This window comes from Triturus cristatus, chromosome 1_2, assembly GCF_964204655.1.
Source record: "Triturus cristatus chromosome 1_2, aTriCri1.1, whole genome shotgun sequence".
Taxonomy (NCBI): domain Eukaryota; kingdom Metazoa; phylum Chordata; class Amphibia; order Caudata; family Salamandridae; genus Triturus; species Triturus cristatus.
The window spans coordinates 969,427,212-969,499,300 of record NC_140580.1 but is presented as its reverse complement, the minus strand read 5'-3'; positions in this window follow the sequence as shown (position 1 = coordinate 969,499,300).

The window sequence follows — 72,089 nt, the reverse complement described above, 5'->3', positions numbered from 1 at the left end:
GAACAGCAAAACACACAAGATGATGAACGTAATGTTGCACATTGGCAAAACATTCACCCCCAGTCACAGATCTGACGTGGGTCCGATGCTCACTACGCCACTGGAGTCAAGCTATCCTGGCTGAAGAGGGGTGAAACCCCGAAACCGGTCCTAGGATGCTTGATTCCGGTCCAGGGAAGACATGGCTTGGCAGTTCGGGCTGGACTGTTCCCATGAGGCACAGGGTCAAGACTGATTTGCATATGGCCATGTCTGAACTGGGGTGGCGTGGTGAGCAAAATAACCATAGATTAAACCCAGATCTGTGACTGGGGGTGAATGTTTTGCCAATGTGCAACATTCCGTCCATCATCTTGTGTGTTTTGCTGTTCACCTTATGTGGGATGGGTATGCCCAGACGTGGGTCCGATGCTCACTACGCCACTGGAGTCAAGCTATCCTGGCTGAAGAGGGGTGAAACCCCGAAACCGGTCCTAGGATAGGACATACATAGCCAGGGTGGTAACAGCCCTCTACCCTTCTGGGCCAATTTGCATTTCTACAACCAAACACAGTCCTGAGATCAAAATGCTAAAACATAATAAACATATGAGCACATAATTGATTTAAAACAAATAATTAACATAATCAATTAGCTGATTAACATTTGATTTTTTTAACTATGAACTATTATGTAAATAAAATAATGTAGCTAACTGATAAAATTAACGAATTAAAATGTGTAAAATAAAAACTATTACTATATATAAACAATTATAAAATATATATTTAAAAACCTTCCCACCTTACTTCCTTACAAACCCATCAACTGCTAATATTTAATAAATTCAAATTAAATAAAACAAATATTTACATATATTTCCAAATCCTATGTAAAGTAAACTATACTAAAAATAATTGCTGCACAGAGAGGCGTGTTAAAGGAGGCATCAGAAAACAAAGAATGGGAGTTAGCTTGAGTCGTATAGGTTGCCATTCCTACTCTACGTCAGAGTCTACTGCAGTGCTTAATTTGTAATAAAATACGTGCCGAGGCTCTCGTCAGGCGGCAGCTTGTACCAGCTCATTTCTCTTGTTAGCACCGCCTAAAACAGAATCAACTACTAACCATGGAAGTGGGGAGAGGATGTGGCGTAATGGCCAGAGCTGTCGACTTAGAAGCTGGGGAAACAGGTTCGCAACTCGGTCGGCTCAACATCCTGTGATTCTGGGCAAATCACTTAATCTCCCTTAACTGGTGCTCATGAAAAATGCCAGTGTTGATGATTAAGTGCAGACACAGAGCATCGGAAACCACCGGCTCAAATTAAGCACTGGTCTACTGTGAAATGTTCCATGAACATCCCTAGTTGGACATGCTAAGGACAGCACTGACTAGCTTTGGATAATGAAGTGGCTGCATTATAATAAAGAATTAAGGTCCAGAATGAAGAGGTCGCTCTGGAGTGGGGGAGGGATAATTGAACAATGATTTGTGTCTACAGTGGTTCGTGGCCACATGTGGCAGTACACCTGTCTTGCGCTGTTACTTTAACATGACGTTAGACCCAGAGCAGCATCAACAGCAGGACAGCAACTAAATTTGACATACTCTTTTGAGGGTGCATGCTGGGCATTCATCAAGCAGCTATGTTTCAGAATAGCCTCTAAATTCTGACACAGATGTTCCAATTTAAAGGGGATCCTTCCATTGGTACAGCATTATAGTTGGTAATGTCTGTCCTGTGAATAAAATTAGAATATGTATAGTGACACCTAGCATTGCCAGATGCTTTATGCATAAGTGCAAGAGTTCCTTGCCATTGTTTGTGTGGTGCACCCCATAGTCTGCCTCCCACTGTGCTAGCATCTTCAACTGCTGTCTTGGTCTTTACCCTTGCGATCGGTTTTGTGTAAAGACGTTTAACAAGTTTAATGAAGGTAGGGTCAAAATTCATAGCCGCTAGCACTGTGAACTACTAGTACCATAATACAGTGTCAAAGCCTATGTCTGTGCCAATGACACCAATTCTACTTCCTCGTCTGTGTGTAGTTTCACCCATCATGCGTCCCAGAAGTCTGATATTGAGTGCCGTCCTTCTACCCGGTACAAATCGCACTGATATGTATGTACTAGCTGTCCAATAATGTTCTGTAATCACAACACCAGTAACTTGCCTAGTATTATCTGTATAAGTGGGTGTCTTTTTTTTCAAAATGTTGCAGTATCCCCTGTCAGCACCACAACCTGCAATACTCTTTCTATGGCATTGCGTAGGTCTCCTTGTACAAGGTTCAAGTCAATTGTAATTGCATCTACTCTAGTGTTACTCAGTGGTTGAAGTGCATTATTAATGTATGGGAACTATGATGCTGCAATGGAGGTGGGGTGAGTGAGGGTGGGGGTGTGGTCAATGGTGCGGCTAAAATAATAAGTAACTTTTTTTGGTCTGTCACCTTCAGGCAACTACATATAAAATAACGCACAGCTTAAATGAAAATCAAATGCAAATTATGTTAATTGGTGGGAATTGCACTATCGTACATTATGGACTCTCACTTAGTTAATGCACTGCATTAGAGAACTACAGAATTGAATCCTGGTTGGTGCAGTGGAGAATAGTGACTTGTGTATGTTTAGTGCTACAAGGTACCAGTCTGTGACAGAAAGCAATATGAACATGTAAGTCATTGTTTTAAACTTGCATTACACACAGTATAGGATAGGCTGGAACAAAATGTGCAAAAAGGTTTAAGATAAAAAAAAGTGCTTTCAATATGTAGATTTACATACAGTATGTAGTGCAATTTCTTTTATAACTGTCTTTTAAATGCACACACTTCACAGCTCAGCTGGTAACTCCTTTACAATACCTCTCAAAAAGGATAAATGTGTGTCATCAGGAAGCTTCAAGGGATTCCACCAATCAAAGCCAATACAGGCTTCCAGGCACCCTTTACATCTGCAGATTGACCAGTTGCACACATTTACATTTCTTTCAGGCAAGCAAGCACCCTGGCAAGAAGTCTTCTTTAGACGTCTGATCCTCCCTCGGTTTCACACACCGGAGACTCCCTGACTTACGCTCCAACTGAAACATTTCAACAGTTCGAACTAACTGTCCCGGAACAGTTGCCTTTTCACAAAAAGTATGGGAACTGTTTTTCTAAAATTAAAAAAATATGGGCACATGATGCCTCTCAGACCCCCTCCCTCACACCCCTCCCGTCCGTTTGACCACTGGTGCTACTACATCGGCCAACAAAGTTTTCATCACCTCCGGTAATGCTGTTCTTAGGCCCTGTAAATTGCCAGCCAACTTTCTAGTGCACTTGTCTATTGTTAGTCTGGGTTGCAGGCGCCTTCGTGGCTTTATCCTTCATCGTTATGATTGTCTGTAGCAGGCGCCCAGCTCACTAACTCCTACAGTTAGGAGCAAGCACAGTATGTTAGTGCCACTGCACAATTTTACCGACCCACCGTCTGTCAGCAGCGGACCATCAAGGCCCACATAAGATACATTCCAGGCAGCATAACACCAGAGTAGCAATGACCCATATGCCAGCATGCATTTCCCCCAGTAGCTATGTTTTGCCAATTTTTATTTTTAAGTTCGCTCTTCCAATAGACCCCACTCATTCATATGCTGAATACAGACAAAACATACATCTTTTCTTTTGTTTCTTTCCATTCAGGTGCAGTTTCTTGGAAGGACAGTTGGCATTGCATCTAGCGCCCCGTTAACCTATCCTGCAGTCCCTTTCTGTGTTGTTTTGGAGGTGGCACTGCCGATCTTGCTAGCATGGGCCTTGGGAAGTGGCACCGCCCCTTTCTTACCCAGAGGGAGGGCCTATCCACTGGTGGTAACGCTAACCTGGAAGGTAGCATCCACAGCACGCCTCTGACACAGCCAGGGTAAGCCCTGCACCAGGGCCCAGCACCTTGGGCCACCCTCTCTTCGGTCCTCACTTTTTTCTCACTGCCTAAGGCAGCACTAGGAGGCCTCCCTCTGTCTAGTCATGGTAAGCCTTATTGACCAGAACTAGGACTTTTTTCACTGGAAGCTGCCACAGACCTCGCCCGCTATTTTCGTGCTTGTACCTTACAATTAGCTAGCACCTAAGCTTCTGCTGTGCATCGGCATAATCCTGCTTTATTTTCAGGTCACAACTTGGAGTGGGTGTAACTTGCAGAGTTACATGAAAGCTCTGTGAGATTCCGCAGAACTCCACAAACTGGTGGTATTAGGCACATTGTGCTGCTCATGCTGATTTTTAGCACTGGGAGCTCATTCCACACTGAAAAATCGGTGGGGGTGTCACCACATGGCGTGCCAGAGGGCGCTGCTTATCAAGTTGATATTGCTGCTGCTCAAGTAGATTTTTTACTCGAGCAGCAGCATTCTCACTGCGTACGGTCGCGACTGCTCACTCTGGGAAAATCTCACCAGGTGCCCTCCTAGTGACCGAAAATCATGCTGGGGTACACAAATCTTGCTCTCGAATGCCAACTTACAGTTGGTGAGCTGAGTGCGGTTGAGAAATTTGGCTAGAACTCTGGATTTCCCCAAAACTCTGCCAACTCTGCGGGCGGAGTCGAATTTATCGTCCACTAATCACAGCATTGTTGTTGCCACCATCTTCCTTGCTGTATTTAGTGCCTTGTTTGGCAGAGTGGGGTCTCTTTAAGATGCAGATTCCTCACAGTTCATAATGTTTCAGTTGGAGGGGGAAAGCCAGACAATTCAAAGGATGAGCCAAGTCAGAGCTAAGTCAGCGGTCCCGCTTGGCTCTAAGAGCCCCAGCACGAGCTGAGCCTACACACAAAAAAAAACATCAGCAACAGCCCCCACATGGCATACAATGGAGAAAGGATGAGAACGAATGGACAAATCACCTTTATGATAGTCCTTGTCCCCCTCCCTGCCCCTCTCCATCCTCCATTTCCTCCGTCCCATTGCAGGTGCGCAAATAGGAGATTTATTAAATGCATAATTCCCGCAGCTGTGACTGTGCTGGTGATGGTTGGGAAACCAAGTGAGGGGCTGGCATGCTACACCCTCTTTACATTTCTGGCAGAGCCAAGTGCACTGCAAAAGCCAGCATTTCTTTGGTCTGCGAGTTCTTTTAGGGAAAATCTGATAACCCTGTTGAGGCCCATTACTGACCATTTTCACACTGTCCAAATCTGACAGTTTGGGATTCAGGGAGGTAACTGAACATTCGAAGGACCCCCACATTGACAATGGCTTTCACGTGTTGCCCCCTTTCCAAAAGAAAAATACTGCCCATTTGTCCATGTATAGCCCACGCAGTATGCTTAAATAGAAGTTCATATTAAGTTTATATTCATTTTTCCCATGTCCTTTCTGTTTTTGTTTACTTTACTTATCAGTCGGGGATCATTACAGCAGCTTTAGAGCATATTTTAAAGTGCTTTCTTCTTATATATATTTGCTAAGTACGCATTGATAAGGGAGAAAAATATCGTCATGCTGCTCCGTCCCTTCCCTTAATCCCCTTCTGTTTTAGTTTTAGCTTTATTTGCATATATAACACAATCTCGACCTGAAGATATTGGAGTGCTTTACATGAGCACCAGTTACATTACATAACGACACATTATTTATTTATAGGCATGGGTATTAAGGGATTTGGCCAGACTCACAGGATGTTGAGCCAACACTGAGACTTTAAACTAGTTCTCCAGTTCCAAAACTTCCCCAGTTCCAAATTCAGCAGCTCTGGCCATAACGCCACATGGCCTCCCATGTTGGTATTGTTTTTTTAAGTTTTAACACAATGATAGCTTTCATAGCATGTGAAAACTAACATCATATTGAAACTCTAAGAAACACCAACACGGGCACATTGTCTATTGGAAGATGCCAATAGACAGTGTGTCCATGCTTGTGTTTTACAACGTTGGTTTTCAAGGCCACAGTTCCTTACCAAGTGAGAGGGGTCGACCTTGGATCGTGTTGGGCTCGAGGGTCCATGATGAGCCAGAGCCAAACATTTGGCTTGAGCCAAGCTGGTGCTTTCAAGGGCTTGCCCACGTCTAGTTTCAGTGGTTAATTCATACATCATTGTGCTCAGGGATTCTTCCCACCAGACTATATTTACATAGGTTATGCGTCTAGATAGATTGTAATTGTAATTGTATTTTTATAGTGCCTACTACCCCTGATGAGGCATCAAAGCGCTTTTCGGCACATAGCACGCTACTCTGGAACTCAAAAAGGATTAGTGAGTAAGTAAGTACATTTTTATTGTTTATGATTAATTAAAAACATTACAAAAATACACTCTGATAAACCATTTTTGATTAATTACCCTTTTCAGTCAATGCTCTTATAAAATTCTAATCTATTTTAAAAAGTGCAAGAATGTTCGAGTAGGGCAGAGTTCCCGGTGTGGCAATTTTCCTCTAAGCCATCAGAGTCTCTGCACAAATTAAATTTCCGAAAGGTTTAAGTTTTTGTTGTTTTTAGTTCACACAGGATGACACCGAGCCTTGCTTAGATGCCACTAGTTTGAAGAACTTGACTAACTTCCCATTTAGATGCGGGTCACTTGGGTTGAAGCATGCAAGCACTGCTTGTTTCCGGGTCCATATGCCTCGTTCATTAAAGTGGCTTTTTAGGAGGTCTGCCCTTTCCTCGTTTAGATTAATGCAGGAGCATATCAAATCTTCAATATCTTCGTTTCCATCCCCGCATAGCCTCCATAATTTCCTGCAGTTCTCTCTCAGCCACTGTGGAAGATGTGTAATAGCAGGAAGGATTCCTAACCTGTATTTAAAAAGAATTCTTTTGACTTCCTGGAGTATCCCAGGTCGAAGTATGCCTGTGGCCCAAATAGTTTGTAGCTGCTCAAAGTCATCCTTGCATGGCTCCTATGTGATAGGGTGACCTTGTCCTCTGTAAAGGAAAGTTTCTTGATAACCTTATTTACAATTTCCTTAAAGTGCAAGTGCGTTGTTGGAACTTCCCATAGTTCGGCTAAACCTGTATTGGCCAGTGATTCCTCCAAATAGGCTTTCGCCGGTGAGATGGATGTATTGCAGAGTTCCTGCCAAAGTCGATGGCTCAATGTGTTCCTGGGTGAGTTCTTGATTTTATGCCAGCACTTAATGTATGAGCCTCGCCTTCCGAGGAGTTGCTTTGTTAGTCCAATCTCGAGTCGGATCTGTGCAGGCGAGGTGTATGGTGGAAGGTTCAGCATAACTCTATATGCCTTTGCCAAGGTGGTAGCCAGCAATTTGGCGCCCCTGCCTCTCAGCACTTTGCTGCCGTAGGTGATTGACAGTGGGATTTTTGCTTGCGCAACACATAGCAGTGGTGAAAAAGTTGGTCCAGTCAATTTTGTTTTAAATTGTCTGATTTTTCTACTTTACAGTTGGAGTAACGTAATAAATATATAGCTACATAAGTACATGGAAGGCATACATGTATAAGGAAGGTAATACATCAAGATTTAAGTTGTATTTAATAAACTCAGACTTTCAAGTGTTGCTGCACTTTCAGCTAATTTATTTGTGTATTTTTTTTCCTTTTCAATAATTCAATAGTGAAGCAATTGTAGGTAAATAATTATGATAAAATGTACATACTGTGATAGTTTAACAGAGAACCATAAGCATTGGCACCATTTATGAATGTAATTGTGGAGACAACATTGTACAAGTTATGGTCACTGAATTCCTTCAAAGCTGTAGAGGCAAATGGTCAGAAACGTGGACAGACTCGTGCAGCAGTTGTACACTGGAGTTTCTCAGATCCACTGTGAGACACACGCACTGAGGGAACGGCCATGTGTAACTTACATTGGAAGCGAACAGAGAGCATGCTTGGAAAAAACATTCTCACATGCCCTGAACTATTTGCTGTATGGCATGCCCTCCTTGGCATGCACGCGTGTCCTCGCGGAGTCATCGCAAGGCCAGACCCCATGTCCTGTGTTAGGCGCAGGCCTCAAGAGCGATAGGAAAGGCCTTTCTGCATGGTGTCTGTGCAATTCTCGAGGGTCTGTCTCAGCGCTCACTGAGGATGAAGGTCTGTTTACACAGGCGCTGGGTCCAGATGGCTGAAGTGACACAATAATGCATGATGCTAATATATACAACACCTCCTGGCAAATTCAGTTATTACAATGACTTCTTATTTGAAATATGCTGCCAAAGTGGAGTTTTAAGAAACTAGATAGAGTGGAAAATCTGGATTAGGCTTTCTATCCCCCGCCTCACACAGACGCCTAGTTTCATCATTTTTGCAAACATCCATTATCAAGCATCTGGTGTATTGTAAGTGCACTTGCAATCAGTGTGTCTGTGCTTATGCATGTGTGCATGTGTGTGCCTCCAATGTCCACATATTTTGTACATGTTCTTGCACATGTGAAGCTGAGTGTATGTTTGTGACTGTATGTTGGCACATGTATGTGTGCATGTTTATGTGTGCATGTGTGTGCCTCCAGTGTCTGCATATTTTGTACATGTTCTTGCACATGTATAAAAGTGAGTGTATGTTCGTGACCGTATGTTGGCACGTGTATGTGTGCATGTTTATGTGTGCATACGTGTGCCTCCCATGTCCATATATTTTTATACATGTTTTTGCATGTGTTAAAGTGAGTGTATGTTTGTGACTGCATGGTGGCACATGTACGTGTGCATGTGGGTGCCTCCCATGTCCGTATATTTTTATACATGTTCTTTCAAGTGTGAAAGTGAGTGTATGTTTGTGACTGTATGTTGGCACATGTATGTGTGCATATTCATGTGTGCAATGCATGTGTGTGCCTCCCTTGTCCGCATATTTTATGCATGTTCTTGCACGTGTTAAAGTGAGTGTATGTTTGTGACTCTATGTTGGCACATGTATGTGTGCATGTGTGCCCTCATACACATGTGACTGCATATGTGTGTGCGTGCCTTTGTTAGTGCACATATTTGCATATGTTGTGTTACGTTAACAGAGTTGTGTAGTGTTGTATTGGCATTAACATGCCTTCGTAATGCTGTCAGAGTTCGGGTAGGTTCATGCCCTGGTCTTGAGATTTCCACTACAGACTGGAGGCTGTTTTCTGATTGTTTCAGTTGGTCAACAGTAGTGTGGGTGCGGTTAAAATGCTGCTTTCGTGTATATGCTTGAAGCATGTATGCTATAACAGTCAGCAGAGTTTGGTGTGTTCTTAGCATGGAAAGGTTTCAGCTGCCCTGTTCCCCTCAAGAACATTTTCCTAGGTTCGGCACTCATTTTGTACCTCAGCTTGAGGGCCCCAGAAGCTTAGACCCTCTTATTCTCATCACCATCAACATAATGAGCAAACAACAGGAACAGCTGAGCTCCAGGAAAGAAAAGCAAAGGGAAGAATCCGTTTTCTAAAACTCACTAGATGGTTTTTTTCTTGTGTGGGTAGCAGAGGAGAGTTTTACAGGATTTACCAGCAACTCTATCTATCTATCTATCTATCTATCTATCTATCTATCTATCTATCTATCTATCTATCTATCTATCTATCTATCTATCTATCTATCTATCTATCTATCTATCTATCTATCTATCTATCTGTCTATCTATCTATCTGTCTATCTATCTATCTATCTATCTATCTATCTATCTATCTATCTATCTATCTATCTATCTATCTATCTATCTATCTATCTGTCTGTCTATCTATCTATCTGTGATTCTGTAATGTAAGAATCCGCCCAGCAGGTGCCAGAGCATTGCACATGAGGGAGCGGTTTACTAAGGGATATGGTGAACTGGCTAACAAACCGGAAATGACGTCATATGTATATGTTCACTGAATAAACCATATGTTTCAGATACAATATAGTTAGTTGGATATTTCACTCCTACAAAACCATAGAAATTCTGCCATTATAGTTAGTTCTTACAGCAAGCATATGATAGACGCAATGCTGACAATGCAAACATACTCCCCCAGTCAAAAGATCTAGGTTAAATCCATCGTTCTTTTCCCCCTACGCCACCCCAGTTTGGACCAAGCCTTATGCAAATCAGTCTTAACCGTGTGTCCCATGGGAACAGTCCAGACCAAACTGCCAGGCCATGTACTCCCTGGAACGGAAATAAGCATCCTGGGACCGGTTTCAGGGTATGTCACCATTCTTCAGGGAGGCTAGCTTGAATCCAGTGGCACAGTGAGCAAGGGACCCACATCTCCAGTAGGGCCAGTAGGTAATATACTGTGTGTGTGTGTGTGTGTGTGTGTGTGTGTGTGTGTATATATATATATATATATATATATATATATATATATATATATATATATATATATATATATATATTTTCACGGAAAAAACCATAGGTTTCACACACGTTATAGTTAGGAATGAGCATTTCAAAAAACTTTCAAATTCACTTAAAAAACCATAGGTTTCACACATGTTATAGTTAGCTGGGCATTTCCCTCGTAAAAAACCAATGAAATTCCCCCGTTATAGTTAGTGCAGGCAACTATAACTCACGCGACCGCAATCCGCTGCTGATGACGTCAGATATTACATCACTGTATTTAGACACTTATTTACCCATGTCTTCTTCCATTCATCTTTAGCTATACATATATTACATTTTTTTTTTCAGAAAGCCACATATATCATCAGTGATGTAATATCTGACATCATCAGCAGCGGATTGCGGTCGCGTGAGTTATAGTTGCCTGCACTAACTATAACAGGGGAATTTCATTGGTTTTTTACGAGGGAAATGCCCAGCTAACTATAACATGTGTGAAACCTATGGTTTTTTAAGTGAATTTGCAAGGTTTTTGAAATGCTCATTCCTAACTATAACGTGTGTGAAACCTATGGTTTTTTCAGTGAATTTGTACGGTTTTTTAAATGCTAAGTTATGTATTTATTAATATATTTTTTTTAAAAACTTTTTCACCGTGCGCGCACCGTGCGCGTGCGGTGGGCACGCGGTGCGCTTCACGCACCGCGCGCCCACTTTACGTAGTTCGTGCCGTGCGCGCACGGTGCGCTTTGCGCACCGTGCGCGCACAGTGGGCACGCGGTGCACGTTTACGCAGTTCGTGCCGTGCGCGCACGGAGCGCTTCGCGCACCGTGCGCGCGCGGTGGGCACGCGGTGCGCTTCGCGCACCGCGTGCCCACTTTACGCAGTTTGTGCCGTGCGCGCACGGTGCGCTTACGCTGTTCGTGCCGTGCGCGCACGCTGCGCGAACTTTGCCGAATTTTTTCCGTTTGGGTGGTGCGCGCAGGGTGCACGCACTCCGCGATTTTTCGAGAACAAAATTTTTTTTTCGGGCCCTTGGGGGTCCTTCTGGGACCCCCTGACCACGGCTAGGGGGTCAGGAACTGTCCACCCTGCCCCCTTTTCACGTTCTCCACTTTTGTTTTTCACCCCCTCAGAGTGCGAGAGACAAAATGGCGGCCGACACTTCCTGGTTTCGACCGATTCGAATGTTTACTAAGATCTAACAACCAATCAGAATTGCGCTCGCGCACGGCAGTGTGCGCGCACTCAGCGCGCACGCTGCGCGCGTACAGATATATATATGCTTTTAAATGCTATTTTCTCTGAAAATACTGAACAGATTTACACCAAACCTGCAAAAGGCACTTCATGGACCTTATGGCTACCTCTCTGCCAAATTTCACGTAATTCTGTTCAGCCGTTCGGGCTGTAGCTGCGACTACAGTCCCTATGGAAAAATCCATGGGGAAAACGCGTTTTGGGATCCCCCCTTTTTCTCAGCCCCCGCTTGACGAATCACCCCGAGACTTTCAGGGTAGGAGCGGAGCGGAGCGCCCCATTAGTTTTGAAAATTTCGCGAGGATTCGTCTTTCGGCGCCAAAGTTATTCAAAATAGAATTTTGAGATTTCCTATGGAAACTCGGTCCTAACTATAACTATCTACTGGCGACCGCCAGTAGATAATATATATATATATATTTTTTTTTTCCATAATGATATGATCATCTGATCGATAGAGATATTTGGACCAGGATTCTGCTCCTTAATACTTAGAGGGCTTCATCACCTCTGCCCCAGATATCACTTGGCAGGGCACATTTGCCCTGCTGTTGACACTTGGACATAGTTTAATCAGGCAGCCTATAGCCGACGTAATAGTTGCCAACCCAGAGTATTTAAAGCCCTTGTCCAATGCAGCTGCATCGACTGGTTTCTTTCTTAGCCATAGTTAACCTTGTGATCTTCAACTTTAAAGTGATCGCGAGCTCCTAAATTCATTTTTTTTAACCAAAGTCGAACTTTTCCTTTCCTAACACTGCTCAAAACTGAGCCATTTTCTGACCTTGGTTTATATTAGCCACGCACTTTCTACATTGTGGAGAAGCTGCTTGAAAACAGATTACTGATAAAGGGCACATTCGAATTGTCTCTAGACAATGTAAAATTGTCTCAAAGTAACATATTGAAGGAGCTTCATTAAACAATTTCTACAATGCTGCACACTTTCTTCAGAGATAGAAGTGCATTTGAGATGAATAAGTCTGAGCTTTTTTATGTCCTATTCCAAAACAGAGTTTTATTACATTTTATGAAAGGAACTTTTTGTTATCAACTTCCACACATTCATATTGGTCCTTCTAACTGAAAAAATGTCCACTGCAACTTACATGACTAGTCCTGGTATCTGTACAAGGAGCTACCAAGCCTTTCTCTGTCCAAGGAGCTACCAAGCCTTTCTCTGTACATCTTAATCGCGGGTAATTCTCCTGGGAGAATCATTTTAATATGCTAATAAATCCAGGATGGAAGATGGCAGGGCAATAATGATTTGTCCAACATGTTGTCCTCTTCAACAAGACCAGTCAAGGAGGGGCTCAAGAACCCTACCCTACCAAAAGACTGTCTTATCCAGCCAAAACTATAGCTAGCCATGAGATAAGGACTCTGCCCAGTGAGGAAAATAGAAGACACTTAGCCAGACAGGAAGCCCCAAGAGAGATTTCCAAAGGGATCATCCAACTCCATTGAATCTCAGATGATGCTTCAGTGGAGTAAATGGAGCTGCATAGGCCACCCATATGGCAAGGAGTTTTCTCCAAACGACTGGAATCTTCAGCACGCTTAGCCAGTATTTCCTATAAATTACTAGGTGGTGCTACAGCTACATTCTACCATCTTGGAGCTAACTTACTCCCCTGCAACAATGAGCTCTACACAATTGTGTGGTGACCCCCTCCATAATGTGACTGGGACACTGCTTTTGCTTCAAATAACCACATTTTGTCTTACAGCTGGGACTAGGGCCTCTAAATGCCACTCAAAAGAGTCTGGTTACTGAATCCTAGTGAAAATGATTGCCAGGAAGAGCCCAGTAGACTAAATACCTCATTTAGAGTTTGGGAAAATCCTCCAATTTCTGGAGGAAACTCTAACTATGAAGTGGAATTTCCACCACCACAGGAATATTATTGTGGATTCTACTCAGTTCCATTTCAGTTTCCGAAATGAGAGCATTTTCTGGTCCCTCCAAAATCTGAACAAGGCCCTAAGTTTTCTTGTGCCCAGGGTCCTGTTAAAAGCTCCTGTATTATTTGTTATTGAGCGTGGCATCATCTGCAGACCAGTTCTGAATATTTTGCTGAGATTGAAGGCAATCTAATCTAGTGAAGTGGGCAGTGAAGAATTCCCATCTAAAACGACTTAACCAATTTTTTAAGCTCCATCTAAGAAACTGACAAATCAGCACCTTGGTTTTGGGAAAGGCAGAGTCTTCCTGGCCTCTTTATCACTGTTGCCCATTCCCTAGTTCTGTTCAGATGCCCTAAATTTTCCAATGAATGGAAACTCAAACTCCAGTAACGCGGCCTTGTGTAGCCCTGTCCATCTTCACTCTTTAGACAACTGCTGTTGGGCAGCTGGACGTGGTCCAGTTTCTCAGTTTCAGGACAACATGAACTTACCAGAAAATCCACCAGTACAGTCTGAAGACCCTGCAATGGTCATCTGCTTCTGAGAAATACTTTTTCACTACCACTTAAAGCCCTTTTTTCTGGATCCTGGGCATGTCAGTGGTTGCTGGTCTTTATCCTTGGTGGGTCCCTCTATGTACCTCTGGTCTCCCAGGGCCTCAGGTATCATTGCCCTCCAACTGGGTGAACAAGATACTACGTTCGCACATTGGGATGCTCTAAGAGTAGTTAGGATAAGCAGGCTAGGATTACTTCAGAAAATGGGTAAGCGGTCTCCTCGACGACAGATGTTTCACCACCTGCGGTGCACTGGAAGACAACACACCGTGGGTGGTGCAGGTTGGGGTTTTTTTGTGAAAAGGACAGGAGGAACAAGGTTAAGGGGGCACTTATCATAAATATAAAGTAGTGCACGGGTATGGAGCAACCTGTAAATAAATAAATGGAAAACTACGAACAAAAAAACTCACCACAGGTGTAGGAAGGCCGAGGCATTTTGTTTCATATCCTGGTCTCCCCTTCTTGCTTAGTCTAATGTCTGGATGCTCCTCTTCTGACGTCAGCAATAAAATACAGGTAACGTGGCAATGAGTTGGAAGAATGTCAAATTTTACATAATCAAGTAGATGGGAAGTTGGGAGGGAGACTGTGCTTGGTAGAGATGTTGCCGCCGTTGGTGTCACTAGCGCGTAGAGCTCGATGGTGGAAGTTCTGTGATGAAATGTCCTGGAAACCCGGAAATGCTAATAGAATGGAAGCTTAGAGAAAGTCTGACACAGTATTCACACCTATGAACATGAATGTCCAGCCAGAGCAATAACTTTAAATGTAAATGCTCTTCATTTAGCTGTAAGTTGGGTACAGAAGTTAAAATGATGACTACCAACTAAACAAACCAGGCAGTTCTGGCACCTTCTATGGCCGAGATTCAGCGCCAATTTTTTTATAGCACTTAAAGGTAAGTACGACATAAAAAACAATATACAACAAAACAAACAGGGTTTCATCACTTTCTGTGGCGAAATAGGGCCCAGTGCAGTTTAACATCACTTACGCAGACAGGCGCTAAAATTCAGAATAAACAGTTGCGCCTAGGATTCAGTGTTACTCTAAAGAACAGAGAGTGCAAATCTTGTGCAGTCTCCGGGATCCCTTGGTACTCAGTTCCAAAATACCAGGCAGAGGGCAGCAGATGTTTCAAATATGTTGTGAAGTGTCTGCACCCTAACCAGTTTCTCAACACCCATGGGTGCAAGGAACTAACTTGGCAGAAGGTAAGGTGACTAAGAATCGGAATACACTCTCCAAAATCTCAAATATTCACCACCTAAAAATAAACAGTTTCCCAACCTACAAAGGATGCTGACTTTATGGTTTCGAATAAAGGGTTTAAAAGTTTCAATGTCCAACTACCTAGTGATTGGAGGGTGCTAAGAGCTGGACGCAGTTGAAAATGGACAAGTTATAGCTGAAGTGGTCTCAAAGCCAGTCACTACTGATGCTGGAAATGGGGTAGTGCCCAAGGAAGGGCACACTGGGTCCTTAGTTTTAGAAGGCTGTATCTTTGCTGACTACATTTAAAGTGTGGTGGGGACGCCCACAGGTCTGGGGATATCGTGTAGAAGCATTGATTCCCACACAAGCTCCCACTACCAGCCGGGAAGCAAGGAGTCAGGGTCACTTTTAAATCACGATATCTCCAGAACTATGAGGTGGGATGGCACTGAGATGGTTTGAAAAGTCCCTGAATCAGAATGAACCACCTTCGGTCACTGGTAAGCTACATAGATCGAAAAGGAAAACATAACGTGTATCTTACAGGCTAGAAACGGGAAAACGGACTCCAAGAAAGTCAGGCGGTGGTAAAGGGTAGTGATGGCACAGTCCCTCAAAGGTCCAAACACATTTTTGAATCTCAAATGAAGCAGATATCTTGGGTCCGGTCACTGCTCTCATAGCTCCAAGTTCACTTCCTAGAGCCGTCCTCCATGCAGAGCCAAGACAACTGCAGTCTCTCTTGGTCATTGGGTAAGGTAGCTACTTTTCTTTCCAGGGCAGTTCAACTAAAACATACTTAGGTGGTGTGTCTCTACTGGCCTAGGCTTGGTCCAGGCACCAGCGCAGACAGTGAGACAGTGTGTCACAGACACCCCTGTTTTGGGGACACTGCTTAATTTGAGCCGGTGGTTGCCCACAGGAAAGAGAGAGAAAAACACAAAAAGGAGACCAAAAGGGGAAGAGAAAAAGAGAAACAAAGCAATAAAGAAAGAAAGCAGGGATGGAAAAGAATAAGAAAAGGTGAGAGAAAGGGCCAGGGACTGTCTGGTGATGGATAAATGAGGCATGAGGTAGAATCAAGACTATAAAGTGCAGGTGCTCGGCACCCCTGACAATTGATAGCACCGGCCACTGGCTTATGCGCACAAAGTAGGGCACTGGCACTTATTCTTTCACAAATGAGTTACTACTTGGGGATGATGCTACACAGCATCTTGCAAACTCCTCACAAATACAAGTTCTGGAGGACCTTCTGCTACCACTTTAAAGGAGCACTGATGAGAAGCCAGAGTAAATCAACGTAATGCCGCATTGAAACCCATACCCAAGTCAAACAGTGCTGGGCACACCAACTTAGGCACTTTCATAAAAGAAAATGGTGGTGGTGGGCTCTCATTAACTGCTTAAAAAAATGTGATTCCAGTGCAGAGAGCCCTATCAAGTACTCAGCACAAGACAATATAGGAAGGCCAGAGAAGAGCTCAAACATTAAAGTTCATCTTAGGAGTCACAGGACCACCATCCAAAGGCGGGGATGCTCCCTCTGGGCAGATCTTGAAACACAGCTGCCAAAGCGAGAAAGTCACTCCTGGCTGCTCTTTTGTCACACACAGAGCTGGCCTGGAAAGATGAATATATGGAATCCCAAATTGACTTTTGGTTGAAGAACAGGGGTCGCAGGGAAAGTAGAATATAGGTTGCCCCTTACACAAGGCAAACTGAAGGAGAACCCCTGTCTTGTACCTCATATATGCATTGAGGACATTGTTCATTGAGCTTATGGACTCCAACACGCAATGCACAATACATGTCAGGCTCCAGTCAACCATTTTCACTCGGGGTCGAAAAAGATGGAAGAAAGGGGGGGACTAAAGAGATTTTCCAAGTGAGGGTCAGCAAACCCCATTTCAAGCAGTACAGTCAGAAAGGCGTAAGCCTTCAACACTACTTGTCGCACATCCCCATCTGTATGGTACCAACAGACCTTTTCCCCATGTCCGACCCAATCACCAATAGCATCTTTTTCAAAATCGGACATCCTTGATATCCTTCCATAAAGGCTGAGTTCTCTTCCACTCAAGGACTCTCTGTATCTCATTGATAGGGCTCATGTGCCATTCGCTCAATCTTACCTGCCTGGAGATTTTGCCTTACTAATCCTAGGGTGTGTGCTATACAAATGACAAATAGCAATAACAATGAAAGATGTGAGGTTCACTGGGGAAAACACAGGGTCAACCCAAAAACTGGGACAGAGGGCAAGATGACACAGCTGCCAGCATGGTACAATGAATGCTATCCCTACATGGAGCTTTTCAATCCTTCTAGTTCATTTCATCAATGGTTCCCAACATGGCTGTCAACTCAGGCAGCACCTGCAGTCTGCGTCTACGATGCTGGAGGCCACATTTGATTAGGTGTGTCCTCTGGAACGATTTGTCTAGTTTGGGAAATACAAGGTGCTGTGCAGAGGAGGAAGTGAGTGGTGTGATGATGCACAGAGATGACATAGCTGTATTACAACTACTGTTAAATACACAAATATACTTTGGCTCTGGTTCCCTGTTTTGAGACAAATTCTGATCCCTGGTAAAATTCCTGTTTGTGCTGGTGTTGGATTTCCAAGTTGTATGATTATTATCACAATCCGGCTGCTTTCTCTCAACACATTTTTAGCAGATCAAACCTATCAAAATGTATCAGGTGCAATTGTGGGGTACAAAGGCATATTGTGCGGATGTTAGTGTGATAAATCCCCAAGTCATCACGTTATACTCCATTTTGCCTTCCAAAACTTGGAAAATTAGGTATTGGAGAACTTGGTAAACACCTCATCCTGAGGTATCCATACTTACAATATGTAGTGACTGCCATCTCCTATTCTGATATACTTGGATTCAGAGCCTAGTACTGCAGCATTGTTAGTAGCAGTCTGTGCCCTGCAGCATGCTGCTCTCCAGTTTGCCAGTTCCCTTATCTTGGTACTCTCAGGAATAGGGCTTCCAACAAATGCTAAAGCTGATTTTGAGCTTGTGCATACCAGCCAACCTTTCATGTCAGGCAAGGTGAGACGCGAGTGAGGCAAACACTGATGTGTGCTTTAGACAACAAAAACATAAAAAGGCAACACAGACCAAAATGTAAACGTGAACACATGATATACGGCAACATGAATTTGTAAATATTAATATGACTGGATATGAGTGGATTACATGATGTGAGGGTGCTGAGCAAGACAGAGGTGATTTTTGGCGCATTTAAAGTAAAGAGATGATTAGGCAGAGATTCAGGTGAGGTTGTTGTGAACCAAGCTACACCCAAATGAAGAAGCCCAAATAAGCCATAACTGTTTTTGCGTTGATTGTATTCCGGTTCAAAGAAGATCTTGCTTGGCAGTTCGGGCTGGACTGTTCCTATTGGTGCAGCACCAAGGCTAATTTGCATATGGCTGGGTCTAATCTAGGGTTCCATGGTGAGCACAATAATGATAGACTGAGACATGGCCCGTGTAATTACCAGTGGCCCAGATTAATTCAGGCATTCCACCCATCACTTTTTGTTGACGCCAGTGTCTTGCCATAAGTGCAATGTCCAAACGTGCGTTCCATGCTCACTGTGCTACTGGACTCAAGCTACACCCAACTGAAGAAGCCCAAATAGGCTGAAACCTGTTTTGTGCTGCTTGTGTTTCAGTTCGGAGAGGACCTGGCTTGGCACTTCGAGTTGGACTGTTCCTATTGAGCAGAACCAAGACTGATTTCCACATGGTGGATCTAGTCTGATGCGGCATAGTGGACAAAATAATGATGGACTGAGATATGGCCCTGTGTAATTACCAGTGGCTGAGATTAATTTAAGTATGCCACTCATCCCTTTACTGTTTTTTTCACCCGTCAGGATCTCAAATCTTTAATGCAGTCACAGTCACCAAACCGAAGTACATCTTCATAAACTCACTGACTGCCCATCACAAACCGAATCAGACTGTGTTACAAATTTTCAGAAAGGCACTATGATGGTGTACTAATCACAGGTTGTGTGCTATACAAATGCCAATTGGCACTAACAATGAACGATGTGACGTTCACTAGGGAAAAACACAAGGTCAGTAAGAAAGTGGGACAAAGGGGCAAGATGACACAGATGGCAGCCTGGTATAATGAATGTCATCCCTACATTGAGCTTTTCATTTTGTTCTACTTCGTTTCTCTAGTGGTTCCCAAAATATCCATCCTAGAATGTTCAACTCAACTCAGACAGTGCATGCAGGCTGCCGCCACAGTTCTGGAGTCCCACTGGACATGTGTGTCCTGTTCTGGAGACATCCTCTAGAATGTGGTGTCCAGTTTGGGAGATCCCACCTGCAGTGCAGAGGACGAAGTGAGGGGTGGAGGATGGGGATACGAAGAGATAGCATATTTGTACTACCAATGCGATACCACTTTCCATAATCCACAACTATACTTTGGCTCTGACTTCAAGTTTGGAGACAAATTCCAATCCCTGCTGCAATTCCTGCTTGTGCAGCTTTCGATTTCTAAGTTGTGTGCTAATTATCACATCCAGTGTGTTTTTCTTCGATGGGTTTCAGCAGACTAAACCTGCCAAAATGTTGCATTCGAAAATGTGGGGTAAAAAAAAGCAAAACGTAGATTTTTGTGTAATAAATACCAAGTCCTCATTTTATGCCTCATTTTACTCTTGAAAACTTGGAAAAGGAGGTATTTACAGAAGTTGGTAAGTACCTTACACTGGTGTATCTGCTTTTACAGGGTGTGGTGGCAACCACCTTCTATTCCAACATACCTGGAATCAGAGCTTTGTATTTTTGCGTTGTAACAGTCTGTGTGTAGCACCGTCGTGCCTTGTGCTGGTACTCTCAGGAACAGATCTTTCACTAAATGCTAAACCTGATTCTGCACTTGTGCATACCAATCAAGATTTCATATCAGGATGTAAGGAAATGTGAGTCTCGAATGAGGCAACCACCGATGAGAGTTTTAGACAACATAAATATGAAAAATACACAGTAAACCAAACTGCAGATGGGAACACATAAAACACTGCAATATGAATTTGACAAAAATAATATGAGTGAATATATGTGGATTGGGTGCGGATGGGGTGACGAGCAGAACAGAGATGATGTTTGGCGGGATTAAAGTAAAGAGGTGGTAAGGCGGAAATTCAGGTGAAGTTGTTGTGTGGCTCTGGGGAGTGTGAAAGTGAGATGACTGCTAAGTGAGTAGGGGTCAAGGTAAGTTTGGTGTGGGGTAGAATTGAGATGATAAGGTGCTGAGGTAAGGTTAACGTAAGGTTAGGCTAAGGGGCAGTTGAAGCTGAAATGTGATGAAGTTGGGATGTGGTTAAGGCAAACAGTTTTAAAAGAGGTGTGGTTCGGGGGAAGATGGGGTTAAGAGAAAGTTGAACTGCAGTGAATTGTGAGATGATCTAGAGGTTAGGGTTGAGTGTATAGTGGGTTTGAAATGAGGCGAGGTTGAAGTAAGGTTAAAATGATATTGAGGCACTGTGAGCTGGATTTAAGATGGTTTATTAAGGTGAGGTTAAGTTGAAGGAGGATTGAGGTTGGTTTGAGAGGAGGTGAAGTTTGGGTGAGCTGTCACTGAGGTGAGGAAGGTTGAGAATGAAATAAGTTGAATTTGAGGAGATGTTGATTTCAGATGACAGGGTGCTCAGGGCCTGGTGGGGTGAGGTTAAGCTGAGGCTAGGTTAAGAAGATATTGAGGTTGGACTGAGGTGATGTGAAGCTGGGGTGAGGTTAGGCTGAGGTATGTATGGATGAGGTTGAAATGAGATGAGGTTGTGCAAAGGCTAGGTAAAAAGGAATTTGCAGTTGCTTCAAAATGAAGTTGGGGTAAGTGTGATGTTGCAGTGAGGAGAAAGAGTTTAAAATCAGGCGAGGTTGAGATGAAGATGGGGTTGAGGAGAAATTAAGATGAGGTTAAGAAGAGCCGGAGGTGAGAGGTGGAAAGAGTTTGAGGTTGACCAAGGTAGAAGCTGCAGTAGTTGAAGCAGGTCTGCATGGTTGGTGCTGTATAGCAGCCAGGATGGGTGTACATTAGACTCATGTTTCTATGCTGCTGTTGTTCCTCCTGAGAGGGCCATCATGCGTCAGTCTCTTACTCGACAGAAAGAAGCCTTCTCTCAGCTGCTGTGGTGGTGGTCAAGAACCTCTGGGTCAAACATGGCATGTGCTGATTTGCATAAAACAAATGAGCACGTCTGTTTTACACCAGTGGCAGTGCTCTGTGATGCACTGCCATGTTGCACTTTTTTACCTTGTCAAAGTCTAAAGTGTACTTCAAGAAAGTGTTGCATCAGCAGGACCTCTGGAATTATGAGATTTTGTGGTTGCAGTGTTTTTCACATAGTTGTGGAGTTGGCTCATATGCCACATAATGCATCATCTGCTGCATAATATGCAGATGTTAACAAAAATAATTATTAAGCTCGAACAGATAAAAAATTACTAAAAACAGTGACAAACTTTGATGTGCAGTGGAAGGCTCTTCACAAATGTTGAATGGTCACCGATCTGTAGCTTATTGCTTTACTTAGGTGTTTAATCAGTGCTACTGGGGCGAAACCTTTCTGCAGACAGTGTTAATGTGTAAAAATGACAACATTTTGAAGTAATACTATTACAAAATGTGCCGCATTACACCACAGTTTGCTTTTTCTAGCAGCAGAATTTGGTCTGCCTTGCCACATAATTTGTTCCTCTTCTGCAGCACAATTCCAGTGGCCCTGCGTATCAGCCCTCTCATGAACTGATACATTTCAACTCAGTAGCACTAAAGTGCCACTGCACACAAAGGAATGTATGACGTTTCAATGCATACATACTTTATGCATGGCTTTGGAAAATAATAATGTCTATCACTTGCAGCTCTTAGAAACCGTAGAAATGGACAGAATGAAGAGCTTTTTGAAAATTACATTATTACCGCAGTTTTTTCCCCCCGAATTGGATACGCATTTATACACTGGTGTTTTTCCCCTCCGCGCTCCTCCTCCAGAGGCATTAATTCTTTTGAACTATATAGAACTCTGGCAGAGCATTTTAAAGATTCCTTTGTGTGGGGAAACAGCGTTTACAATGCTGTTTCCACAATGCATGCCATTACATCGTATGCCAATACATCGCAAGTCGTATCAATGACTTGCTGTAGGGGGCGCGCTGGATTTAAGAATAGTATTAATTTCTATTCCTACTCCAGCTTGTGGAACAGCAGGGAAGGTGTTGGATTTAAAATCCAACAAATTTCCTGGTGTTGCACGCCCCCTACAGCAAGTTGTTGATACGACTTGCGATGTAATGGCATGCTTGGTAACAACGCGGTCATTGTAACGACCACGTTGTAAAGCCATGCGTTGTAGAAACAGCGTTATAAACACTGTTCCCCACACAAAGGAATCTTTAAAATGCTCTGCCAGAGTTCTATATAGTTCAAAAGAATGAATACCTCTGGAGGAGGAGCGCGGAGGTGAAAAACACCAGTGTATAAATGTGTATCCAATTCGGGGTGATAAAAACTGCAGTAATAATGTCATTTTCATAAAGCTCTTCATTCTGTCTATTTCTACGGTTTCTCAGAGCTGCAAGTGATAGACATTATTATTTTCCAAAGTAATAGAACTCAATTTAATCGGCCTCGGAAGGATATAAGACTGAGGGGCAGGTTTAATCTTTGCATTTACTTTCCAGTGCAAAGCTTGTTTTGGGTTGGAAAGTTGCCTCTAGGTCACACCAAGTAGCATTTTGCGTTGCTGTGTCAAGCGGGTGATCCAGAGGTGGTAAATGGGCGTTCCAATGCAACCACCCATGGTTTTTGACTCTATCGACTAGCAATAGTAGATAGGGTTTTGCACCACAATATAAAGCCACTTTGAAGCAAGCGTTAAAAGGAGAAATTATTTTATTTCTCCTAAATTTCTCAACTGTGCATGTGTGCTGCACAGTCCAGCATACATCTAAAGTAGGAGATTTCAGGTTTGTCTAGGCACTGGGCCTTATTTATGAAGCCTTGAGTCACTTTTACGCCGCCGGTGTGTCACTCTTTGTGACGCACCTGCGACGTAAAAAATGCAGCATGTTGCGCCCTATTTACAAAGTGACGCATCTAGACAGATGCGTCACTTTGTAAACCCCTGTGCCACATTATACCTGCGCCAGGTATAATGTATGCAGGGTGGGTGTTCCCCCGCAAAAAGCCTCGTAGAAGTGGCGTATTGAAATCTATGAGATATCAGTGCGCCACTTCTAGGACACCATTGCGTCAATATCTTACGTCTGCCTCACAGCAGGCGTAAGACTGACGCAGGCCCTTTCACATGGGGCTTGCCCTATGTGAAAAGACACATTGCTGGAGTTGCGTCTGTTTTCAGACACACCCCAGCAATGCGTAACTTTTGCTCCTACAGATACATCAGAAATACTGACGTATTGGAGGAGGGCGCACTGAGAAGTGACGCATTGCTGTTTTCACGCAGCGATGCGTCACTTCTCATAAATAAGGACCACAGAATTTTGTACTGGAAGGATGCCCTTCCAGTACAGAACCTATGCTAGATATCACACACACACACACACACCCTTGCACTAGAGTGCAAGTGTGTGTGGAATGCGTCGGTCTAACTCTGCAGCAGCGCCAGGAAAAGAGCAGGTCAGTGCCATATCTCCGTACAAATGGCGCTTTTCTGCTCTCTCCCAATCACGCAACGCAGCGCAACAACTTTGGGTGTTGCGTTGTGCTCCCTGACATGTGTCTAAACATGGGCCTGAGGCTCTGTTGCCATGATCTCGGCACCTTAAGACCACTGCAGATCTGTAAATCATTTCGCCATCTTGCCAGCAGGACACAGAGCCGGTGTAAGACCCCAGCCATTTATGGGACCCACGTCATCCGACGCACCTCACGGACTCCACTGAATGTACTCAACCAATAAAGGAGAAACCAGTGGAACGTTCCAGAATTAAATGGGAGAGCTGCGGGTGCGCGGGCCCGCTTGAGGCCTTTTCACAAATATACTCTCTGCTGTGTATACATTTAGATATATCGCTTTTTAACCCAGGGAAAGTCAACTAGAGCAAATGTTTATAGTGGAACAACCAAACTGCTGGCACTTGAAAAGGAAGAGGTTGAAAGCAAATATTTTCCCTCCACAATCCGTCATTTCGACCAGCGCCGTGGCCCTGCTCCATTTTTCACAAATATTAGCGTTAGAATGTTATTTTCTGCTGCACGTGCGTTGTGCGAAGGCCGCGCAGTAAACACCGGGCGAGCTCTGCAGGAGGACGGAGAGGTTCTCTGGAGAAGGTCCAGGCGGTAAGTGCTCCTCGGCTGCGCCCGCCCGGCCTTCTCCTGACAGGGTTAATCTTTATTGCATTAGCTGGTTTGTAGAGAAAAGTATTCCTAATCCCTATGTTACTTCATCCTGGCCAGTAATGGACACTCTTGCCGTTCCTTCTCGCTCTGCTGCTCCCCCCCCTCCCTCCCCGTCCTCCATTTTTTATTTCATTTTATTTAGTTTGGTGTTTTTAGAGCGCCTAAGTGGCGCCTTACGGGAACTTCAGGGCGCTGCTGGTATTGGCTCTTTTCTAATGCCAGCTCATGAGCTATGGCTTAAGGCTGCCTTTGGTCTCATGCGGTGAGCCAATGGTGGTGCGTTTTAGGCAGGGCTTTAACTGGGAAAAACTGCTGAGCACCGGCAGTTTTTCAAAGGGGGCCTCGCAAAGGGTCTCTATCGGAGTCTGTTTTGCACCCTGGCACAGGCGGTCCGTTCTTTCCCGAACTGCAGTGAAAGCAGGCACATCAATGTGCGCGTTCTCACACGGTTCACTTCTCACAAGTGTGCGCATGCTCATACTGCTCACTTCTCACTTGTGGAGAAGTTACGGAATGACGTCATGCCAGGTGAGTGGTGTAGGGGAAGGGAAATCCTTTAAAGAGAGTACTTTTCTCTCTGCAGTTCCCTTCTCTTTTTGAAACTCAGGAGCGGAAACATTGTCGCGGTGTCACCAGGGTTTTAACCCCTTCGATGCGCATGGCGGAGCGGTTCCATCATGCGCGTCTGTTGCGCTGTGCGCATGACGGAACCGCTCCGTCATGGCCCCGCCCGCGCAGAGAACCTTCAGCACAGCGCGGAAATCCGCGCCGCACTGAAGGGGTTAAGGGGAAGCTTTTTCAATATTATATAGAAGCCACAGTTGCTGCTTATTTATCTTATCCAACTAACAACCATTGACAATGCCAATAGTCTTGACTTGTTGTAAGTATGATGTTACTTGTTGTCTCATATATCCGGATGCAATGACAGAAAGAACAAAATACAAGTTGGGGCGGCGCACTATGCTAAGCACTGATTTTTAGCTTATGTGATTTTAAGCCACGCCCTTAATTACATTGACCACACCCCTTTGAGAGACCTCCTTGTTTTTTCATCCCACATAAAGCCCGGTTTTAGGGATCGGGCCCTCTTACTGTGAGCAGGAGCCAGTGTCACTGGGCAGGGTGCCTTGAGTCAAAGGGTAAGGAGGCTTTAGTCTCGTGCAGAGGGCGCTAGCTTGAAACGTACAGTGCGCAAGGCTTTAAGTGGGCCGGGTCCCTCCTAGTCCTAGACCTGCCAGCAATTAAAAACAAAGATAGAAACGGGTCCTTATCAGGCCATATGTTCATGACTAAACTTTAAAGGCAAAAACAATGATCGATTTCTGAGTAATGTTCAAACCGTTAAGGTAATCCATCTCAGAGATGTTGTTTCTGTTTACATTTCATGTTATACTTAGTTATGCATGCTTTAAGAATGTTTGCTCTTTTTCTGTAGGTTTTTTTCTGAGCAGCAGACCACTCTTGTATTATACGACTACGAAGTGAATCGCTTTAAGGTGTCTTTGTGGGTTCAGGTTGTGGATTGGTGTTTATAACAGGCCACGACTAAGAGCTCTGGGGTTGAGGCTGAAGGAAGGCAGTGCCAGTTTCTCATGGTGGCTGTCGGTGGGTCATGAGGATGTCCAGGATTCATGCTTATCCAATTCCTGGCCCCCTCTGCAGATTGCACAGAACAATCATCATGTAGTCCTATTGTGATCCTATACGAAGGTGTTTTAATGAGCTGACGAAATATTGAAAGGGAGAAATTACAAGAAAATGCAGAACTTATAGGTGACCGGGTGCATTGTGTGCGCAAGAGAGATGGTGTTTTGAGGAGATGCAAAGAAGGACCTGCAGAAGAGAAAGGGAAAAGAGGGCGCGGAAGAGTGCAGAGATGAGGTGTGAGGTATGTAAATTAGCAGTGGCATAACAAAACTTGAGGGGACCCCCCTGCAAATAACACGGAAGGTCCCGGCCTTCCCGGCCCAGAACCTACCACTTTTGCTGAGGGGGGCCCCTAGAGCTCGGCCCCCCCACATCGCAGGGGCTGCGGGGGCTTATGTTATGCCTCTATAAATTAGAGTAATTCACAGAGCTGTGGGGAGAACAAGGGTGTAAGTAACTGAGAGACTGCAGAGAAAAGTGGTAGGAAGAGGAGAAAATGAGTGTTTGAGACACTCTGAAAACCACTACCGCGTTCTCAGACCTTAGTAATGTTCACTTCGCAGTCTCATATTTTTAGAATTGAAACATTTTCAAATCTAATCATTCACAACAAAATCATTGTTGTTTCTTACTGATCTGATATTGCAAACCAGCCATAACTATAGGGAAAGTGAGTCGTTCTGTCTTGTTTTAGGTGCACGTCTGTTACTGTTACAGTGTGATATGTCTGGATGCAAGAGCAGAAAGCTTAGAGAAACACCGAAATACTGGTCATGAGGCACAGAACAAGCATAGAACTGTAGGCTGAGCCACACCCTTAATTACACACACCCTTCTTTACACAGGTCGCACGTCTAGGAAAGGGTTCTAAGCTATGCCTTTTTTAGAGACATCTCATGACACTTTTTTTAATACCACTCAAAGCACTGAGTAGCAGGCAACTGGATTTCACTCAGAGGGCCAGGCAGAGGCGCAACTAGAGCCAAATTTCGGGGGGGGGGGGGGGAAGAAAAAAATTCGGGGGGGGGGCTAATTCTTCTAGCAGTAGGAAGTGTGAAGATGCAGGGGCTTTAAGAAGGGGTGAATAAACGACAAAGCCTCATTAACATGGTCTTTTAAAGACCTGTGAAGTACTCAGATGTGTGTGTGCCTGGGAAGCTGTCTCAGCCGGGGATGCCACTCACGTGCTGAAGCCCTTTGAGCCCAATGAGCGTTGCCCGCCAGGGACTGTCAATGCACTCATAGGGGATGTGGCCTGTGTCGCTGAGAAGATGTCTTGTTTGGAAGCGGGAGCGTTGCGCATCTGTGGAGGGGACTCAGGCAGGTGAGATTGGATCACAGAGAATAGACCTCGTGTTGCAGGCGAGTGCCTTGAGTTGCCGACAAGGAGGAGGGCAAAGACCCTTCTTGTACCATTCATAGGCAGAATGCCTCTTGCATCAGTCTCTGGGCCTGGTGCTGCAGGGCAGAGGGCCTCACCCCACAGGCAAACGTGGCTTGACACACGGAAGGGCCATTGGACAACGCCCATGACCAGAAGGCTGGAAAGTGGTCTTTGTAACTCTGCAATGGCGAAAGGGCTATGCTGTGAAAAATACATCGAACACATTGTCCCAGATTTACAAAAGCAAGGCGCCCCTTTCGTTAGTTGCAGTTGCAAGAGGTCTAACCAGAAGCTTACCGCGACGTGTGGCTTTTATTAGTACCTTCCGTGAACTAGAGCCAGGCCCAGAGTGATAGCAGGCTTGACATTTTCGGGAAGCGAGCACTTCCGTCGCCCCTCTTGCGCACTACACTAAAGCTCACTTGAACACAACATGGCTCTTTACACGATCTCCCTTTTCAATCCATGCCTTATCACCTAAACCCTAAAAATCCGCCGCTCCCCGGGGCACCGTCAGCCTCGCTCTGAGCCCTGCGAGCGCCCCCGGGGCACCGCGAGTGCCCCACTGGGCCCACGAGCTTCGGAGTTTGCTTGTTTTATTCATGTGAACATAAGAGGGAAGCAATGGAGTGATAACTCATCTGCTCACTGAGGCAGCGCTTGTTTAGGCTGAAGGATCTCGCTCCGGGCGAAGGCCTGAGCTCATTTGCTTGGAGGGGATGGCGCGCGGCAGATGCTCCGGCACCGGGGATGGAATCTCAGATGCGGACCCCGCTGTGCGCTGGCAGCTCAGACGTGTTTAATGAAGTTTACAGATTCCCCCTCTTCTAAGTTGCCAGATAATCAGCACCTAAAGTTGGGAACACAACAAACTTTCTTCCTGGCTTCTTTGTTAAATATCTTCCTTTTTGGCGCATGCGTGCTGGATGTTCTGTAGAGCTCTCTGCATAGTTGTGGATATAGACCAACACTTAAATGCTTCTGTCACACTTCCCTTTCCCCCCAAATCTCCTCTAATTTTTTCGTATCTTTCTTTCTTCCCCCTTTCCTTCCCTCCCTCCTGATACACATCCTCACCCGAAGCTCAATTTGTGTTAAAGAATAAGTGCCAGAATCCAAAGTTTTGTTCAGAATGCCGCAGCCGGCGCTATCGAAGGTCGGTGAGCCGAACACTAGCAGTGGAGGTGCGTCCATAAGGGCGTTGGGGCGTAGCCCCCCCCCCGCCCGCAGCATCGGCGTCTTCTTTGAATTTAAGTAAACTGAATCAGTTTACTTAAGTTCAAAGAGGAAAACTGACAATCATGTCAGTCAGCATGACGTCGCCTGCCCACCCGGGGGTGGGAGGTCCGACGTCATGTTGACTGACATGATTGTCAGACAGACCAGGCAGGGGCAACAGGCAGCAGCACAAGTGCGCATGATTGGGGAAGGTGAGCAAATTTTCGCTCTGTGCCCAGTCATGCGCACTTGAGTCTGCTCTGGCTGGCGCATGCCCATTAGGAGACCGAGGGTTGAGCAAAGGCTCAAACCTCGGTCTCCTAATGGGCAGGCGGGTGAGCCGTAACCATGCCCTAAGCCAATCCTGGCGCTGCTGGCAGTGCCAGGATTGGCTGAGAGCCTGAGAGGGGCTGTACCGCTGTAGGCGCCAACGGACGGAACCGAGGCGGCGCGGACGTGCTCAGGAGTCCGACCTCAGGTAGGATAAGGATTTTTTTACATTTATTTACACCCCCCATGCGCGATACCCCCCCGTGCGACACATACCCCCCGCGCGACACATACACCACCCCACTTCCCCCCCGCCACGAGCCGCAACTGGGTGCACGTAGTGATTGATGGTCGAGAAAACTCAACTCTACTTCTCTGCCTCAATTTAAATGGCTGTGGTACGCAGTTTGAAATGAATGTTAGCGAGTTTTCCTGTATTAAAATAGTGGCCCTTTTCCGCTCGTTCACACCTTTGTTTTGCTGAAGATAACAAGACCAAGAGTGGGCGTTAGTGGTCCTGTCCTCCCAAAGTTCAGCCCCTCTCTTGGGAGCGCAGCACGCTAAAGATAGAAGCCCAGCATGCATGGCTCCATCCAGGAACAATGGGCACCGACACGTGCTCCGGCACGCGTACCTCCCGGCTGGCGCCTGCACACAGGAAGCCCTCGGACGTGGAGAGCGGCTCAGCGGTCAGCATACATCACAGGCACCGTAGGTATCGGTGGAGAGCAGACTGCTGCAGTCTGACACGTTCACTACTGAGGAACACACGACGTAAACTGTGTAGGTAGGGAGGAAATGGGCCTTTTTGGTATGCTTAGCTCCTTAGCCTCTCGGATGTGGCTGAGAGGACTCTGGCAGTTGGCACCGCTCGGTCTGAGCATTATCATTGCTTGCGGTGGGTTACTTGGTGTTTTAATCTCAAGGTTTCAGAGCTGGCCGAAATACAGAGAGCGTGTGTTTATTTATATTGCCCTCCCCCCTTGTCCAGCCACTGATTCCCACTGGTGAGTAAATGTTGGTGGTAACTATATGAAAATCTATACTGATAGCACATATGCAAGAGTATGTTCAGTTAATGGCACACTGCTATATATAACTGCCAGGTATAAGCAGTTTGTAATAGGCAGCGTAGCCCGATACACAACTCTACACACCATGGAGTGCAGACGGCGCTAGACCTACAATTCTGTGCCTATACTACTTAATAGCCCTTGCTGGGTATAACGTTCTTCTGGGTACACACAGGTCAGCCCTTTACACGCTGCCGGTGCACAGCGCTGGATACACACACCTGTGGTAACAATTACTAATTAATCAGGATATTAAACATCTCTCCTGCTCAGCGCCTCATACTTTGTTATAAATGACAGCGCTATATCAATAATCAGGAGTGCACGCACCTGGAGAGGCAGATGGACTGCGGTATTGTGTTTAAACAAAGCCTTCTGAGATTTGCTCTGCTTTATTTAATCCTGTTGGTGCTACTGGCTTCTCAAATTTGCTTTCGAATGCAACATTTGCCCCCCACTTTTTTCAATATTTTCTGGGGGGATACCCCCTGAACCCCACCGTAGGTGGTACGGGCTCGCTCGCCCGCCACAGTATTTACGCCCACCACTTTCAAATGTCACCAGCCGCCCCTTAAGGCTGGTAGTCTTGATTCCACCCCATACCTCTACAATCCACCACCCGGCAGTCCCTGCCTTCTTATCTCACTCTTGCAGGTTCTTTTTCATCCTGATTTGTCCCTTTGTCGCTGTTTTTCATATTTCTACTCCTCTTTCTTTCCCTCTGTTGTGTATTTCTCTCTTGCTCTGGTTCAAAGTCTGTGAAGGAAAAGGAAGTGCCAGTCCCCAAAAATAAGTGCAGATGGGTCCCACCTTAAACCACTGGTCCAAATTAAGCACACTGTCCTCATCACCACATCTCTGCCTTGTAGAGAGGCATGGTAAGCAGGGGTGGCTGGCATGGCTCGCGGGTGGGGGCCGGGCGCAGGGGGGGATGATGCCGGCTGCTTTAAATTTGTTTTTAAAAAACGTACTTTGCGCCGCTGGGTCTCACGTCTTCGCTCCGACTCCAGGTTGGAACAGTAGGCAGGCAGCCAGGCTCCCACGCACACGGCGCTCAGCCAAGGGCTGGAGGGGTGGGCATGTTCTCCACGCAGGCTGTAATGCAACCTGCATGGAGAACAGGAAAAGTGCACATGACTGTTTTGGCCGGCCCGAGCGGGCTGACCAAACAGTCATTGCACAAAGGAGTGTTCTACCACTCCTCCCCTGCAGCTCCATCCTGCCCCCTCACGCACTGCTGCTCCTGGCAGTGGGGCGATGCTCCTCCGCCTTGGTGGAGGAGTCGCCACTGATGGTAAAGTTCAGTGCTGACATAACCTTCATGATAGGCCTCAAAAGCGTGACTCAGGCACCAGCGCACCTGTCCCATAATATCCGTTAACAGGTGTTGTTGGCCCACAGGGGCCAACATTCCAATATCAGAGGGAGCTTGAGATGTTTAAACAATAATGCAAAACCTGATGCTTTTGTCACTTTTAATGCACTGTACTGCCAAAGGACAGTGCAAAATTGTCCCAAATTTGTAATCGCTATGAATCCCTCTCAGTGTGCAATCATCACAAATTGCTTATAACTTGTAATCGCTATGAATCCCTCTCGATGTGCAATCGTTATGAATTCGCACAATCTGCAGTCGCCATGAACTCCTCTTTAAGTGCAGTCTTTTTGAATTCCTCACAATTTGCAATCGCTGTGAATTTCTCTTAGTGTGCAAACATCTCAAATGCTCAAAATGTGTAATTGTAATTATTTATTCTGAGGCTATGGACTATCCAAGTAGAGGCAAACACCTCATGTTTATGAACCCTTTTGCCTGCATATCAATAAACATTGCAGTCAGAACAATTAAACAATTGTACACTATCCAAGGTGGTAAATCATCGGATGATGACGACGTTAAATTTATGAATCCCTTCCATGTATCCAAAACTTATCCGACCTTGTGACCAGTTCTATTTTTATTTTTTTGTTTTAATCAGAGGTAGTTCCTCTGCTGCTGTCTATTCCAGGAAATCTGTCGGCCATTCCTCAACAGCCCTGCCTGGGAGTTGGAGCCAATGTTTGACAATACGTTATTGGCTGAAACCGGGCATAAAACATCTCTTGGAGCCAATGTTCCACCTTCTTTAGTATCATATATTCCTCCATCCCTTTGGCTTTTATTATCACTTCATCTCAATAATGTAATATTATTCTGCATGACCAAGTCATATGAATGTAGTTGTCGTCCTCAACCCGAATCCTAGGCAGATATTTCACAGTACCGAAAACTGTCCTAAGTTGGCTGCAGGTACACTCCTGCTCTGAATCTGATACTCGTCTACCACAGCCTTCCTCCCACCTCTGTCTGGCCATGTAAGCGATCAGTATAGCACATTAATTGCATATCTGTTAAATGTTAGGTCGCCAAGGACTACCAGTGGCTTTGCTGTTGTAGGCTATTGAGGAAGCATGTCTACATCTTCATAGCAGATTTAAATCAGTCTAGAATTGCCCCTCTCTACACCATCCTGACTCTGCGTTTCCTCAAAATTAATGAATCTCCCTTTCCTGTATAGATTTCCAGAGCATCCAAACTGCGTTCATTGTGTCTCTACTTCCCCTCCTCTCTTTGCTTGAAAGTGGAGCAGACTCCATAAATGCTTACAAGTTTGCAACTGCTATCCCTGGTATTATTTCATTTGCCTGGGCATTAAAGATGAAAGAAGTGAGAGAATGAAGGAGAGAACAGAAATGTGTAGAAAGAAGAAGGGAGACAAAGAGGAGATAGGGTGAGAATAGAATACTAAGGAGGAACAGATGGGAGAAATGAACAGGAAGGTATCACGAAAAAGGGGGCTAAAGAAAGGAGAATGAGCTTGGATGTAAAAGCGGAGGTGATGGAGGATTATTCAGGACAGGAAATGAGGGGAGAAAGAGAGGGGGAGAAGGAAAAGGTTATGGGAAGAGAGAAGAAGGAGAGGGAGGAAGTTTAAAGTAATAAGGGGGTAGAAGGACAGTGAAACTAAGAAAGAGGGAGCAGAAGAAAGGAGGAGACAAAGAAAAGTCATGGAGCTGTTACGGTTATAGGACAGGGGACGTGGGATTGAGAGAAAAGATGTGAGAGCAGAAGAAAGGAGTAGTGAAGGAGAAAATTAGATGTAAAATGGTAGTAAATGAGAATAATGTGTTGCAAAATGCATCATTTTCCCAAGTTTGAAAAAAAAATGAATGAAGGACCCCTGCCTTGCAGCAGTCGAGCTCTCTTGCTTTGCTTTATTGCTGTTGGCAGTGTGTGGGGATTGGTATGACAACATTTACCCGGGCTATTATTGGTTCTCAGACCGGCCATGGTGCAGTCATCATGAATTACCCACAAATTGTAATCACTCTGAACCCTTGTGTTCAATTATCATGTATTCCTTGCAATTTGCATTCATTATGTGTGAGGAATTTCCTGCATTAAAAACGTTTTACAAAGAATTTTCTTAGAAAACTTTTTTTGCACAAGATTGTTCCCTTTTGAAGCGTGACTTTGTTACAGTCCTCTTCCCACAATCCTACATTCAGCAGGAGGAGATCTGGCTATTTGTTTTTTCAAACTTTGTTATGAAGATTAAGAAGCTTGGGAAGATGTGTTTGAAAAAAGTACTGAAATTGTGGATGGAACACCTTCAAAACTTTAAGGTTTTTTCAGCAAGTAGTTGTAAAGTCCAAAGTGAGTTTTAGATAATCTTCACTAAATAAACACCTGATCAATTCTTAGAAGGTATGAAAAGGGTGAGGTATTTAACAAACCCATTAAACACATTTCCCTTAGGTGCGGTACAACCCAATTGTGGTAAATATCTCCTATTCTCAATTTTACACTTTACACAAGTAAGGCATGACATGTAGAAACAGTATTTGATAAACTGATAAGATTTCAGTTTGCCTCTGCCTGAGTTTATTGCTGTGCCGTGTAGACCTTTCTAAAACAAATATCCAAATATTTTAACTGGGGATGGTTGCATTTTTGTGCTGATAAGGTAAAACTTTGTTCGCTAAAATGTAGACACATCGGGGCATATTCACAAACTGCATTTTGTAGTACGTTAGTAGTACTAGGATAGTACTACTAACACACTACAAAATGCTATTCACAAACCTACGGGTGGAGGTTCCACCTCTACCTATCTTTTTCTGTATGGATATCTTTACTTGACTGCAGAGTCTCTGCATACATAAGAAATAGTATTAAATGTGGGAGGGACATAGGGGTTAGGTGGAAAGTAGGGAATGCTTACTACAAAATGTGAGCAGTTAAGGAACGGGTTGGTAGGGGTTTAGGGAAGGACATGCACCCACCCACAAAAGAGTAAAGCCATTTCTGTTCAAAAACTGCACTTCTAAAGTTACTACATACATAAAGTACCCAAAAGAGACATACATGTACTCCAGCTCAGTGGTAGTGAATCCAGCCCCCCTCATGGCCAACCACTGCTCTTGCAACACACGCCACAGGAAATAATAAGGTGAGATGCTTAAAAAAAAAAAAAAAAAATTGGAAATAATGTTACATTCAATTAAATTATTTAAACTAATTACACATTTAAATAAATGTAATTTAATATAACATATTTGTAATTTAAATTTAACATAATAATCGTATTCTGATGTGAACATTAATGTAACATTCCCACTTATTAAAAGATAATTAAATCTCTTAATTAAATCTGACAATCGCTTTTAATAATTTTAATACATAAAAAACAATATATTTTGTTTTATATAATGTGCGAATATTGTTTTATAATGTAAACTTCAGATATATAAATGTAATTTTATTTATTATATTCAAAATAAAATGTAAGTTTATATTAAGTTACTACTGCTGTGACATTTTTATATTGTTCTAAAATATAAAATAAGTATAAAAGTGTTAAACATTAATATTTTAAATTAAAATATTGTTCTATATTGTAAGTTGATTTTGTTTATAATTATGATATTAATCTGAATATATTAAACTATATAAAATACATTTGGAAGATTTATTAAAAGAAATCCCACCTAAAGCAAAATGTTTGCATTTTCTTATTATTTATCTAAAATTATAAAAACGTGCGTTTAGAAAAAATGTTTACTTTTACTTAAGCAATTTAAGTTACATTTATTTTAAAATTAAGAAGGATTATTAACATATTTTTGTCATTAACAAATACACATTTTTAAAATAGATAATATTTTTTAACATTCAATTTAATTTATATACAATTAATTTTTTTAATTAAAAAAAAAAAAAGTATCATTATTTCCTGAATGGTTCTACTTTAAGTCCCAACCCCCATTATTTTCTATGGGAGGTTGTTGGGGTATCAGTGGAGGACCATATGCTTTGTTGGACTTACTACTGTTCCCTTTTACCTGTAGTAACTTTCCACTCTTAAATTATGCTCCACCGCCTGTTTCAGGGCATGGAGACATGCACGTCTTTACACTTTACACTTGTAAAGTTCCTCAAAAGTGTAAGAGTAAACTTACACATGTAAATTTACTCATGTGTAAGTTTACCTATATGAATAGGCCCCTAAATGTCAATCTGTTTGTTCAGCTGTTTATGTACAACACTATTTCCCTAGAAATGCACGGGGATTTATTTTGTTGAAAATACATTAAAGAGAGATTCCACTTTTGTTTGTATTGCTGAAAATACATTAAAGAAATAATTCACTTTTAGATTTCTACATTGCTTGGGTAATTTAAGTGAAAATATGACATTTATGCTATTCAAATTTTTAATACACAAATTACTTCCCTTAGGGGATTGTATGTTTGTAATTCATTCATCCCTATGTAACATTTAACATTTCTTTTTTTTACTTCAAAATAATCATAATCTTAATTTAAGTGAAATGTACAGTGACATTATTATCTGTATTGTAATCTTCCAATCTATTTAACAAATGCTGAAGTTTTGCCCAAGATTGATCGGCAATTACAATGTTACCTGCATGTATCATCTAGCAAATTTGATCCTCTCCAAATGAGGTGAGAAAGAAATGCACTTGAGACATGACCACAACTAAGATAGAGGTATCAAGGCTAATCAAAAGTTGAAATGCCTTAAAACATTTGTAGGTACTGTTTTTGGAGTTAATCTTTTACCAGTACTGAAATGGATACAAATCCAAGTCTGTGTATGCATTTGTACCTGTAGATTTGAGAGTGATTTATTCATTCCTCACAATTCCAGTTTCGGCCATAGTTTACCCTCATTGAGGCCGTCAAAGTTAGATGAATAATCATTATACGTAAAAACAAGTTTGTTTTGGTTCAACAAGACGGTTTATTAGCTAATGCTACAACATTTTTGACTATAGATTAGTCTTTTCTAAAACCTGTTTGACAACCAAATATGTCAATTTAGCAAAAAATGATTTGCCGTATACCTTCTTGTGAACTGATTGCAAATCAAACCATTCCAAGAGTCTGGAGATTGCTCTAAATCAAAGGTAACCAGTAAGAAAAAGGGATTGCAAACCTGAACCACAATACTTTGACAACCTTTAACAAGTACACACAAAGACAGCTTGATCTAGGTGCTCTTGATGGGTTTTACTGTTGACATCAGGTCTTTCACTTTGTTCTAAAAGAGGAGCATTGGAAATAAATTTCAAACAGTATCAGAAATATTTATTAATGGCCTGAGTGATGGTTTTAATATATCACTTTCATTACAAATATGGAATTCTAATAACATTTCTTTATTCCTGCATACGTAACCACACAGGTTTACTAGTTTTCAGAACATCCTGGTGTCTAGGGGTGTTGAGTCTATGTAAATCTCTACCCATTTAAATTTGCGTTTCAGCCCTTTGACTTGCACATAGTTCATATGAAGATCTGAGTTTGAGAATTCTTAATTTCACTTTCTCTCAGATTGAAATCTGTATTCAGCAACCTCCTTCGATGTTCAAATTGCTCTTGTATACCATTTGGTGTGTTTTGCATTACTTTAGAACAGTGGTCTTCAAACTTTTTTATGCCGCGCCCCCCCATGGCGAAAAAAATATTGGGCCCCCCCCTAAAAAAATCCACAAGTTTCTATTCAACTGGAAATGTTTAAATATGTCTCGACATATTTAAACATTGCAGTTAAGTCCTGCACCGTTTTGAAAATACAATGAAATATATATTTTTTTGCTGAAAAGAAAGCACTGTTATCAGCACAATGCTTCTTTTAGCCAGAGCCTGGCGCCCCCCCTGGGATCACTTGAGGCCCCCCCAGGGGGGCCCTCCCCACAGTTTGAAGACCCCTGCTTTAGAATGAGTTCATTACAAGGTAACAAAGAAATTAAAAATCATATGTTTTACAAAAATATCATCCCGTTGGGTGGAGATTTCCTATTATCAGCTCCAATGGGGTGATATGTTTAGAAAATATATTTAGGACACAGCAATTATATCAGACAATATTCGACAACAACATTTTTGGGCCACATTCTCCCAAATCCCGCCCCACCCCCGCCATTGTTGTTTTAATGTAATGCTCACCTCTTAAAATGAGCATTCAGGTCTTCAAAATAGGTGTTCAATGTTGAGTTTTCATGACTGGTAAATCAGTCTTACAAATTCTCAGAACATCCTATGGTTTTCTGCATGTATCTTACTTTCTTGTCCATGGCTCATATGACCATTTTGAGCATTTGCCTATATAGAATAAAATTAAAGCTTGGGACACTTGCCAATCTCCATTCCATACCAAAGTTAACGTACCAAAAACAATGAAAATAAGTAATCAGCACAAAAGTTTAGTTGAAAATGTCAGACCAAGCCGTGAACTATGTTTATGTTGAATCACATTATCTAATGTAATGCTATTGAGGTGGATAATTGGCCAGAGTGACCCTTGTCTAGATGGAAAGAGCTTTTTGTATGGGAATGATGTTGCTACCTATCTCATTAGGTGGGACGAGGCCTGTTATTATTCCAGTACCAAAACATTTAAAGTCAGGGTGCAGAGGGATTTATCAAGTTGCTCTTTCATCATCTCTGTGGTCATTGATTATTTCTTGGTCTTTAACCTCATTTCTGATCAGGTGTCTAATGTCCCCTTATGTCCTTTTCTTGGCATCTAATTCATCCTCAAAGGCTCCTAGTCCTATTTATGTTCTATGAGCGACCCTTGATCTTGTCAGGTAGGTCGCCCGCCCCCCGCTGCAGCTCCACCTGCGTTCCTGCTGTCACCGCCGAAGTCGAGGCCCTCCTCCACCCTCAGGCTACCACCTGCGCCTCATCCCTGGTGGCCAGTGGTGGCCTTGGGTTTGTAAATAGGGGTGGGCGGAATTTGCGTAATCGCGTTACGCAAATCTCTGCGAGCACGCGGATATGCTTGTTCGCGATGCTTTTTTCCTGTTCACAGTTGCTGTTTGCGTGCTCAGGGAGAAATATCTCGCGAACACGCATTTTGAGAACGCGAACAAGAAAAAATTTCGCGAAGTCGCGGAAAGCAGAATTTTGGGCAATTTCGCGTTCTCCGCGGAACGTGAAATTACCAAAATTCCGCAAATTCCGCGAGCGGAACGGAATTTACCGCCCAGGCCTATTTGTAACATGGTGCCCCGCTAACCATTTTTGCCTTCTGTTCCCCGTGCCCTTGTGTGCCCTTTTGCTCCTTCTGTGCCCCGCTGCCCGTTTTTGCCTTCTGTACCCCGTGCCCCCTGTTGTGCCTGCTCGCCCCCCTCGCCGCTCCCGTTCCCGCCGCTGCTTCCCCTGCAGCCCGCCCCCCTCCGTGCCCATTCGCTGCCCCCTGCCACCCGCCTCCCGCCTCCCAGCTGCTCCTCCCTCCCACCTCCCCTTAAAAGGTGGCCGCTGCGCGGTGAGGAGAGCGACCCTTGACCTTGCCAGGTAGGTCGCTCCCCCCGCTGCAGCTCCACCTGCGTTCCTGCTGTCACCGCCGAAGTCGAGGCCCTCCTCCACCCGCAGGCTACCACCTGCGCCTCATCCCTGGTGGCCAGTGGTGGCCTTAGGTTTGTATGTTTCTCTGAGTGCCCTTGTTGCCCCATTTCCGTTTTCTTCTACTCTGTGTGCCCTTTTGCTCCTTCTGTGCCCCGCTGCCCATTTTTGCCTTCTGTTCCCAGTGCCCTTGTGTGCCATTTTGCTCCTTCTGTGCCCCGCTGCCCGTTTTTGCCTTCTGTACCCCGTGCCCCCTGTTGTGCCTGCTCACCCCCCTTGCCGTTCCCGCCGCTGCTTCTCCTGCGGCCCCACCCCCCCCTCCATGCCCATTCGCTGCCCCCTGCCACCCTCCTCCCAGCTGCTCCTCCCTCCCACCTCCCCTTAAATGGTGGCTGCTGCACGGTTAGGAGAGCGACCCTTGACCTTGCCAGGTAGGTCGCTCCCCCCCGCTGCAGCTCCACCTGCGTTCCTGCTGTCACCGCCGAAGTCGAGGCCCTCCTCCACCCTCAGGCTACCACCTGCGCCTCATCCCTGGTGGCCAGTGATGGCCTTAGGTTGTATGTTTCTCTGAGTGCCCTTGTTGCCCCATTGCCGTTTTCTTCTGCTCTGTGTGCCCTTTTGCTCCTTCTGTGCCCCGCTGCCCATTTTCACCTTCTGTTCCCCGTGCCCTTGTGTGCCCTTTTGCTCCTTCAGTGCCCCGCTGCCCGTTTTTGCCTTCTGTACCCCGTGCCCCCTGTTGTACCTGCTCGTCCCCTTTGCCGCTCCCGTTACCGCCACTGCTTCCCCTGCGGCCCGCCCCCATCTGTGCCCATTCGCTGCCCCCTGCCACCCGCCTCCTGCCTCCCAGCTGCTCCTCCCTCCCACCTCCCCTTAAATGGCGGCCCGTTTGCGCCCGTCCGCGCCTGGACCGCGCCCAGCGTCAGAACCCCTGGCCCCCGCACCAGCCATGAAGACCGCCTCTGATATGACGCCAGCACCCTCAATGCTCTCAACTCAGGACGGACCTTCATCTGGTGCAGGGCCGCCCCGAAGCGCACCCACGGTCCCTTCACCTGCCGGAACTGCAGCTTCTCCTGCATCGAAGACGCCGAGAGACCCGCCACAACAGAACACAACCAGCTCCGATGCATTCTGATCAACACCCGCTCCACACGCAAACATGCCGTCGAGCTCTGGGACCTACTCGACACCAAACGTCGCCTTACTGACCGAGACCTGGATGAACGAAGCCTCCTCTCCAGACATCGCCATAGCTATCCCCGGCAGATACAAGATCGCCCACAGAGACTGCACCAACGGAGACCATCAGGGTCTCAACAAACACCGACGACACTCTCAGCACCGCCGAACACATGCACTTCCAGATCCACACGGACCCCAAGACCACCCTAAGAGGCACCCTCGTCTACATACCAACCGGACCACGACCACAATTCTGCGACGCCATCGACGACTTCATCAGCACGCACGCACTGACCTCCACCAACTACATCCTCCTCGGAGACCTGAACTTCCATCTGGAGAACAACAACGACAGCAACTCCTCCACCCTGATAGACAACCTCGCCAACCTCGGACTGGAACAGCTCGTCACAACACCGACCCACATCGCCGGACACATGCTCAACGCCATCTTCTCCTCAAGCCCCCACGTCTCCTTCAGCCATGTCTCCGAACCCACCTGGACCGACCACCACTGCATCCACTTCACCTTCCGGAAACCCGTCGCACATCACCGCCCCTACAGATCCCCCATCGCTGCTGGGGCAAAATCACCGAAGTACAACTACAGACAAACCTCGCACTCAACCCACCGACCAACCCCTTCAACCCCGACGATGGTGCGCGCACCCTCAGACGATGGATGGACGACTGCGCCAACACCTTAGCCCCGCTGAAAAAGCATACCCTCAAAGACACCAGCAAGAGAGCCAACTGGTTCACCCCGGTACTCCTAGCGTCAAAACGCACCTGCCGGAAGTTGGAGAACATATGGTACAGCGAGAAGTCGTCGGGCAGCCGCGCAGCCCACAAAGACACCATCTGCAACCACCACCACCTCATCAGGACCGCCAAGAGGACCTCCTTAAAAGACCGCCTCGACAACAACGCACACAACAGCAAGGAGCTCTTGAACGTCGTGAAGGAACTCTCCAACCCCAGCTCCAACGCCAATGACATCCCGCCGTCGCAAGCCCTGTGTGACTCCCTGGCCACCTTCTTCCACCGCAGGATCGCCGACATCCACGACAGCTTCAACCCCCGGACGACCCTAACAGGCCCCAACACGCCGGCCCCACCACACCCCACCGACCACGACCCCCTGACAACCTGGGCCAACGTGAACATCGAAGACACAATCAAGACCATGGGCACAATCCACTCCGGCTCACCGTCTGACCCTTTTCCTCACCACATCTTCAACAAAGCCGGCAGCTCCATCACACCCCACCTGTGCAACATCATCAACCTCTCCTTCGAGACTGCGAGCTTCCCTTATAGCTGGAAACACGCCGAGATCAACGCCCTACTGAAGAAACCCAAGGCGGACCCGAGCGAACTCAAAAACTTCCGGCCCATCTCCCTGCTTCCGTTCCCAGCTAAGGTAATCGAGAAGATAGTCAACATCCAGCTCACCCGCTTCCTCAAAGACAACAGCCTCCTGGACCCCTCCCAGTCAGGATTCCGCAGCAACCACAGTACCGAAACTGCCATCATCGCCGCCACAGATGACATCAGGATCCTACTGAACAACGACGAGACGGCGGCCCTCATCCTTCTGGACCTCTCTGCCGCCTTCGACACCGTCTGCCACCGCACACGACTCCACGACGCAGGGATCCGAGACAAGGCCCTGGACTGGACCTCCTCCTTCCTCTCCGGCAGAACTCAGAGAGTCTGCCTCCCCCCGTTCCGATCCGAAGCCTCCGAGATCATCTTCGGTGTCCCACAGGGATCCTCCCTCAGCCCGACGCTGTTCAACGTCTACATGGCACCTCTCGCACGCATCGCCCGACATCACGATCTCAACATAATGTCCTATACCTATGACACGCAACTGATCCTCTCCCTCACCAAGGACACCCTTACCGCCAAATCCAACCGCCACCAGGGAATGAAGGCCATCGTCGTCTGGATGGAGGATAGCCACCTTAAGCTGAACACAGACAAGATGGAGATCCTCATCCTCGGGCCCAACCCCTCAGCATGGGACGACTCCTGGTGGCCCGCATCGCTGGGGACACCCCCACACCTACCAAGCATGCACGCAACCTGGGAGTCATCCTCGACTCGAAACTCACCATGACCAAACAAGTCAACGCTGTCTCCTCCACCTGCTTCAACACCCTCCGTATGCTCCGCAAGATCTACAGATGGATCCCAACAGACACAAGGAAAACAGTCACCCAGGCCCTAGTCATCAGCAGACTCGACTACAGAAACGCCCTCTATGCCGAGCCCCGACCAAGCTAATCAACAGACTGCAAAGAATCCAGAATGCCTCTGCACGCCTGATCCTCGACGTCCCACGCCACGACCACATCACCCCCCACCTGAGGAACCTGCACTGGCTCCCCGCCAACAAAAGAATCTCCTTCAAGCTCCTGATCCACGCACACAAGATACTCTACAAGACCGGCCCAGCCTATCTCAACAGTCGACTCTTCTTCTACGTACCCAACAGGAAACTCCGCTCCGCAGACCTCTCCCTGGCTACCGTCTCACGCATCCGTAGAACCACAGCCGGAGGCAGATCCTTCTCCCACCGCGCCGCCAAGACCTGGAACACCCTACCCCTCAACCTACGAAAAACCGAAGACCTTCTAATCTTCAGGAGACGACTCAAGACCTGGCTGTTTGACCAGTAGCAACAGCACCCCCCCCACTCTCCACCCTCAGCGCCTTGAAACCCTTGCGGGTAAGTAGTGCTCTTTACAAATTATTTGATTGATTGATTGATTTCATCTTTACCATGGCACCCCTGATGGTTTAACCTTGTTTTGTTGCTGGTCTCCTAAGTGGTCTCTTGGCAACATGAGAGCTCATCGCGTACTCGGTTTTAGTCAGCACAGTTTGTGTGGACATTTAAACCTACCTAATAGCATTGGCGGCCACCATTAACAAAGGGTGGGGGCAGGTGGGGAGAGCATGGGGGAGAGCGCGCGGGGGAGGGAGGGAACGACGGGTTAATAATAATTTAAAAAACGTACCTGACAATGCCGGCCGCCTCCCGCGTCGCTCCTGCCTAGGTACCAGCAGCCCATGGTACATACTCCCAGTCCAATCCCTGTGCTGCAGAGCAGCGCAGGGATTGGTCTCTTTGGGCTTAAAAGACACCCTGCTCACACCAGGGAGTCTATGAGGGCTCCTCAGGCCCAATTGCTGAATGCAGCTGAGCTGGAGAAACCTAAGTGGGCATATGTGTTTTAATCAGCCTGAGACGGCCGGCCAAACACACATGAGCACTCAGGGAGTGCACAACCACTCCTCCTCCACCCTCCCATGCCTCGCACCTCCATGCACAAGCTGGCAAACGAAAAATAAAACAATGCTAGAGCATTGTTTCATTTTTCGTTTGCTGGCTCTGCGCCAGGCAGTGGGGCGACGCTCCTCCGCCATTGGGGAGGAGCCGCCACTGGTCAGTGGGATTTGATGTGCTCTTTCTGGCCGCATGATTGAAATTTGTGGTTGTTCAGTAATGCTTCTTTGAGGAACTCTTGATGAACACCCTGTACTCTCTGTGCTGAAATCCTGTGTATTTTTTTTGTTATATGTGGCGGTGACAGCATTGTGCATTTTGTCAGGTATCAAAGGGGTTGAGGTTCATTGTGGGTGAGGTGGCGCTATGAGTGACTTTGGTAGAGAGGGAAATGCTCCAATGATCTTTCCCTTGTCTTCTTGTAAGAAGGGTCCACTTCAAAACAAGACACAAAGTCAGCTGTATGACTGAAGAAGGCTTATTACAGGAGTGGAGGTCCCATCCAACCACTCCAGTCGACTTCCTGTTTTCCACCTTAACCCCTTCACATACTACAATGACCTCACATCATTATATATCCATACAGCCCTTAATAACACCAGAACAAACAAGATAATAAGCAGTTCCTTTTCAATTTCTGGATTTTTGAGCCATTCAGGCACTGAAATGTCCAATCACCAACTGACTAATTTTTTGATAACTGTCAGCTTGAAGTGTTACAGCTTTTCATCCATGCCATCATAGCAGTAACTGGGGGCTACCCTAACTGGAGAAGGAGGGGAACAACAGTTTGGCTGGCCAAATGTTTTTTGCAATCTAGCTTGCAAAGCTTCACCTTTACCTGACTCAGGAGGCCTGATGTTTGTACAGACAAGTCCTCCAGTCACCACAGCCACCCTTCCCCATGCCTGCATACGTCATCCAGACACATTTGTTGAAGTAGGTGGTTTAGGTTAGTGCTGTCCAACCCATGGAAAGTGCTTAGCAATTCAGCTTAGTTGAGGGTGAAACATGCATTTACTTATCTGGTAGGCACAGGTTTGGTGAGCTTCCCCATGTTGGTATATTGGAGGTGTCTGGGCTGTGCTTGTGCCTGAGTACCTAGGATTCAAAGACACCTCAATGTGTTCCTCTCCGCAGCAGATGCCAGATCTGACCCTCTACTGCCTTTGTTGTATCAGTGGAAATGGCCGATCAAAGTGAAACGTAATATGAGTCAACTTTAGTGGCGATGTAATGTTTTAAGCCAATATTACAGCCTTCTCTACTGAAATAGTTGTTACCCTGCCTGGTAGCTTTAGGATCTGTTTTATACTTATGTACTCGACTGTGGGTGCACTGGACACACCACTCTTGTCCTGCCTTTGATACCAAAGCAGAGGGAGGTGGTGATCTGTGGCTGGCCTTCTCCTTGTTGTTTGGGCTTGGGTATTTTGAGTTCCATAAGGAGGGAAGGTTTCATTTGCAGTGACTTAACTGGGTGGGTCTTGGGTGGGAGATCATAAGTCCAAACACTGGTGGTGTCGCCACACCCATGTGGGTCATCTAGTCTGGCATTCTTCTGCTCTCTCTATTATGTCTAGGCATTATGTCTGCGCCTGAGGCAGTTAAGATCCCGTCTCCTCATTGCACGCTGGAGTAGGATTTGCTTTTCTCCTCAGGAGGGAATGTGGGCTATACTAGGTGCAGGGACCTCGATTAGACGTTGTCCTGGCTGCCACTCCGAGACAGCCTCTAAGCTGGAGACATGAGAGGTCTCACCAGGACAAATGATTGTTTGTCTGAGGTAGAGAACAACTTGTAAGGCAAATAGATGGGTCTAAAGTGATGGACCCTTCATCAGGATGGAGTGAGGTGAAAGGAGTCTTGTGAGGACATAGGAAAGAGCGGCTGTGGGGCAGTGAGGACTTGGTTGCGGGGTTGGACTGCGACAGAAAATAGGTCCTAGCACCCAAAAACACTACTGCCACAGGCTAATCAAATAGATAAAAAGTTGCTCACATTCTGTAAAACAGTTCATTTTTGAACTTGTTAACACACAGGATGGGCGCTTTGTAGGGTATTGATCAGAGCATGCATTTGTTTGTGCTGCAGGTAATGTTTGTGGTAATATTAGGGAAATCAACAGTAAAAACCGGCACACTAGACCATAAAACAGGCCCACAAACAGACAAAAATGTCCCACGCACTGAACTGTCGGACCAGCCCCTCTGGCACTAACAGATTGTCATGTAGGCGAGTCCGGCCCAGCTTGTTTAGATCTGTAGATACTTGGCTATGGTGAAAGGAGAACTTGTGAGGACATATGGATGAGTGGTTGTGGTTAAAGGAGGGCTTATGATGACACGGTGTAGAGAAAGTAGAACTTGTGAAGACAAAGGCATGGGTGACTGTGCCGAAAGAAAGACTTGTGAAGATATACGGATGTATGGCTGTGGTCATGGGAGAACTTGTGCGGACATGGGGATGAGAGGCCGTGGTGATCGGTGAACTTGTGTGAATATAGGGATGAGTGGTGGATATGGGGATGGGTGGCTGTTGTGACAGGAGGACATCTGCGTACATGTTGAGGAGTGGCTGTGGTGACCTGAGGACTTCTGCGTACATGGGGATGGGTGGCTGTGGTGACGGGAGGACTTGTGCGGACATGGGGATGGGTGGGTGTGGTGACAGGAGGACTTGTGAGGACATGGGGATGGGTGGCTGTGGTGACGGGAGGACTTGTGCGGACATGGGGATCGGTGGCTGTGGTGATGGGAGGACTTGTGCGGACATGGGAATGGGTGGCTGTAGAGACGGGAGGACCTGTGTGGATATGGGGATGGGTAGTGGATATTGAGATGGGTGGCTGTTGTGACAGGAGGACTTCTGTGTACATGGGGATTGGTAGCTGTGGTGACAGCAAGACTTCTGTGTACATGGGGATGGGTGGCTGTGGTGACGGGAGGACACGTGTGGACATGGGGATGGGTGGCTGTGGTGCAGCGGTGGCTGGCACTGATCGGGCTGGCGGGGCTGGGAGAATGTGAAGGGGTAAATGAAAAAGAAAATTTCACTTACCTCCTCGCTGCTTCTTCCTCGCCGCGTCCTCCTCAGAACAGGAAGCACCCGGGCTCCCCAGAGCCAATCACAACGCCTCATTGCAGCGTTGTGATTGGCCTGAGCATCCTGGTTCTACTCTCAGACAGGGACTGGGGGCCTGGGTATGCTCTCCACCCAGGCTGTAATGCAGCCTGGGTTGAGAACATGCTAAGTTAGCATGAAAGTTTTGCCGGGCCGAGACGGCTTGCCAAACATTCATGCGCACTTAGGGAGTGAAAAGCACTCCTCCCCTGCTCAGCAGAGTAGCCCCGCCCCAAGAGCAGCACTGCCCTGTAAAGCTAACGCAACAGAATAATTAAATGATAATAACATTGAGTTATTATCATTTTATTTTTCCTTACACTGCTGAAAAGCAGTGGGCGACGCTCCTCCACCTTAGTGGAGGAGCCGCCGGTGCTGTAGTGACTGCAGGACTTGTGAGGACATGGGGATGGGTGGCTGTAGTGACGACAGGACTTGTGAGGACATGGGGATGGGTGGCTGTAGTGACGACAGTACTTGTGAGGACATGGGGATGGATGGCTGTCTTGACTGCAGGACTTCTGTGGACATGGGGATGGGTGGCTGTGGTGAAGGGAGGACTTGTGAGGACAAAGGGATGGGTGGCGATGGTGATGGGAGGACTGGTGCAGACATGGAGATGGGTGGCTGTGGTGACAGCGGGACTTGTGTGGACATGGTGGTGGGTGGCTGTGGTGATGGGAGGACTGGTGCGGACATGGAGATGGGTGGCTGTGGTGACGGGAGGACTGGTGTGGACAATGGGATGGGTGGCTGTGGTGACGGGAGGACTGGTGTGGACAATGGGATGGGTGGCTGTGGTCACGGGAGAACTTGTGTGGACATGGGGATGTGTGGCTGTGGTGACGACAGGACTTGTGTGGACAAGGGGATGGATGGCTGTCTTGACTGCAGGACTTGTGAGGACATGGAGGTGGGTGGCTGTGGTGACAGGAGGACTTCTGTGGACATGGGGATAGGTGGCTGTGGTGAAGGGAGGACTTGTGAGGACAAGGGGATGGGTGGCGATGGTGATGGGAGGACTGGTGCAGACATGGAGATGGGTGGCTGTGGTGACTGCAGGACTTGTGTGGACATGGGGATGGGTGGCGACTGCAGGACTTGTGAGGGCATGGTGGGGGGTGGCTGTGGCGATGGGAGGACTGGTGTGGACAGTGGGATGGGTGGCTGTGGTGACGGGAGGACTGGTGTGGACAATGGGATGGGTGGCTGTGGTGACGGGAGAACTTGTGTGGACATGGGGATGGGTGGCTGTGGTGACTGGAGACGTGTGTGGACATGGGGATGGGTGACTGTGGTGAAAGGAGGACTTTTGAGGACATGCGATGGGCTCTGAGGTGGAGGTGAGCCAGAGGTGAAGGAGAAGCTAGGTATGTGGTGCATGCGGCCAGTAATGGTGGTTATAGAATAGCTGATAAACACTGACAAAAGTCCAAGGGTACCGGGAGTCAAGAGAGGACTGCACTGGGACATCGTGACACCTTAGAAAAAGCCGTGCAGCCTCTGGAGTTTACAGAATCCAACATAAGTCAAAAACAGGTTACCATATTAACAAATGGAGGCTTCTAAGTGAACAGTGCTCAGAATGAGCCCTAATGATAAACACATCCCCCGGTGTGTTCACATCTCACAGCCTCGGAGCGGCAACATATGACGAGACGCGAAAAAAGGCCCTAATGTTTTTATAATGTAAGAAATATGCATAAAAAATGTGCAGCAACAGAATAAAAGTAAATCGCTATAAGAATCATTTAAAAAGGCCCACAGCAAGAAAACCATTTTCCTGCATAATGTTCTTTTATGCCATCAATCTTCCATTGTTTTCTCCAATATTTTATTTAAAATTATGCAGTGTGCCTCGTGTGAACAAGCATCCCTATAATAATCCATCAGAAGACGATGGATAACCCCTGCTACGCGTAGAGAGCCAAACAAAAATCGCTTGTTTGAAAGGAGAATCCTGTGCTATCGGGTTTTCTGATCTGTGTTCCACCACCGAGGCGTGGAGGGCGAAGTGTGGACTAGCCGGGGTTGCCCCACGGACTCAGATCTCGGTAGTCACTGCCTCGTGGAGGCTGTGTCTCAGCAATGAAGGCAAGAGAAAGATGGGCCCTCTGACCCCTGTTGTGTAGTAAAGGACAGCAATAAATGGTTCAAGGGTGCCCATCACAGCCACCTGGGTCCTGGTGCTACTGCACCTGCTGTACTGATGATGGCTATGTCCCAGCATCTAACAACACAAAAACATACTTGCTCTTTTAAATCAGAGGGAGCAATTCACAAAAGAAAAGTTAATTTTTTGGTTTACAAAGGAGGAAATAGGCTTGGCACAAGAGCACAAACATCTAATTCACATCTGCTGCTGCACATCCATAAATGTGCTAAGCCTCACATCTGTAGTAGAAAAAGGCGTTAGTGGACATGGTGTGACTCACTGGCTGCGTGTACCTTATTTAAAACAGTGATGCATTGCAGTTCCCAATCCGACGTGATAGGCTTTGCTTCCAAGTCAGCTGTGGTAGAGGTGAAATTGTGTAAACAGCATCCACAGAGAGGTTCGCATTCACCTCTTTTAAGGGTCTGAAAAGAAAATCACACACAGTGCATCGATCTGGCTTAGCAAGGAAGATATCCGGATGGTCACCGGGTAACTTGGGCCCTAATTTAGAGTTCGTCTGAGAGGGCCCTCTATCGCTGATGGAGCACACTCTCTGTCAAACCTGAAGTTCCACCAGTCCCAATAAAGTTGGTGGAACTTAAATATGTCTGCGATGGACACTGCTCTGTCTCTGCTGCTGACAAACACCTCCAGAGTAAGGGTCATCGGAGATTTGGCCATTTGTCCGCCCGCCCTATTTAGTGTTTTTGCCTTCATAGATTGTCAACCAGTGAAAGTGAAAGTATTTTAATGCGTCCCCCCATGCCATTTGAGAAAACTCCCATGGCGAAGGGGTTTCATTGCATTTTTTAATTTTCAAAATGAATATTCCACTTTGGGATTTTGTATTTTAAAAAAAAGTTAATAAAAGTGTGCTGTACAGCACTGTCATGTTGATGGAGCCGCAAAGCACACTGTCAATGCTTGGGCAAGAATCGCATTGACAGCGGTTCCAGCCAATGTAACAGATGACCGCTGGGGGGGTGGACATCTCTAGATCTGGAGTACTATGACTCAGAACTTTAAATCAGCCCTTTGGTAACACTTGGCACACAAATGTCCAAGGGTTTTTTCAATAATGTGGAAAAAGACCGTAAAGGTGACTAGCCAGGCTCTAAGAGGACAAAGGAACAAACACCAGAAAAACTTAGGCCATCATTTTCTGTCCTGTTCTCTAAGGCCTGATGACTGAAGGGCAGGTAGGCAATCCTTGTGGCAAGTATTGATAAAGTTCTCAGAAACATAGAAATCATTTAAAACTGGGAGCTCGCTGAATGGGCAGGTACCCTCCCTAGACACTGATTTTCAGGGTTATCAAGGTTGAACAGTCAAGGCTTACTCTTGAAGTAGGGTGGGTTGTGGAGCAAACTGTTCCATTCATCAAGCATATGCATCTCTCACAATACATTTAGTGTCGAGGCAACTTTATGTATTATTAACGAAAGATGGTTAGTACCCTGAGGAAGTCTTCTGGTACATTGTGAATCTGGTAAGTATTAGTATATCAGTCACTCTGCAGATATCATTGTGTCTCTTAGGTTTTATGCAGACTTCCAGCAGGGATACAGTTACACTGGGTGCAGCCTAAGTCCCAACCAAAGTGCAGTCTGTGGTTAAGGTGTGAACAGTCTGATGGCTTACTCAGCTTGTGATGTGACATCTGAGGGTCCTTCACAGGAGATTCTCTGAGAGGGAGGTCTGCACTTCTGCGCTGGCAGCAGCTGGGCTTATTATTCCCCGGCATCACAGTTTAATGAACAATGAACTCGTGGAAGGAACGATGACAAAACCACATGGGCCCTCATGCTGGATCGACCCCCGCCGCTGTAGAAGATGATGAGGGAGTCCCAAACACTCCTCATCATCTGACCATCACTCTAATATTCAGAGGCCTTAGACTGGACAGGGCACCATGAGGAAAAAGGGCTGAGGGCCTGTGTTACGCCCCTGCGGCACCACTGACCACAGAACAGGAGCAGAGCCATGTGCACATGCAGAGGTGTGGTATTGACTCACCATGTTAGAAGGTAAGTTGTGGATCCTGAGGGGGGCAGAGGGGATCTTTGTGTGTCTGGCTGAATGGACTTGGAGTTAATGTATGTCTGTGTGCTTCTGCAATGGAAGTGGGGGAATATTTACTAGCATAAATTGCACTCCTCACTCGTGCCTGAGTTAAGGATCGGGCGAGGTGGTAGATTAGCAATGATTCATTGTACTAGGCTGTCTTATACATAACGTAAGTGTTGTGTTTCAATTACATTTCATCTGTGATCTACCATCTCCTAGCAACAAGTTTCTACTGCTAGAATCTGAATTGTAGAGTCCAGCAGTGAAGATTGGCTGAGGAGCTGAGAGGTTTGGCCTCTGGGTGTCGTTACGCTATATCTTCAATAAAGATCACTTCTACAATCTTCAGTGTCCTGTATTCCCAAAAATAGCGACGAGGGTGGGATGCACAACCATGGAGGACATTGTCTGATCTAGAAGAACTGAATTTCAAGAAACAAGGTTTAACGAAGATTTCTTTAAAAAAACGCTTGCTTGTACGACCCCCAGCTTGGTCATCGTTAGCGACCAGTTATTTCTACTTGTGAAGAAATTTCGGCTGCTTGAAGGTACCAATTTTGATTTAAATCGGAAAATGTATCTATGAGGAGGCAGTTGCTGTTCAAAGGAAACATTACCGTGGAGAAGGCCGGTTGTAACATGGTAATGGTTTGCGACGAGAAGGAATCCTGAGGCTCGAACGCGACCGCTGCATGGAAGAATCGTGAGGATCGAATGCGGAGGAAGCCAAATGTCCGAACGTGGAGGTTTGTGAAGCAGAACGCGGTGATCAAAGGAAGAAGACGTGGAGCGTCATCTGACGTGCTTGGTGAGGTTGCTGGGAAGTGGTTGCCTGGCAATGAATCAACAGAAGACGGTGCGTGATGGAGTGTGTACACTGTGACCTTACGCGATCCAGCATGACCTCAATAGGACGTGTGTGACGCCATTTTAATTTTTTTCTCGGTCATTTTGAATGCCTGAGGATGGCTTTAATTTAGCGAAAGACCGGAGGAGCGTCTGGAGAAACTGACTCAAATTGCGCTGGTGAAAGTGACAGTGACTCAAATTGCACTGATCTTTTTAAGATATCGCCGATGAGTGGATAACCAACTTTACACAAGAAGAACTTATATGACAAATTAATGGATTTCAAGGCAATTGTTACAACGCGTTGGTAATGAACTTAATAACCATCATATTCTTTGGTATTATTGTAAGAAGACTTATTTTAATATATAATCTGTCACAAAACGGTTAGGTACCGGAGGGTCAGAGGGAACATTTTTAAAGACCGCACAGGATTATATCCCCAAACAAAGTATTAAATACACTGAAAATCCTGAGGTCTAAAATAGCAAAAAAGAAAGATGGAAAGGTGGTGTGTGAAATGAGAAACAAAAGCCTAATGTACGTAGTGAAAGGGCAATCCCTTAGGAACGTAGTCACTCACTCACCCCGGGTTAACAAACCCCATCACATGGGATTTTCATCCCAAAGAAAAATCTCAAACTCTCAGGGGGCCACAGGCCCCTCTACGAGAGGTAAGAGCTCAACGATGTTTGTGTCTTGCACTGGAAGGTGGACTAAATCCACAAATGAACTGGGTGTGAGTGGGGGGTGCAGTGCTGATGAAATAATAGTGCAATAAGAGTGTGTTAAAACTAGTTACGGGACGGCCAGGAGGAATCTCTTGGACACCGCCGTACCGATGCTAGATTAAAAGAAGTGAGAGCCCCACTAATTCGATATAACCAATGGAGCAATATATAAGATAGTGGTCAACATGTTTCAGCCAAGGCGCCTAACTAGGCTCGGCTTTCATCAGGACCTAATTAGCTACTGCAAAAATGAAAGAATGACGTATCAAAGGATACAGTGGGCACCCCAAAGTTGCTTGTAGGGTGTATGTCTCCTCAATGATACAAACATCACCTAGACAAAAAAGAAGATTCAGTGTAAGAATGTTGGTCACCAATGCTAAGTAGTAACAGGTAAGAATGTGTAAACTGAAAGCAAGGACCACTCACCCGTGAAAACTGGGTGGAAAATTGACCTCCACCTGGCAACCGCTCAGGAAGGAACACCGCTCTGAAAAAAAGATGTAAGACTACTGAAGAATGGGGTGCTTACATGTCATGAGCGAGTGTGAGAAGTGTGAGTCGGTCATCTGACAAAAAGGGAGACTAACAAAATCAGCGAATGCACAGAATGCTAATAGATGCAGAGATCACCGTTTGCCAACAGGATAGACCGTTGTTGGAACCGTAACCTATCATGTTCAAATCGGTCTGAACAGTAAGAAATTAAAATGTCTGTACAATTGTAAAGCAATACCATGATATATGCCCAAACATATCGCTAGAAGGTGGGGGATTAGCCGCCTTCATGAAAAAATAGTTAAATTAAAAAGGAAATGAGAAAAGGGACGGTGTGTGCCCAGCGTCAGAAACCCTACCTCTCCGTCGGGGAACCGGGCTGGAATGAGCCTGCAGCCGGAGGTCCCGCGGGGTTGGACGGAGACGGATTAAGAAAAAATGTGTCAGCAGATATAAGCCAATCAGGGGACTGGTTTCTCATACTGTGAGGAGGGAGAACCAATCGAAAGTACTGAGCCATCCGTGTGGCAGTAACCAAGGAAACTAGTATGCAGCTGACGGGTTAGAATTACGCTGTCAAAAAATCAAAGGTATGCGCGCCACGGTTAATTAGGGAAAAGGGTGGTTGCGCTCCTACACATGGTGTGCGGGTTAACAGAGGGAATCTAGGAATCAGAGGCGTAACAATGCCTAAGAGACGCATGGAGAAACATAATGGGCAAAATCAAAATAAGCCCATGCTGAGTGATCCAAACGGAGACGCACTGGGTGAAACGGCATTAGCTCTCACAGCGCGGATCGCTCCGTGGGTGTGAACTCGCAGAGGTTGGTGTGAACTGATGCTAAAACATCGGTTCTTACAATGCGATCGAAGCTAGTTAGGAGTGCACTAGGTTCGCCGGGAAAATTAATGACAACATAAAATGGATAGCCATCGATAAGTAGGGCAGGACAAAGGAAGGCTGTCAGTATAGAGAGCAAGTACAGTCGGTGGTTGGCCAGCAGCCTGGAAAAGTGCGTGCCAGTATACGGTAGCCCAGCAGAGCAACCGCAAGAAATGTGTACAGTAACAATAAGTTAATAAATATACTTGATAGGAGATGCCCATGAGCACAGTGTGAAGCATGGGCCAGATGGTGAACTCAAGCCATGTAAATCACAAGGATAGCCATGGAATATCGTCGTTCCGTCCCTGAACGTGTGTATTCAGTTTGTACACCCACCTTTGCTCACGTTTGAATAGAAAGGAAGAGCTATCTGTAAGATGTGGTGGTATGTAGGGTTTGTCAAGGACTGTCCAGTGTAGGTCATTGGGAGCATGATTGACCTCTAAAAAGTGGTTGGTGAGTTTAGTAGAGGAACGACCACACCGTATCGTGCTTTTGTGTTCCAAAATACGAGTTTTAATACGACGGGTGGTCATTCCAATATATCTCAACCCGCATGGGCAGGTTATCAGGTAGATCAAATTTGAGCTATTGCAATTACTGTGGCTTCTAAGAGTCCACGGTCTGCCAGTGCCAATGTCTATCTCTTTGGTCACAGAGGTGTGGCTGCATGCCGCACAAGAACCACATGGATAGTGGCCCACAACTGGAGGTAGACCCCACAGAGTATGTTGGGTGCCTGTTTGGTTAGTGCGTGGGCGAGTGTGTACCAACTGGTCTCTGATGTTACTGCTGCGTTTGAACGCAAAAAGGGGTCTAGGCAGCCCTACATGGCCTATGTTCAGAATCTTCCAGTTGGATAAAATGATTTTTTTGAGTTGGTTGGAAAATTGACAATAGGTGTGCACGCAGGTGAGTCTGTTCTCAGATGTCTTGGGGACCTTAGGTGCCAAAAGAGTCTCCCGATTGTTATTCGCGGCGCGTTTGGACGCTCTGCGGATCAAGTATTTAGGATAGTCTCTGGCCAATAGTTGTTTAGATAAATTACTAGCATGTTCCTTGTACTTGTCAGTTGAGGAACAATTCCTTTTGAGGCGCAGAAACTGGCCGAAAGGCAGATTGTCCCGCAAAGCCCGTGGGTGAAAGCTGTCATACTTCAAAAGAGCGTTCACCGCCATGGGTTTCTTGTATAGCTCAGTACTCAAGCGACCATCAGACGGGGTTATCAAAATGTCAAGGAATGGTAGCTGAGTCTTAGAGTACTCACAGGTGAAGTTCAAAAAGGGGTCACAGTTATTGAGCCAGTTCTTAAAAGCCAAAAGTGAGGAAAGAGGTCCCTGCCAAAGTACGAACACGTCGTCTATGTACCTCTTCCATGTCTTGATTTGATTTCTGTAAGGATTGTTGGTATTAAGCACATGTTGTTCCTCAAAAACATGAACATACAAATTTGCCAGGCTGGGAGCAAAAATGCTCCCCATTGAAGTGCCTGACACTTGCAAAAACAACTGCTCCTCAAATTGAAAGAAGTTCTCTTTCATGGCGAGCTTCGCACATGACATGATAAATGAGACAGGAGTGATGGAGTCTGGTGGATTAGCCAGCAGGAGAGATTCGATGACATCTAAAGTCTCATCCTGCGGAATACATGTGTACAATGACTCTACATCAAATGAGACTCAGAACTCTGTTTCACAATCAAAAGACAAGTCTTCGAGTAGGATCAGCATGTCCTTGGTGTCCTTGAGGTACGTTGGCATTTTGGCCACAAAAGGGCGTAGGAAGTGGTCAGCAAATGCCGACAGTGGTTCCAATAGGGACCCTAGTCCTGAAATTATGGGGCGGCCAGGGGGAGGGTACATAAGAATGTGAATCCTCCCCCTGGCCGCCCCATAATTTCAGGACTAGGGTCCCTATTGGAACCACTGTCGGCATTTGCTGACCACTTCCTACGCCCTTTTGTGGCCAAAATGCCAACGTACCTCAAGGACACCAAGGACATGCTGATCCTACTCGAAGACTTGTCTTTTGATTGTGAAACAGAGTTCTTAGTCTCATTTGATGTAGAGTCATTGTACACATGTATTCCGCAGGATGAGACTTTAGATGTCATCGAATCTCTCCTGCTGGCTAATCCACCAGACTCCATCACTCCTGTCTCATTTATCATGTCATGTGCGAAGCTCGCCATGAAAGAGAACTTCTTTCAATTTGAGGAGCAGTTGTTTTTGCAAGTGTGAGGCACTTCAATGGGGAGCATTTTTGCTCCCAGCCTGGCAAATTTGTATGTTCATGTTTTTGAGGAACAACATGTGCTTAATACCAACAATCCTTACAGAAATCAAATCAAGACATGGAAGAGGTACATAGACGACGTGTTCGTACTTTGGCAGGGACCTCTTTCCTCACTTTTGGCTTTTAAGAACTGGCTCAATAACTGTGACCCCTTTTTGAACTTCACCTGTGAGTACTCTAAGACTCAGCTACCATTCCTTGACATTTTGATAACCCCGTCTCATGGTCGCTTGAGTACTGAGCTATACAAGAAACCCATGGCGGTGAACGCTCTTTTGAAGTATGACAGCTTTCACCCACGGGCTTTGCGGGACAATCTGCCTTTCGGCCAGTTTCTGCGCCTCAAAAGGAATTGTTCCTCAACTGACAAGTACAAGGAACATGCTAGTAATTTATCTAAACAACTATTGGCCAGAGACTATCCTAAATACTTGATCCGCAGAGCGTCCAAACGCACCGCAAATAACAATCGGGAGACTCTTTTGGCACCTAAGGTCCCCAAGACATCTGAGAACAGACTCACCTGCGTGCACACCTATTGTCAATTTTCCAACCAACTCAAAAAAATCATTTTATCCAACTGGAAGATTCTGAACATAGGCCATGTAGGGCTGCCTAGACCCCTTTTTGCGTTCAAACGCAGCAGTAACATCAGAGACCAGTTGGTACACACTCGCCCACGCACTAACCAAACAGGCACCCAACATACTCTGTGGGGTCTACCTCCAGTTGTGGGCCACTATCCATGTGGTTCTTGTGCGGCATGCAGCCACACCTCTGTGACCAAAGAGATAGACATTGGCACTGGCAGACGGTGGACTCTTAGAAGCCACAGTAATTGCAATAGCTCAAATTTGATCTACCTGATAACCTGCCCATGCGGGTTGAGATATATTGGAATGACCACCCGTCGTATTAAAACTCGTATTTTGGAACACAAAAGCACGATACGGTGTGGTCGTTCCTCTACTAAACTCACCAACCACTTTTTAGAGGTCAATCATGCTCCCAATGACCTACACTGGACAGTCCTTGACAAACCCTACATACCACCACATCTTACAGATAGCTCTTCCTTTCTATTCAAACGTGAGCAAAGGTGGGTGTACAAACTGAATACACACGTTCAGGGACTGAACGACGATATTCCATGGCTATCCTTGTGATTTACATGGCTTGAGTTCACCATCTGGCCCATGCTTCACACTGTGCTCATGGGCATCTCCTATCAAGTATATTTATTAACTTATTGTTACTGTACACATTTCTTGCGGTTGCTCTGCTGGGCTACCGTATACTGGCACGCACTTTTCCAGGCTGCTGGCCAACCACCGACTGTACTTGCTCTCTATACTGACAGCCTTCCTTTGTCCTGCCCTACTTATCGATGGCTATCCATTTTATGTTGTCATTAATTTTCCCGGCGAACCTAGTGCACTCCTAACTAGCTTCGATCGCATTGTAAGAACCGATGTTTTAGCATCAGTTCACACCAACCTCTGCGAGTTCACACCCACGGAGCGATCCGCGCTGTGAGAGCTAATGCCGTTTCACCCAGTGCGTCTCCGTTTGGATCACTCAGCATGGGCTTATTTTGATTTTGCCCATTATGTTTCTCCATGCGTCTCTTAGGCATTGTTACGCCTCTGATTCCTAGATTCCCTCTGTTAACCCGCACACCATGTGTAGGAGCGCAACCACCCTTTTCCCTAATTAACCGTGGCGCGCATACCTTTGATTTTTTGACAGCGTAATTCTAACCCGTCAGCTGCATACTAGTTTCCTTGGTTACTGCCACACGGATGGCTCAGTACTTTCGATTGGTTCTCCCTCCTCACAGTATGAGAAACCAGTCCCCTGATTGGCTTATATCTGCTGACACATTTTTTCTTAATCCGTCTCCGTCCAACCCCGCGGGACCTCCGGCTGCAGGCTCATTCCAGCCCGGTTCCCCGACGGAGAGGTAGGGTTTCAGACGCTGGGCACACACCGTCCCTTTTCTCATTTCCTTTTTAATTTAACTATTTTTTCATGAAGGCGGCTAATCCCCCACCTTCTAGCGATATGTTTGGGCATATATCATGGTATTGCTTTACAATTGTACAGACATTTTAATTTCTTACTGTTCAGACCGATTTGAACATGATAGGTTACGGTTCCAACAACGGTCTATCCTGTTGGCAAACGGTGATCTCTGCATCTATTAGCATTCTGTGCATTCGCTGATTTTGTTAGTCTCCCTTTTTGTCAGATGACCGACTCACACTTCTCACACTCGCTCATGACATGTAAGCACCCCATTCTTCAGTAGTCTTACATCTTTTTTTCAGAGCGGTGTTCCTTCCTGAGCGGTTGCCAGGTGGAGGTCAATTTTCCACCCAGTTTTCACGGGTGAGTGGTCCTTGCTTTCAGTTTACACATTCTTACCTGTTACTACTTAGCATTGGTGACCAACATTCTTACACTGAATCTTCTTTTTTGTCTAGGTGATGTTTGTATCATTGAGGAGACATACACCCTACAAGCAACTTTGGGGTGCCCACTGTATCCTTTGATACGTCATTCTTTCATTTTTGCAGTAGCTAATTAGGTCCTGATGAAAGCCGAGCCTAGTTAGGCGCCTTGGCTGAAACATGTTGACCACTATCTTATATATTGCTCCATTGGTTATATCGAATTAGTGGGGCTCTCACTTCTTTTAATCTAGCATCGGTACGGCGGTGTCCAAGAGATTCCTCCTGGCCGTCCCGTAACTAGTTTTAACACACTCTTATTGTACTATTATTTCATCAGCACTGCACCCCCCACTCACACCCAGTTCATTTGTGGATTTAGTCCACCTTCCAGTGCAAGACACAAACATCGTTGAGCTCTTACCTCTCGTAGAGGGGCCTGTGGCCCCCTGAGAGTTTGAGATTTTTCTTTGGGATGAAAATCCCATGTGATGGGGTTTGTTAACCCGGGGTGAGTGAGTGACTACGTTCCTAAGGGATTGCCCTTTCACTACGTACATTAGGCTTTTGTTTCTCATTTCACACACCACCTTTCCATCTTTCTTTTTTGCTATTTTAGACCTCAGGATTTTCAGTGTCTTTAATTATTTTAATATATAGCCAATTTTGTGTGCACATTTCCATTTAATTTATGATGGCTACACAGTCCATTCCTCCTCCACCTACATTTTTAGAGGATCCAGGTCCTCCCTGCATGGAATGGGAGGACTGGAAGGAGTCTTTTGTCACGTATTTAGAGGCTATTGGAGTTGATGTATTTATTTCCAAGAGGAAATTAGCTATTTTGAAGGTCAGTTTAGGTGTAGAAGGAAGGAAAGTTTTAAGTACTTTACCTAATATCCAGTCTAGTACCAGGAATGTTGATGATTCATCTGATGATGAAGGGGAAGATGTATATAAAAGTGCTGAGAACTATGGAAAAAAATAAAGTTTAGTTGTGGAAAGGAATACATTTTTCTCACATTCACAAAAACAGGGAGAAAAGATTGAACAGTATGTGGCTGCTTTAAGAAGATTAGCAATAACATGTACGTTTAAAGATTTTACGGATGAAATTATTAGGAACCAACTCATAAACAGAACTAACAATAAGAAAATTCAAGAAAAACTATTAGATTTAAAAGATCCTTCTTTTGACAAGTCAATTGAAATTGCTAAACGCATTGAGAATACGTCACAATATGTAAAAGAGTTGTCTGAAAATAATATTAAGGGCGATGCAGACCCTAGTAAGGTGCGTGTATTGAGTTCTAATACCAAGAAGGTCGTGAAAGCAGATAGTGATGACAACAAAAGTTTGCTCAAGAAACAAGAAGATACTTATAAAAAGTCTTGTTATAGATGCGGAAGCTATAGACATAATGCTGATGCTATGCATTGTCCTGCTGTTAAAAGACAATGTTATAAATGCAGGAAAATTGGTCACTTCTCAAGGGTATGCAAGATGAATGAATTTCAAAAACAAAAGAAATCAGTCAACTCTATAGAAAATTCCTTGGCACTATATTCAAAAGATGAGGTACTGGTAGAAGACGATTTTGACGTTGAAGTAATGGTCGTTACAGATGCTAATACTACAGAAGACGATCAGTCAGAAGTTTATGTTCCTCCCAAATGTATGATATTTATCAATGGTAAGGCAATACAGATGTGGGCAGATTCATGTTCCCCTTTTACTTTAATAGATAAACAAAAATGGCAAGAATTAAGATCCATTAAATTAAACCCAACTGATGTTGAACCACAAGGTTATTGCAGTATAAAATTGCCTGTTTTGGGATATTTCAACGCAAATGTGCAATTTAAAACATGGAAAACCATAGCAAAAATGTATGTAGACACTGGGAAGTGTTTGCTGGGATGGAAGGAACAGAAAAAGATGGGTATCATTCTCAATCCAAACCATCCGTCACAGGTGTTATTAACAGATGTTAGCAACAACAAATGGGTTAAGGATTTTCCTAATCTATTTAAGGAAGAGTTAGGATGTCTTAGAGGATTTGAACACCAAATCGTATTGATAAAAGATGCCAAACTGAAAGTGCACAAGGTGCGTAATGTTCCTATGACTCTAAGAGGAAAACTAAAAGATGAGCTGCAGAGATTATGGAAGGAGAAAATAATAGAGCCTATAGGGGCTTCAGATTGGTTAAATCCGATTGTCATCGCACACAAACCCAATGACAAAATCCGTATGTGTGTGGATTTGAGAGACTTAAATGAATGTATTTGGGTTGACAGGTATCTTTTACCTCGTATAAATGAAATGTTATCTAGTGTTGCGGATGGAAAGTATTTTACTACCTTAGATTTGTCAAGTCCTTATCACCAGATACGTTTACACCCCGAATCCAAACATTTAACATCCTTTATTACGCCTGAAGGGGCATTTCAATTCATCAGAATGCCATTCGGTCTAGGCTCGGCTTCCGCCGTATTTCAAAGAATTATGCAGAAGATCTTAAAAGATATGAAGAATGTATTAGTATTCCAAGATGATGTCTTAATATGGGTAAAGGATGACAATTCACATGATGATATTTTGAGAAAAGTACTAACTAAACTTGAGGTAGCAGGTCTCACTATTAGTTTATTAAAATGTAAATTTTGTCAACAAGAAGTGGATTATTTGGGACATGCGTTGTCTTACAATGGTATTAAACCAAAGTTAAATTTGGTAGAAGACTTGGAAAAAGCTCCAGCACCACATGATAAAGACCAGTTAAGATCGTTTCTTGGTTTAGCTGAGTACTACGCTAAATTTGTGCATCATTTTTCTGAAATTGAACATCCATTGTGAGAACTCATGAAGAAGAGAGCAACTTTTCAATGGTCAAGGGAGTGCCAGTCAGCATTAGAAGCTGTTAAGACAGCTGTAGCTACAGCCACAGCTTTAAAGTCATTTGATCCTCAAGACAAGTCTATCATTGTAACAGATGCCAGTGGTTATGGATTAGGAGCTGTACTTATGCAAGAGCATGATGGCAAGGAGAGGGTCATTGCTTTTGCATCACGTATATCAAAGGGAGCAGAGATGTCATATTCCACCATTGAAAAGGAAGCTCTAGCCTGTTGGTGGGGAGTACAACATTTTCGTGTTTATGTTTGGGGAACGAGTTTTGAACTTCGCACAGATCACAGACCTTTGCTTGACATTTTCACTACTGCAGGTGCGAGTAGAGCTACCCCACGCATTGCAAAGTAAATATATAGTTTACAAGAGCTTTCATTTGTTCTAAAATATGTACCAGGAGTGGAAAATGTAAATGCGGATTGTTTGTCACGTTTGCCTGTGAATGATAAAATGGAAGATTCTAGTGAAGAGGAGGACTGGATGATAGCTAATATTGAGGATGTGTGTCAGGCTATAAGTGAAGAGGAGTGGAAAGAGGCTATTTCTGCTGATTCCATCCATTTTGGTGAAGGTGATCAAACTTTTGCCTGCGGCATATGGGTGGAAGTTGGACAGTGAGATTTCAATGTATAGGAACGTATTGGAAGAATTATCTGTTGTAAATGGAGTAAAAAGAAGGTGTGACAAACTAGTTGTACCTAAACCTTTGAGGATGAAGTTGATGGAGTTGTTGCATGAAGGTCATGGAGGAATGTCTGCAGTCAAAAGAAAATCTAGAATGGATTTTTGGTGGCCAAACATGGATGGAGATATAGAGCGGTTTGTAAGAGAATGTATATCTTGTACATGTAGTGATAAGTCACATATATTGAGGGACTCTCCCATTACACCTATGAAATTTCCTGAAAAGACATGGGAAAGACTAGCTATGGATATATGTGGGCCGTTTGAAGGATTTGGTGCATCTGATAAGGATGCCCTTGTGAGGACAGATTATTACTCAAAATGGCCTGAGGTTGGATTTGTCAGTTAAATTAAGACTAGCAATTGCATTTTGTGAAGAAGTTTATAGAATGGAAGGTTGCCCTGCTGAGATTCTAACAGATAATGGTCAGCAATTTATTTCGCAAGAATTTGGTGATTTTCTCAAAAAGTGGGGCATTAAAGTGCCGGGACGCCCCTTTGCTGGGGCAGCTGTGCGCTATAAAAGTGTTTTTAACATAACATACCATAAACATTTGAGAACCCCGGTTTATCATCCCAGGGGAAAGGGTCTAGTTGAGTGCTTCAACCGAGTTTTAGGAGAGAATGTTCAATTAGCCCTATCAATGAATATGTGTTGGAAATCTCTAGTTAGGAAAATGTTATGGAATTACAGAACCACTCCACATTCTGTGACAGGAGAAACTCCTTTTTGTCTTCTTAAAGGGAGAGTGCCATGTACTGTTGCGGTGCCAGCATGGATGGGTAGGAGTGGTAAAAAATATATAAGGGAGGAATATGTAAGATTGAAGGTTCCAAAATATCAAGATTCTTATCAACTAAGACATAATAGCAAAATTGGGAAAAGTAATAGAATGTTTGCTGAAGGAGATTTTGTGAGACTATATTCTGGTAATATAGTGAAGAAAGGTAATTCAGGAGGAGCCTAGCGCGTGATTAAGATGGCCGCGTGAGCTCAGAGCTCCCGAGACCCTCGCTCCCTCCGGCAAATATCCTGTGAAGAATCCTGTTTTTAACACCCGGAATATTGGAGACGAGCCGTTGCTGAGGTGATCGTCGCTGTCCGGACTGAAATCGCCCACCGGAGGCCGAAGTTGTGATACATGGAAGTTTGCGGCCTACTCCCCGGAAGATGCCCGGGGCTTGCGCTGGCACGGTGCCCGAGCACTAATTGAACAACAGCGGCCGTGTGAGGGACGAGCCATCGGAAGGACGGTGTCATCACTTTCGCTTTCCTGTTTTCATCGCGCCCTGGCCTGGGAGTGAGTCGCGCCGGTCACTTGTTCGCACTGTCGTCACGTGCCCGGGCCCGGCGTGGGTACTGAAGGTTCAGAGGGCCCCGTCTTCTCTGGATGGGCAAGGGGATTGTTTCTGCAGCAGATCACGATGTCGGCCAAATCGGAAGCCGAAAAACAGAAGCTCAAAAATACCAGGCGGGGAGGATACACCCAAACCAACAACATGGATCGTTATGCCCAGCAGAAGGGGTCACCGGGCGGATCGGGACGCCCATTGGAAGCCTTGAAAGATGGTTTGCCCCCCGCTACGGAACCAACCCTGCAGGATATCATGGGGGCCATCGAGGGGATGCAGTCTTCTATTGGGCAGCAATTCGAGACCCTGGCACATAAAATGGACACAATCTCGATCGACGTCAACTTGATCCGGGCAGACCTGGGGAAAACCAATGAACGGGTTCAATCCTTGGACCTTAAAACCTCTGGCCTCATGGGAGATGTCTCCGATCTGCAGCTGGAAGTCCGTACTTTGAGGACCGCAAACGACCTCTTTGCCCGACGGCTGGAGGACTTTGAAGGCCGGGCACGGCGCAATTACGTGCGCATTATTGGGGTCCCGGAAACCTCGGAGGAGCAGTCGGTGGACCTGTTCGTGGAGGACTTGGTGGTAAACCATCTGGCGCCCAAAGGCCTCAGTAAGTTCTTTACTGTTGAACGTGCCCACAGAGTCCCTGCTGGGAGGCCCAAGGTGGGGGCCCCACCGAGACCGATTGTCGCCAGGATCTTTAATTTCAGGGACCGCGACGCCATTCTACAAGCATCACGAGTGTCCGGCCCGATGACTTTCCAGAACACCACAGTGAGTTTCTATCCTGACTTTACCCAGGTGGTGCAGAAGCAAAGGCAGAGCTTCCTGGCGGTTAAGAGACGGCTAAGAGGGATGGGACTGAAGTATGCCATGCTCTTCCCGGCCAGGTTGCGTGTGGTGTATGAAGAGCGGACTTTCTTTTTTGAATCACCGGACATGGTCGGAGACTGGCTGGACACATTGCCCCAACGACGGACTAGCGGGGAGCATGCTGGTGGAGCAGAAGGTGGCCGTGATGAACAAGAGTGAGGACTCTGGTGGCAGATCATTTTGACTTTGCCCAGGACAGTGAATCACAGTTTTCGGTCTCTCCGGGAGGGTTGTAGCCCGGGGGGCGGCGGGGGTATGAAGGGAGCTTTTTCCTCCTCTGGGGTTCTTTTTGTAGACTAGTTTTAGAATAGGGCGACAGGCACACTGCAAGTTGGGGGGGCTTCTTAAGCTTACGCAGGGGTGCAGGGTGGGGGGTGGAATGGGGTTGTTGAGGTGGTTGTTGTTGGTTTTTGTTTTGCAAGGCGTAGTGATGCAAGCTTTTGTTGCTCGAGTGCGGTTCTACGGGGGGGTGGAGGTCTCCTTACATTTCGGGATGGGGGGTAGGGGCTTAAAGATACTCAGTTGGAATGTTAACGGCTTAGGGGATCGTATTAAGCGAGGGATTGTCCTGCAATTTCTGAAGCGATGCTCCCCTGACATAGTTTTATTGCAAGAGACGCACTTGATAGGTAACACGTGCTACGCACTCAACAGGAAGGGCTACAAATTCGTTGCACACTCGGGGTTTTCCTCGGGCTCTAGAGGGGCTGGAATACTTGTTAGGGCCTCGCTGCCGTTTGAGGTTGACTCCACCACTGTTGATGAAAGGGGGCGATTTGCGGCTGTGGCGGGGAGGTGGGAGGGCAGGACGCTGGTTTTGGTTTCTGTTTATGTCCCTCCTGCGCTGCAGCCCTCCACATTTGCGGACCTGGGGAGGGCTCTGTTGGATCTCCCAGAGGGAATGTTGGTGGTGGGTGGTGATTTTAATGCGGTTGGCTCCGGATTGCTTGATAGACACCCGCCAAGAAGCTCTGGGGGGGCGCAGAAATGGCTTTCAGACTTTGTGGATACCCTTGGTCTGGTTGACTGTTGGAGAATGCTGCATCCCACTCAGCGGCAGTACACTTTCCACTCCGGGGCGCATGGCAGTCTCTCTAGAATTGATTATGTTCTTACTTTGGCTGCACACGCCTCCTTTGTGTCCGAGGCTAGGCACATGGCTAGGGGTATTTCTGACCATTCGCCGGTGTGGATCTGTATGGATGTTGGTCGAGGAGTGGTGGGCAGGGTGGCTCCGATTAACCCCTGGTATCTCCGTGACCCTAAGACTCGTAGCGCAGTGCTGAAGGCGGTCGATCTCTACTTCCAGGAAAATCTAGGCTCGGTCACATCTGCGGTGTCTTTGTGGGAAGCGTTTAAAACTGTGCTGAGAGGAGAGGGCCTTTCCTTGATAGCGGCAGCCAAACGTCGGAGGGATGCGGAGGTCGCACAGATCGAGGCGGAGATAGCGGCTCTAGAGTTGGTTTTGGAGGAGGAGGTTACGGCAGCAACGCTGCATAAATTGAGCCTAAAGCAGTCGGAGTATAAGGCCCTGGTGACGAATGCGGCCAAAGCCCTGAGTAGGGAGCAGCAGGGGCGACTGTATGATGTTGGGGACAAGGCCGGGAAATTAATAGCGTGGCTGGATAAAAAAGAGCGGGTCAATCGTGTGGTGCCAGAACTAGTAACAGAGGGTGGCGTTATTGTCACTGAACCGGATGGCGTAGTCCAGTGCTTCGCAGATTATTTCCGCACGGTCTATACCTCTGTGTCAGACAGGCCGATGGAGGACTCGTGTGAACTTCTGCGCGATCTGGCTCTGCCTTGCCTCTCTGACATAGACAGGGAAGATCTAGATGGTGACATCACAGCTGACGAAGTCGCGGGTGCTATTCGTTCACTACGCCCGGGCAAGGCCTCGGGCCCGAATGGCCTGCCAATTGAGTTGTATAAACTCCGGCCGGACAAGATCGCTCCACACCTGCGAGCTATGTTTGTAGAGGCGCGGGAGATAGGATGTCTTCCATTCGACCAACGCCTGGCGACAATCGTGGTCATACACAAAGATGGCAAGCCTAGGAATAAATGCAGCTCATACAAGCCGATTTCGCTACTTAATGCCGAGCCGAAAATCCTCGCTAAAATATTGGCCAACCGTTTGATCAGGGTGATCGGGGACCTGATCCACCCGGACCAATCCGGTTTCATCCCGCACCGTAACACTGCGTTGAACCTTAGGCGCATCCACGGCGTGCTCGCAAGGACGGGGACGCTGCGGGAGTCGACCATTGTGGCTGCACTTGACGCCACGATGGCTTTTGACACGGTAGAGTGGGCATATCTGTGGGCTGCACTTGCAAAATTCGGCTTTGGACCTGGCTTTGTTGGCTGGGTGAGACTACTGTATGAAGGACCCTTGGCTAAAGTCGCGGTCAATGGTAGGGCGTCCTGCCCGTTCGAGCTGGGGAGGGGCACCAGGCAGGGTTGTCCCCTGTCGCCGTTGTTGTTTGCTCTCGCTCTTGAACCGCTGGCGGCATGGATACGATGGCACCCGGACATAAGGGGGATCCGATGGTCACCAGATCATGAGGACCGCATTTATCTTTATGCCGACGACATTTTGCTATACCTCACTTCACCCAGGAAGTCTCTCATAGTAGTCTGTGACGTTTTGACTTCTTTTGGTAGGAACTCGGGTCTCACCATTAACTGGGGGAAGTCGTATCTGTACGCCCTAAGTGGAGACGTCCCTGTTCTCCCGCGGAATTGCTCGATCCAGATCGCCCAGGAGGGCTTTTTGTATCTAGGGATCTATATCTCCACCGATCCAATTGTTCGATATGAGAGAAACCTGCTCCCTCATTGACGCGCCTGCGGCGTGATGTGGCGGGTTGGCGGCGGTTGCCGCTTTCCCTCCTAGGCCGTGCCGCGCTGTTCAAAATGATGTCTCTTCCTCGCTTTCTCTATGCTCTGCAGAATACCCTGGAGCTGGTCCCGGCCAGCTATTTTCGGGAGGTCGAGAGCCTCCAGCGCTCGTTGCTGTGGGAGGGCCGACCGCGTATAGCTATTGCAAAGCTGACCCTTCCGTGGTACGATGGGGGTATCGCGCTTCCTGACATTAGAAGATATTATTGGGCCACTCAGTTGAGTGCGATCAACCATGGAGTCTACGGTCCGGCGCTGAGCCCCGGCTTCGCTATGGATCGGTGGTTGTTGCGCGGGGGTAATTACTTTAGAGCACTCTACTCCAGGTCAATGGATGGGTCCCTCACGGGGCCAACCAAGACGGCGGTGCACATGTGGAAGGCTGTTACGAACTCGCTGGGTTGGAAGGATAGGCTTACCCTCGCTACTCCGCTGTTTGACTCTGATATGTTGGGGAAACTTTGGCACACGAAGGGGTTCGAGAAATGGGACCTGATTGGGATATCCAGGGTGGGGGACCTGCTGGTTAAGGGAAGAGTGAAATCGTTTGACGAGCTACGGACGGAGTACGATCTGGAGGGTACGGAATATTTCCGGTATGCACAGGTGCACCACGCTCTGCGGTCCGTCCCGTCGAGGGGGAGACTGTGCCTGAGTCCTCTCCCCTGGAGGATCGGATCCTGGATGGCCATATGCCGGAGAGTACAATCTCCTTAATTTACAAGAAGCTTGTTAATGTCCGGACTGACCTCCTCCTAGGGGTGCGTGATCAGTGGACTAGGGACGGCCTTGAACTGGATGATGAGGACTGGCAGTATGCCATCTCCTCTCCTAAGGAGGTCGCGATCCCGGCACGACTGAGGCTGGTGCAGCTTAAGATACTTCATAGAGTCTATGTCACGGGGCCCCGACTGATTCATATGGGTTTCTCCGAGGATGGCTTATGTAAGAGGGGCTGTGGGATGGTGGGCACCTTCCTACATATCATATGGGAATGTGGTGTGATCACGGAGTTCTGGAAGCGAATTCATGTTGTGATGCAGGAGGTCACGGGTATTGCACTGCTGCCAGAGGCACGGCGCTGTCTTTTGAATGTCTGGGGTCCTACTGACTATGATGCGGCGCAGACTCAATGGGTGACCCTAGGAAATATGGTGGCGAAGCGTGATATTGCGCGACTGTGGGGTTCTCAGAGACCTCCCGCTATGGAAGCATGGATGGAAAATATGGACTGGAGCATGTTTAGGGAGAAAACGGTGTATAGTGCCCGGGGGCGGCCTAAGAAATGGCATAAGATATGGGGGCGAAGGAACCAGTATAGGGGTGATATATGTCTGCCCCCGGTCACTGAACCGTTAGAGGAGCAACTTTCCCCCTAGCTTCACTTCCAACTTGGGATTTTTACGATGATTATATGCTAGAATGTTAGCGCCTCTGCTCCTCCCTCATCCACCCGACCGGTGGTTTTGTTCTGACTTTGGGAATGGGGCCGCGCCCCCATCGGGAACCGGCACGAGTTCATTGTGTATACTGCCTTGCTTGTGTTATTTACTTTAGGTTGTTTTAAAAAAAAGGAACCTTTGTTTTTCCTGTACCAGAGCTGTGGACACTTCCATGTGTTGTAATTGGCTGCCGAACCTCCGGGATGTCGGCTGAATAGCTGTGTTCCAGACTGACATAAATAAAGGTTTTTTAAAAAAAAAAAAAAAAAAAAAAAGAAAGGTAATTATCTGAACCAAAGAAGATTATAAAAGTTGATGGTAATGTAATCAAAGTTTCTGATGGAAGGTGGTGGAACATTTGTAGAGCTGACAAGTGCAATGATGCTGGTAAGGCATTGATTACAGAAAAATATCGGTAATATGAATGGTTCCACTGATGTCTACGGAAGGGGACCTAGTGAACGCATTAAAATGAGACCAAAGAAATTGGATGATTATTTGTGCAATTAAAATGTTATTCTTAATTTTTATTTTATTATTTAATCTAATGTATTAATTGTAATGAATTGTTGTTTATTTAGAAGAGGAGATGTGTTGTGTTTTAATTACATTTCATCTGTGATCTACCATCTCCTAGCAACAAGCTTCTACTGCTGGAATCTGGATCGTAGAGTCCAGCAGTGAAGCTTGGCTGAGGAGCTGAGAGGTTGGCCTCTGGGGGTCGTTACGCTATATCTTCAATAAAGATCACTTCTACAATCTTCACTGTTCTGTATTCCCAAAAGTAAGTATCTAAAGATCAGATTCAAATAAGTGGTGACTTGAGGTCTGTGAACCTCAGTTTCTCTATGATGCTGGTAGTGGTCTGCTGCAGCCTGGGGTACAATACAGCCATTCTGGAATTATCTGTAGACCTCCAAAGAATCATTACAATGAGCAACGTTGAACTATGGCTTGACATGTGAGACACATTAAGCTTGGAAGAGAGCTCCCAAACCAACATAAATGGACTTACATAATTGCAGTGACAAAAGTAGTGCATTACACCACTCTTGGAGAATCACAACAGCCAATAAACTGAAGGGAAAATATAAATAACGAATGCCTCTAGATCACATGCATCCAAGCACAGGATCATATTGACTTTCAGAGAAGGTAGACACAGCCATATCTTCAACAACCCACTCTTCTTCATTCCATTCCAGGCATAAGTGCAGTTGCATGGTGTGGCTTCCTTGCGCAGGCTGTGGCCTTCTGGAACACTCTTCCCTTCTCAGTAATTGGGTGGCCTGTCCTGGCCAAAATGGTAATGTTGCAGAGATTTCTGTACTACCTCTCTACTCTTCCCATTAGAATACCCGCAGCATATTCCAGGACGTAGATATCTCACTATTGATGTCGCCCATCGCACAGTTTTCTGAACTAAATTGGGCCTTTCAACAACACAGGGTATTACCTTGTCACACAATTAGTTTAAGCAACCAAATGGAGGAAGCCTTGCTGGAGTCCACCATGGGAGAGCAGCAAAGGCACCCCATCAAGTGTAGAATGGTTGCGATTTTATGCTCCACCCACTCCGTGAAACACAAAATATAACGGCCAATATCTTTTTCGATACCGGGGCACTGCAAAGAACACACCTGCCATGGATGTATGCCCAAGACCTTCCGATATCGACGTTGTCTGTCCTCCACCCTAGAGGTGACCGGGGAGGGCTGTGAGACTGGGAGGGGATTGGACTCGACACTATAGGTGGCCTGTTTGAAGACAACTTGCTCAGGTCATTTCACAATCTAGTAGACACTACAGAGATCCCTCCCCATCACTTCCTACCATACGGAGCAATTTGGGCCACGACCCAGACATACTGGTGTGAGGGGGTGCATGAGCCCTGGTCTATGAACACTTGCAGATTATACGCAGTAGACCTGTAGGGTCAAGGCCATCACACTGCTGTACAGGGCTCTCTTGGGACAGGCTAAAGGGAATCTGGGGGAACTACAAGATCAGTGGGCAGCAGATATGGACACCCAGATTACCAACAACGACCGGGGCTTAATATTGGACCACACCCGAGGGATCTCTAGGAATGCTTGATTCAAACTAATCTATTTCCGGCACAGAGTGTACATCCCACTTAAACACATAAACCTTATGTGCCCTGCTGCATAAGCGGCGTGTCTCAGATGTAACGTGGTGGATGCAGATCTTTACCACATGGTCTGGACTTGCTAATAATCTATCTCATTATTGGGAAACTGCAGTCCAGTGCATCCCAAGAGCCACGGAACACCACATACTGAAAAACACAACCCTATTGCCTACTGGGGCTTTTCCACAGACCCAAAAGGAAGCCATCACTTCTAGATTCCTTGACTTGAACCCGGGGGTCCTGATCTATTATAATGGCGTGCTGTAGTAATGAAATGGAGAGGTAGCCAAAAAGAGGCGAGGCGTGGCCTGAGAGCATCCGAGCATGCGCAAGCCTGGCATACCTTAGTGCAGGACGTGCCCAAGGTAGATGGCAAAGGCAGGATCCTCCCCCACCCCCCCAGAGAGCAAAGAGGATAGTGATGATGAGCCAGAACCCCCTCTGGATCAAGCTAGGTGCTTGGCATAGCCACCACAGTGCAAATAGCCTAATACTCGACATTCCATGCCCACTCACCGGCTGACATGTCCACGACCCTCTACTCTCCAGTTTGAGACGAACATTTGTCCTTTGGGCAGTCCTCCAGCAGAATACATCTAGTTTCTGGGTACGTCTAAATGTTATATGTTTTTGTTGAAATATTGTTTGCTCTTAATTCTGTTGCTCAGATTAGCACATACTAAAGTACCGTAGTGACTATGGTCAACCCTACACCAACCATTACTGTCAAGCTATTACAACGACACTTTCGCAACAAACTTTGGCGTTTATGCCCCATGCCCTTATTGTTGATCTTCATGACACTTGAAATGATGAATGGGAAAGGGATGCATCTGAGAAGAGCGGTCCTTGTCATATTTGCTGTTGTAACGACGCAAAACAATAAACATTATGTTACAAAAAAAGCTGCAGTTGCATGGTCACAGCGACACAAGTCAGTTGATACACAACAACAAATGGATAGACTGCACGCATTACCTACACCTTTCCACCCAGATCTAACATAAAATAGATATATGCTTGATGCATTCTGTTCTATTCTTGTTTGAAGCCTTTTAGGATAATGTGGACCCTGGCAGGTCACTAGATTTAAAGA